The sequence below is a fragment of the Lutjanus erythropterus genome, chromosome 19 (genome assembly GCF_056507025.1).
Source record: "Lutjanus erythropterus isolate fLutEry1 chromosome 19, fLutEry1.hap2, whole genome shotgun sequence".
Classification (NCBI taxonomy): Eukaryota; Metazoa; Chordata; class Actinopteri; order Lutjaniformes; family Lutjanidae; genus Lutjanus; species Lutjanus erythropterus.
The window spans coordinates 26,900,232-26,972,320 of NC_139335.1; positions in this window are offsets into that span (position 1 = coordinate 26,900,232).

Consider the following 72,089-nt stretch of genomic DNA (forward strand, 5'->3'; position numbering starts at 1 on the left):
AAACATTATCAGAGAACAGCTGAACTAACATCGTTATCCTCAGTGGTGTAGGCAAACTATGACGAACCCCAGGACAAGATGTTAGACTCACACTTGATAGACCCATGCTTAGTTACTAGTTATGAAACACACACACACACACACACACACACACACACACACACACACACACACACACACACACACACACACACAGAGATAGAGCACTGATGACATCATCACAACATTCTGTTTTGATGGCGCACACACACACACACACACACACACAGATAGAGCACTGATGACATCATCACAACATTCTGTTTTGATGGCACATAGATCACACACACACACACACACACACACACACACACACACACACACACACAGATAGAGCACTGATGACATCATCACAACATTCTGTTTTGATGGCGCACACACACACACACACAGATAGAGCACTGATGACATCATCACAACATTCTGTTTTGATGGCACACATAGATAACACACACACACACACACACACACACACACACACACACAGATAGAGCACTGATGGCATCATCACAACATTCTGTTTTGATGGCGCACACACACACACACACACACACACACACACACACACACACACACACACACACACACACACACACAGATAGAGCACTGATGACATCATCACAACATTCTGTTTTGATGGCACACATAGATCACACACACACACACACACACACACACAAACACACACACACACACACAGATAGAGCACTGATGACATCATCACAACATTCTGTTTTGATGGCATACATCCCCCTTTAATGTGTAAAATACGAGTGCATCGGTTCAGACGGCCTGTATCGGTGATCCAGCTGTTTCCTCCCTGTGAGGAGGAGTCAGTGCAAAACTCAGATGTCTTCCACCTCTACTTATCTGACTGCAGAGAGGAGGACAGAGAACAGTGGACACACAGTTTAACATGATGGACTTTAGGACAGGACTGCTGCTTTTAACTATCTGCTGGACAGGTGAAGATATTCACTGATCTCAGTTTTACAGTGTTTTTATTTATGTCATCAGGGTATTTCATGTGATGTTTCTTCATTCTCTTGACAGGTGTTGATGGTCAGACTCTGACAGAATCTGAACCAGTGGTTAAAAGACCTGGAGAATCTCACAGATTGACCTGTACAGCCTCTGGATTCACATTCAGCAGCTACTGGATGAACTGGATCAGACAGGCTCCTGGAAAAGGACTGGAGTGGATTGCCGCTGATGGTGGTGGTAGTTATAAATACTACTCTCAGTCAGTTCAGGGTCGGTTTACCATCTCCAGAGACGACAGCAGACAGCAGGTGTATCTGCAGATGAACAGTCTGAAGACTGAAGACACTGCTGTGTATTACTGTGCCAGAGAGATACAATAAGACAAACCATCAGTAGACCTGAACAAAAACCCCTCAGTGTCTGAACACTTGTAACATGAAGCCACCAGAGGAGGAGCCCTCAGACCACTAATGATTTCAACACCAGCTCACTGTTACAGTAAAGACAGAAACAGACACATTGAACAATGAAAAAGTAAAATGAATATAACACCTTTGATTATTATAATATATAACAGTATTAATAATATGAAATACAGGAAGCATTTTTCAAAATGTGTCTTGTCTGTCTGACTCACAATGTTATTGTGAATTGACATTATTTCAGTTCACAGTGTGTTTTAAAAAGCATTGAATCTAACAAGAAATAAAACAGTTTATTTGCCTTGACTAAAAAACATGGACATTCATTTATCAGTGGGGTGATATATTTTCTGAATATGTTTTTAAGACTTAATTAATATTGTCAACAGTTTTCTTCACTTTTATTCATACTGGTGTTTTATTTCTCTTGATGTCCTGAAAATGGTTTGACTTACAACCACTTTCAGTTCAGGTGTATTGTCAGAGTCTTATCATGATGCAGACTGCACTTAATAATGAAGCTCAACCAACTTAAATCATGTGTTTGTCAATCTGCTGCACAAATTATACTGAAACATGCAAAAAAGGGAGGGAGGAGGGATTACAGTAGTATTCATTTCCTCCCTTTTGAATTGTGATTAACTGTCAGTCCTGAAAATTCTCAGTAGTGACTGAATATTGAGGGATCCGTCTAATTTTATTCAGTTTTATCAGTTTCAACCTGCCAAAATATAAATAAGTTTCAAGTTCTTTTTAATCTAAAATATATGTTTACAGTTTACTGGACTGACATCCTGAGAAAGAATTACACTTTTAATTCATCTTTTGTTGTTTTCAATAAAATCATAAAAATAGACCCTGAAAAATCTCATCATTAACCAACAATAAACATTACACACATGAATCAACAAAAAGTCATCCTGTAATGATCACTTCCTCCCCAAACAGCCAAGTAAAAGAAAAAACTCCTTGTTAACATTTCAGATACATTCATGTTTATATTATTTGGCATCTAAAGTTTGTCTCAATATGAGAGTGAAACATAATGTTGCAGTTGGTTTTATAAAAACACTAGATGTCAGTCAGTGTCCAGTTTGTTTCAATGAAATGAAACATAAAAATGCATCTGTCAGTGTGTTGGGACAGTTTATTATGGCTGTTCTGAATCACACAAGATTCATTTTTTATACTAACTTCATGAGTTTTAAGACACATTTTTGCAGTTAATCAAATCATAGCAGCACAGCAGGTTTGCTTAAATAACCATCTAACAGACTCTACTTATGTAAATGTATGTGTGTGTCTTGTTGTCTTTTTAAAGCTGCAGAGGGACGTCTATGCAAACTCTTCCTCTCTTATAAACACACCATCAGCAGCTTGTGGCAGAACACTGGGACACTTTGATATATTTTGTGAAACACTCAGATCACAGAGCACTGAGCTACAGTGTTTATCACAGAATGGAAAATACAATTATCTGGAGTTTATTATTTGTACTTTCTATCCATGGTGAGAAATTCAGTCCTGTTTTACTTCTTTTGTAAATGTCCAACATGTGATTTACAGGTTTGATAATGATCATCATTTCTTTACTTACAGGAGTTTGGAGTGAGATCAAACTGGACCAGTCTCCCTCTGAGGTGAAAAGACCTGGAGAGACAGTCAAGATGTCATGTATCATATCTGGGTTTGACATGACAGACTACAATATTCACTGGATCAGACAGAGAGCAGGGAGAGCTCTGGAGTGGGTTGGGTTGATGATCACAGGCACAAATACTGCTAGCTATGGCAACTCATTTCAAAGTGGTTTCCTCATGACTGAAGACGTGTCCAGCAGCACTCAGTACCTGGAGGTCAAGAGTCTGACAGCAGAAGATTCTGCTGTTTACTTCTGTGCTCGTGAAACCACAGTGAGTGAAGACAGTGGAGCAGCTGCACAAAACCCTCCACAGACAACAAGTCTGTGAATTGATTGTAATGTCATCTGTGTTTTCAAATCAGCAGCATATAAATGTGTTAAAATTTTAGACAAATGTTACTTATATATTTACACCATGTATATAATACTTTACTCTGTTTAAATAGTTGCATCAGTCAAAGAAAGACAAACTACAACTACTGTAGAAACATGGTGATGAAACATGGCAGACTTCTTATTTTCAGGTGATTAAACACTAATGAAAACAGACTTATGAATATTATATTCCACTTCTGTCATATTCTGCAAATAAATGTGCATTACTCTAACACACCTGACCCTTAATACAATGATATTCATTTTTTTAATAAATTGTTGTTCTTGTATATTTTATGAAAAGCCAAGTCTTCAGACTGAAATAATGACACTGTAAAACTAAAATCCAAGATGTCCTGTAGAGATCCTCTAATCTTTGTGAGGTTTCAAATGTTTTGGGACTCAAAGATGGGCTTGAATAATTTTGTCATATTGAATCTGTATCGTGGCTGTAAAAGTGAAGTTAGACTTCTGCTTTACCTTGTCAGTAGTTTCTGATAAGAAACAGATTTACAGCTTAGTGCAGTCAGTCACCACTGACAGTTGCTTAATGACCTGGAAATATGACTGAGATTTGGAAAAAAAAAATAAAAATTCACAGGAGCCAATCACAGGTGACACTGACAGAGATAAACATCCTGGACAGTTCACCAGTCAAGTCACATGTTCACTCACATTTCATTTTCACAAAACAAAAACTAAATGTTGTTTTTAATCAGCTGGTTCCTCCCTTTGAGGAGGAGTCACTGCAAACTCAGATTAATGTAATCTGAACATGATGAAAACTTTGCATTGACTGAAAAACATGAGTATTCATAGCTTCCATGGGGATACATTTTTTTCCTGTTTAATTTGAAAGATTAAATAATATTCTACTTTTTCTTTCACTTTTTTCTCTGACTGAGGTTTTCTTCCCCATGTGCCCTGAAAACTTTTCAGCTTTTTAAGACTTTATGAGAAAATAACTGTCAAATTTTATTTTTATATGTATTTTTTCTTTTTATTAAAACATAATGTGCCGTTCCCTTTGGGGACATTATAACATTAATATCCTCCTTTGTATACTCTGAAACATGCAAAGAGGGACTCTAGTAGGTGAACATTCATTCTCAACTTTTACCAAACAGTCAAATCCAGTCCTACTCTGTGAGGAGGAGTCAATGCAAAACTCAGATGTCTTCCACCTCTACTTATCTGACTGCAGAGAGGAGGACAGAGAACAGTGGACACACAGTTTAACATGATGGACTATAGGACAGGACTGCTGCTTTTAACTATCTGCTGGACAGGTGAAAATATTCACAGATTTTCATTTGACGTATTTTCATTTTTGTTGCCAACATAAAGAATGACACACATACCTTTTGTCTTGACAGGTGTTGATGGTCAGACTCTGACAGAATCTGAACCAGTTGTTAAAAGACCTGGAGAATCTCACAGATTGACCTGTACAGCCTCTGGATTCACATTCAGCAGCTCCCACATGGCCTGGATCAGACAGGCTCCTGGAAAAAGGCCTGAGTGGGTTGCGTGGATTCAGAGTGCCAGTAGCTACATCTACTACTCTCAGTCAGTTCAGGGTCGGTTTACCATCTCCAGAGACAACAGCAGACAGCAGGTGTATCTGCAGATGAACAGTCTGAAGACTGAAGATTCTGCTGTTTATTATTGTGCTCGAGACTCACAGTGACACAAGAGGAAGAAACTCTGTACAAAAACTCAATATGTCAAAACAAGTCAAAACTTTACTTTCTGCTTTTCACATTAACATAAATTAACATTCAGCATCAAGAAGACACTCAGAAAAATATAGTCTCAATAAAACTGTTTAATTGCTGTTCTCCAACATGTATCTGAGACTGGAAACAATAAATATTCTGTCTGCATTTAAAAATTATGTTTTAATTTGCTTTTGTTAACTAATGTTAGAAAGTCTGTGAATTATAAAACTCATTTTAAAAAATATATATTTTCTTCCATGTGAGTCAAAATAAATGTTCACATCACAGTTCTAAGCTATGACTGCTTGTGACAGGACAGTTGATCCTTCTTTTATAGTCTGTCAGTGTCCTTCTCTATGCAAAGTGAACTTCCTCACAGTCTGATATAAAGACTTGATATCATGCTGTCAGTTGCAGCAGAAGAAGAGAAGCTCCCATCAGATCACCTTCAATACCAACCATGTTCTCTGTAGCTCTGCTGCTGCTGCTGGCTGCTGGATCCTGTGAGTCTCACTGAGGCAGAGACACTGACAGTCTGATCACAGCACACTGACTGATCACTGTTATTACACTGATTCAATATTCAACATGTTTTCCTCCACAGGTGTCGAGTATGAACAGTTGACACAGCCAGCCTCTGTGACTGTGCAGCCAGGTCAACGTCTGACCATCACCTGTCAGCTCTCTTATTCTGTTAGCAGCTACTTCACAGCTTAGATCAGACAGCCTGCAGGAAAAGACTGGAGTGATGTGCTGGACGTACCACATATTACAAAGACTCACTGAGAAACAAGTTCAGTATCAACTTTGACGCTTCCAGCAACACAGTGACTCTAAACAGAGAGAATGTGCAGCCTGAAGACACTGCTGTGTATTACTGTGCCAGAGACACACAGTTACACAAACCATCAGTTCAATCAGGAGAGACTAAGAGTAAAAGAAAATGGTTTATTGGCACGTTGCATGAGATATGAAACATGAAAAGTCTTTGGCGGTTAGACTCCATTGAGGTGAAACAATATGCACATATATAAATGGGGTTGATGAAGCTGTAGTGAAGAGAACCCCCGGGGTCTAGACACTGGTGGTGAAGAGGTGCAAAGCAGAGACAGATGAGGTGAAGTGGCTCTGGACTCCTGCTGCCTGGACCTGAAGACTGGAGGAGAGAGAGGTGGAGGAGGGTCAAGGTGAACATCTTCTACTACCTGGGTCCAATGACTGGAGGAGAGAGAGGTGGAGGAGGGTCAAGGTGAACATCTTCTACTACCTGGGTCCAATGACTGGAGGAGAGAGAGGTGGAGGAGGGTCGCGCGACTGACTGAATAACAACTGATGGAGCAAAAACAGAGGCAATTTAAAGTTTGGCAGCAGCAAAATGACTGGCTATCACAACCATGGCAACATCTGATTGGATAGTAAAGACGAAGGTGAACGCCCACAACAGCTGATTAGAGGGAATACGAAGAGAGAGACGGAGTAAAGGAAAGTCAGGAGAGACTAAGAGTAAAAGAAAATGGTTTATTGGCACATGCATGAGATATGAAACATGAAAAGTCTTTGGCGGTTAGACCCCATTGAGGTGAAACAATATGCACATATATAAATGGGGGTGATGAAGCTGTAGTGAAGAGAACCCCCCGCCAAAAAGAAAAAATAATAAGAGAGGATACTCAGATTAAATCATGCATCCTTACCTCAGCAGACAGAACGATTCTAATGAGATAAATCATAAGAGTTAGGCACAAAAATAAAAATGCAAAGCACAACAAGCTGAAAAGGAGATGGTAGTTAGCAATAAAGAATACAATGAACTGGGTGAAAGAGATAACTAGGATCGTGCAAGCAGAGGTGAGAGAGCACAGCCAGTGTGGGGTCTACCGCAATAGGCTGCATGCGAAGAAGGAGGTAGGGTTGACTGAAGGAAAAAACCTAACCCCCCCCAAAAAAAGAAGGCAGCCACAGAATGGTTGAATGACCAGAGGGTTCTTAAAAGGAAAGTATGCCTGAGGTGAGGAGTAGTAAACACTGACATGAGGACTAGAAAATACTGATAGAATGAATAAAGGGTGATCTGGATAGGGTTGGAAGAAGGTCAGACCAACTAAAGAAATAAAGGAAAGTTGTGAATGAAGGCAGCGTAATAGAAGGTCTTCCTGATTGAACTTACGCTGAGATTCATATTACTGTGCCAGAAGAGACACAGTGAGAGACAATAATAGAGGAGTCATTCAAAAACTACTTCCTCTGTTTACCACCGTTGGGAACATTTACTTTCTTCAGTATCATGTCTTTCATATCAACTGTGTGTGACAAAATAAATATTGAAATCATTTTTAATATCTAATTCATTTTTGCAATACACATAGTCATAGACAATAAGAATACTGATTATTTTTTGTAACAAAAATTTAATTTTTCCTTGAAAACAATATTTAGTGAGAATGTAAAAGTTCATTTCTTTTTCAAACAAATTTAGAATTCCTTTTGTTACAGCCTGGCTCAATGGCTGCAACACATAGGGAGACAGACACGAGGTGGTGGGCTGAAGAACTTAATTTATTTAACAAAAGTACTCAAGGAAATCAACAAAAACGTGTAGGAAATCAGTAGATCAGTGGTGTAGTGCAGGCATGGGTGCATGTGGATATGTGTGTGTGTGGTAGAAACTACAGAAAACGCATGCTGGTCTCATGCTGCTGAAGGTGTTGTCTCTCTGAGTGCTGGCAGGAGAAGAGCAGCAGAGAAAGACTGCAGGCTGTGGCAGCTATTTCAAGGAAGGAGCACACCGGGCCCAGGTTTGGCCCATCCTACTAACAACCCTCCTGCAAAGAGAGAGAGAGAGAGAAACAGCAACAACAGGGGCAGGCAGGGAGGAGGGGTCGTCACACTTTCTCTGTATTTTTATTAAAACTGTACATGTATGTTGTATGTTGTTTATTGTACAAAAATAATTCTGAAGACATTTTAAAGCTTCAAGGAAATTTGATTTTTTGAAGGAAATGAATCTGTTTCAGCAGCATGTAGATACCTGATGAAACTAACCTGTGATTTGCAGTACAGATTATGTCATAATATAGTGATAACTCAAAATAATAGATTGTATCTCTTTTATTTATTATGAATGTTGGCTGAAAAAACAACAAAAAAACACAAAAATAATGTTGCACCCAAATACACTAATTGAGTTTGCATTTACTCAAGATTATCAATCTCTCTTGGTTCTTTGGTTTTCATAGTTTCTATATTTTACATCAGAAAGTAGTACAATAAAAAAATGATTCAGTGGCTGGAGGATCTGATCTCTTCCTTTTCTCACCTCTGCTGCAGCTTACATCAAGAAATAAAACTTGATGTCAAGATAAATTCATACTTTTACTGTTTTGATCATTTTCTGTACTGTTTGTTTGAAAAGAAGGAGAGGGATTAGTTAGTCACTTAATTTATTGTCATTTTAGAATTACATTGTATCATTCTGGCAATCGTAACACAATTACAAACACAAACATTATTGTACATGAACAAGATCAAAAGATGCTGTTCTGTAAATGAGTGACTCCTGTTCATTTATATCACCTGCTCATCATTTTCTCTCATAGGATAATAATAGGAGAGTCATACAAAAACTACTTCCTCTATTTAAGAGCATTGGGAACATTTAGTTGTCTCAGTATCTCTTGTCCTGCATCACTGATTTTAATAAATAAATATCTTTATTATTTATTAGTGACATTCCTCTGAACAGAGTTGATTAAAAGAATATTACAGGAAGTAATATTTCAGTATCTCCCCTACCAGGCCTCTGTTTGAAGATAGACACAGTTGAAATTTTCTCAGTTCATACATACGAAATGAGAGTCAAAGATAAATATGTGTATTATTAAACTTTAACAAATAAATGATCACTTCCTGCACAAAAGCACAGAGAACAACACAACAATCTGCTGAAATCATTGTCCATTCATTCAGTCATTCATTCAAACTTTATTTAATCTTGAAGGATCATTGAGGGAAATTACAATGATGGAACAAATACAACAACACAATACAAAAGCTACATGTTCACATTTCAGCCACATTATTGTTTAAATTACTTAGAATCTGAAGTCTGTCACAATATTAGAAACAATGAGTGAAAAATGCAGTTACTGTTATAAAACCACTAGAGGGCAGTCAGTGTCAAGTTTGTCTCTCCTCTGACCCTCACAGATCTGCTGTTCTCATGGATCTTAACTGACTGACACTCACATGTAGTTTTTTGCATTTTGTCACACAGGCTTCAGTTCCTGAGCAGCTGTTTTCCTCCAGAGGCTCCAAGTTTCTCTGTATGTCTTCAAACATCTGCAAATACTGAAACCATCAAAAGTCTTTTATGCAAACCTGCATGTCTTCACCTGGAGGTGGGGACTGTGTTCAGGTCTAGAAAGGTATATTATTTTTTTAAATTGCTCATGTTGTTGTATTGTCTTATAGACGTGTTAGGTTCAGTGTACTTTTAACTAACCATTGAATGGAACATTTTCTGTTATTTTTCTTGTGATGTTTCCTGCTGTGTTAAAGGTGTGCTGACTTGTAGAGTAACCATCTTGCATGTGTTTTAGTGTGTGGTTTAAGTCTCCTCAGATCACTGTGACTCAGCAAATTTGAGTGTTGCAGAAAAGTTTTGATTTAGTTTGAACTGATAAACTGCAAAATGTTACAACTCATATTTATTCATAAACTTTAGTGACAGATCTGATCCAGCTGTTTCCTCCCTGTGAGGAGGAGTCAATGCAAAACTCAGATGTCTTCCACCTCTACTTATCTGACTGCAGAGAGGAGGACAGAGAACAGTGGACACACAGTTTAACATGATGGACTATAGGACAGGACTGCTGCTTTTAACTATCTGCTGGACAGGTGAAAATATTCACTGATCTTTATTTGACATATTTTTTGTACTATCAGTGTAACACATGATCTGCATATGTTTTGTGTGTTGACAGGTGTTGATGGTCAGACTCTGACAGAATCTGAACCAGTGGTTAAAAGACCTGGAGAATCTCACAGATTGACCTGTACAGCCTCTGGATTCACATTCAGTGACTATGAGATGGCCTGGATCAGACAGGCTCCTGGAAAAGGACTGGAGTGGATCGCACATCTCACTAAACCCAGTGGTAGCACCCAATACTACTCTCAGTCAGTTCAGGGTCGGTTTACCATCTCCAGAGACAACAGCAGACAGCAGGTGTATCTGCAGACGAACAGTCTGAAGACTGAGGACACAGCTGTGTATTACTGTGCAAGAAGAGACACAGTGAGAGACAATAATAGGAGAGTCATACAAAAACTACTTCCTCTATTTTCTAAATGGGAACACTCAGTTGTCTCAGTATCACTTTTTACTGATCATGATGAACTGTCAGTCTGAAAATCTGGAGTAGTGAATATTGATGTCTTTTCTTCATCACCTAAATGGTGAATTCATTTTCAGCCTACAGAAATATAAATAGTTGGAATTTAACTTCTTGATAAGTAAAACTAAGTATGTTTGTGTGTTTTCCTTGGAAATAACATGTGATTTAAAAATATTATTTCCATTTTCATACAGTGGTGCTGATTGTGATTCTCTGTATCATATGTCCATATGTCACACGCCACATGAGTACATGCATCTGTTAAAGAAATTTAGGAGGAGTTATATGAAATCAAAAGAAGAATTTAAGTAAATACATTTCTCTCTTAATGTAACTAGAAGCACCATGAAGAAAGAACAGAAGTGATTGGATTGGTCTTATCACAGTGGTATACATTAAAAAAATCTTGGTTGGTTGGTTGGTTGGTTTGTTTTTAAAGCCACCTGGTCTTGGAATTATTCTGTTCTGTGACCTCACAGATGATGTCACAGTTAAGGTATTGTAGGCTACTCTTTTGATCTCAACATGATGCCAGTGGTTTGTATTTAACAAATAGACTTTGGAAAGATAATATGAAGAAGCTGGAGACGCACCGACTCCCTTAGGTGGGATGCTGCAGATCCCCCCCCCCCCCAACACACACACACACACACACACAGACACAGAGGGAGAGAGATAGAACACTGATGACATCATCACGTCATTCGGTTTTGATGGCACACACACACACACACACACACACACACACACACACACACACACACACCACACACACACACACAGATAGCGCACTGATGACATCATCACAACATTCTGTTTTGATGGCACACACACACACACACACACCCCCCACACAAACACACACACACACACAGGCACACACACACACACACACACAGAGAGAGCACTGATGACATCATCACAACATTCTGTTTTGATGGCACACACACACACACACACACACACACACACACACACACACACAAACACACACACACACACACACACACATACAAAGAAAGAACACTGACAACATCATCACAACCTTCTGTTATGATGGCACGCACACGCACACAGAAAGAATGCACATGACATCATCACAGCATTCTGTTTTGATGGCACACATACATTGCACACACACACAAACACACACACACACACCCCTGTGGTGAAGGTCTGCAGCATTACATCAACTTGAGAACAAGTTGAGTCACTGATGATCTCCAGTTTACTACTTGACCTAAATGGGAGCAATAATCAGCCTTGGGGGAGCTGGTTAGTTGGTTGGTTGGTTGGTTGGTTGGTTGGTTAGTTGGTTGGTTAGTCGGTTGGTTGGTTGGTTGACTCAGTAGCAGTAGTTGTGCTATGCCTTGTGCTTTTTTTTAGATTTTACTTGGATTTTATTGGATTGAGATCTGGAGAACATGAAGCCCGGCCAATGGCATCGATGTCTTGGTCATACAGGAACTGCCTACAAACTCTGGTCACATGAGGCCCAGCATTGTACTGCACCAGGAGGAACCCAGGGCCCACTGCACAAGTGTAAGATCTGACAAGTGGTCTGAGGATTTCATTCTGGTACCTAACAGCAGTCAGGATATTTTTGGCCAGCATGTGGAGGTTTGTGAGACCCTACAAGGATAAGCCTCACAGACCATCACTGACCCAGTGCCAAAACAGGCGTGCTGGATGATGTTGCAGGCAGAATAACATTGTGCACAGCGTCTCCAGACTCTTTCATATCTGTCACACATGATCACGGCTCTATAATCTCCTCCATGCTCTTCAGACTGTGCTGGGAGACACAGTAAAACCTTCTAGAGATGGATCGTATGGATGTGTCATCCTGGAGGAGCTGGACTACCTGTGCAACCTGAATGGGCTGCTGGTACTGCCTCATGCTACCAGTAGTGACAAGGACACTAGCAAAATGTAAAACTGAGAAAAATCATTCAGGAAGGATAAGGAGAGAGAAATGGTCTGAGGCACCATCTGCAAAAACATTCTCTTTTTGGGGTTTGTCTTGTCTTTGCTTCTCCTGTCCACCTGTTGTCGATTTCATTTGCACCAAAGCAGGTGAACCTGATTCACAATCACTTACGCTTCATGACAGGACAGATCAATATCCCAGAAGTGTAACTGACTTGGTATCATGATGTGATGATTAAAGAGACAGTTCACCCAAAAATTTAATTTCACTCCATATCTACTCACCCCTGCTGATGTGAGGATGGGTGAAGATCTCCAGTTCACAAAACACTTCTGGAGCTTCAGAGGAAAACAGTGTTGCAGCCAAATCCAGTAGAACTGAAATGAACGTGACCAGTTTTAAAATGTAGAAAAAGGAACACAAAAAAAACACAAAATATCTCCATACTGCTTGTGTGGTGTAATCCAAGTGTCCAGAAGCTGTGACATTAAAATCTGACCCAAAAAGACGCCATTTACACCATATTTTAGCCTACATGTCAACTGTGGCCTGTCAGACCTCAGATCAGATCAAACTTTCATAACGTGTAAGTGTAGAATAAGTTTGTGTTTTCTAAGAAAGATGAGAAACACTGCTGCAAATCATTTCTGTCAAACAGAGACACGAGTCTGAGGCACAGAGACGTCATGTCACTGTGAGAGCAGGTAACACAGAGCATCACTGTTCCTCCACACTGATCAAAACCATCAGCACTCTTCATATGAAACACAGCAGCACATCATCTTACTGCAGAAATACTGATATTTTAAACACTTTTAAAGTTTCTTCACAGATTCTCATTTAAGCTACAGTATCTCATTTATACATGAGACTCATAATAAGATGTTAACACCACTGTAATGTCTCCTCCTCTCTGTCTCTACTGTTACTATATTTAGTAAAACTATCAGGAGTTTTTTTGCAACTCACAGCACTCTACAAATGTAGCATTAATTGAATCAAAATGTAAAGACTGTAACATTGCATTGTCTTACTTTGCATCATATCATATTGTGACAGAGCTGAATCATTGACCAATCAAAGATTTATAAGACATATCGTATCATTAAACATGTATCAAGATACGTATCGAATCAGTCTCAGTCAGTGAGATACACACCCCTACACAGTATAATGTTCTACACATTGCACCATACAGTGATTTATTTACTTCTAGTACTTTTACTATATAATTTATCCTTTCCCATATTCACAGTATCTTTTTTAACAAACAACAAATTTCACAATTCATCCAGTAATATTAGAACACATGAATACAGCTATAAAACAGCTTCCAAAATATTCAGGGTTTCCACAAAGTCTCTTTACAATTTAAAAAATGTATTACAAAAGCAATTGATGAGATATGTTAATCAGATTTGTTCTATGTACTCAGTGGTTATCAAAGTTTTTAATCACATTCATGTTTCACACATGAAGCAAAAGATCACTGATGTCTTTGCCACCATTGATGAGGCTGTGCTACAGCGAACATGGCAAGAAATCGAGTACCGTCTTGATGTGCTTCATGCAACTAATGGTGCTCATATAGAGGTGTATTAAATGAGGAAAAAAAACTTCAATATCTACTTTTGATTTTGTAATAATTTCCACAGATGTGTCTATTCATTTGCTTTTGTAATTAATTTGTTAAATTGTAGAGAGACTTTATGGACACCCTGTACTTCACCAGGAGCTTTAATGCTGTTATTAAGTCACTCTGTTGATCTCTTTACTATTCTACTGCATCCAGAAACACATTCAACATATTAACAACAATACATAATTTATATAAACACATTCAGCCATTTACAGCACAAAAATATTGCTATAACCCATTTGACAAAATTATGACCTGAATCAGTGACAACAAACACTGAAATAATTTTACTAATAGTAATAGTTTGTTAGAAAAGAAAACATCATTGTAGCAAAATCATTTTGTCACCATTCAGAGTGGAAGTAGATTCAGAAACACAAACAAGTTGGTGTCTCTCAGCAAAAAGTGACAGAATCCAACACCCACAGGTTGAATGAGTTCAGACTGTTGAACCAACTCTGTAAACAAGAAAACAATGTGTTGTCTTGGTGTTTTTGAAAATGTGGTCACAGGTGACAAAAAATTTCAGTTTGTGTTTCAAACCTCTAGAGGGCAGTCTTGGACTGACTGAGTTTCATACTTGGACTGATGATGATGAAGAATGATGATAGAAGTAACATCAAGACAGAACAGAGGTGGTTTGATTGGTTTTATATAACATTAACACAAATACTGATAATGGTAAATATTTCTACCTGGTCTAATGATGTAAACAACTGATCCATGTAAACACTGTTCTACATGTAATGAATGTCCCTAGTTGTGTGATTGTGACTTTTATCAACACTTTATAATGAATATGTATTCACACATTTAAGGAACAGATGTGAGTCTGATCCAGCTGTTTCCTCCCTGTGAGGAGGAGTCAATGCAAAACTCAGATGTCTTCCACCTCTACTTATCTGACTGCAGAGAGGAGGACAGAGAACAGTGGACACACAGTTTAACATGATGGACTATAGGACAGGACTGCTGCTTTTAACTATCTGCTGGACAGGTGACAATATTCACTGATCTTTATCTGACATATTTTCATTTTTCTCTCCAACATAACAAAAACACATCTTTTGTCTTGACAGGTGTTGATGGTCAGACTCTGACAGAATCTGAACCAGTGGTTAAAAGACCTGGAGAATCTCACAGATTGACCTGTACAGCCTCTGGATTCACATTCAGTAACCACTACATGGCCTGGATCAGACAGGCTCCTGGAAAAGGACTGGAGTTTGTTGCTACTATCAGATATGATAGTAGCAACATCTTCTACTCTCAGTCAGTTCAGGGTCGGTTTACCATCTCCAGAGACAACAGCAGACAGCAGGTGTATCTGCAGATGAACAGTCTGAAGACTGAAGATTCTGCTGTTTATTATTGTGCTCGAGACTCACAGTGACTGGAGTTGGTTGAGCAGCTGTACAAAATCCTACAGGACTCATCTTTAATAAGCTGATAGATGATTAGAGTTATGTTTTTATTTTACTTTTGTTGTTATTGTGCCATACTTATCTGTACTGGGTTGATAATATGAAATTTTATGTTATAGTATTTATAATATAAACCTCTTTCCACTATCATTTCTTTACATTCATCTTGTCATTTATTGTTTTATATTCTATCATCAACATCCCATATAATGTATAGACAAAAGGATCCACCCCCCCCCCCCCCAAAAAAAAAAAAAGTTTCTGCATTTTTATCATGAAAGATTCAAAACATTAAAATAAAGATCACTTTTTCAAATCTGGTTGCTGAGAATCAACTTCTACAGTTAGTGAACATGTCTGTAAATTTAGACAAAGTAATGTCTGTAAATGATGTGGAACCTGTGATTGAAGAACCATGAAACACTAATCCTGCAGTAAGAAACATTTTCTGGGATTCTTCAGTAAAAGTTCTGTCTTTTTTCAAAGAACTAATAGACTCTGTACTGTCTGAAATGATTCATGTTGTGTTATGATATTTGAATAAGAAGAGACTCCAAGTTTCTCTGAATGACTTCAAACATGAAAGTCTGAAACTATTAACAGACTTTTATTTTTATATTTTATACAAAAATAAAAAAATAAATCAATTGTTCTTTTAATTATTACCATATCAGATACACGTCTGCCATATTATTTCATTTTTATGATTATTTAAAAAAAATATAAAATGTCAGTTTGAGACTCTCAGTCTCTCCTGCAGGGGATCTGACTTCACATTTAGCTGCTGCAGTATTAACTGGATCAGACAACCTGCAGGAAAAGGACTGGAATGGATGTGTCGTATTTACAGTGATACAAGTAGACATTTGTTTACAAAGACCTGCAGGTGGCAGCAGAACACATGAAGTCAGATGACACTAACTAAAGAGAGAATGACAGAGCCTCTAAACACACACACATGCATGAACACTATGAAAGAAACAGTTGATGTTGTGGTTTGTGACTTCTTGTTTCTCAGCAGGTGTTGAGAATATATTTGGACATTCATGCATGAAACAACCAGTATACAAATGAACCAAATGCTGCTGAGCAGAATAAATAAATACATCTTAGCATTGAACACCCTGAAATCGCTAAATATGAAATGATAAATCTAATCATGATGTAAAATAATGATCTAAAACATATTTTTTCCAGAGATGTGAGATGTGTTGTGTTTCTGTGTGAGGAGGAGGAGTCAATGCAAAACTCTGATCTCTTCCATCTCTACATATGTGTTGCAGAGTGAAGGACAGAGACTAAATCACTGACATACACACTGTAGACTGGACAGAGACAACTGGCTTTTACAATGATCACACCTGATTATTTGCTTGTTTTTCTCATCCTGTCTATTAACTGGGCAGGTAAGAACAATGAGTGTTTTTCTGACAAACCTCCTGCTACAAAGACAATATGGCTGCATTACAGTAACTAATGAGCTGTTTAACTGTCTGTAGGTACTGAGGGTCAAACACTGACTGAGTCTGAACCAGCAGTTAAAAGACCTGGAGAATCTCACAGACTGACCTGCACATATTCAGGGTTCAGTAGTGATATTTATGCTGCATGGATCAGACAGGCTGCTGGAAAAGGACTGGAGTGGATCGCTTTTATTTACAGTGACAGTAGTGGCATCTACTACTCTCAGTCATTTCGGGGTCGGTTTACCATCTCCAGAGACAACAGCAGACAGCAGGTGTATCTGCAGATGAACAGTCTGAAGACTGAAGATTCTGCTGTTTATTATTGTGCTCGAGACTCACAGTGACACAGGAGGAAGAAACTCTGTCAGAACAAGTGAAAACTTTATTTTCTGCTTTTCACATTAACAGAAATTGATATTCACCATCATAAACACACTCAGAAAAAGATACTCTCAATAAAACTGCTTCATTCAGATGAGTTTTTCTTGGAAGCTACACATGAACAGTATTTCCTGTTTCATACAGTGGTACTGATCAAATTCTCTGGATCTGTGTGGTGAAACTTGTCCACATGTCTCTAAAAGTAGATTCATAAAGATCATGAATCTAATAGAGAAATGTAGATTTCAACATGACATGAAAGATAGATGAATGTAATTATAAGTTATAAGTTATGAGGATGTATTACACTGTGCCAGAAGTTACAGAAAATGTCATTACAAAGTCCAATCAATGAGTCCAGTCAGACCACAGCAGCCTCCCCGTCCTCTGATGTCCACACTGTGACAAAGAGGACAAGTGGAACAAGTTGGAGGTCTAACTGTTTCTTTGAAGATGCTTCTCTTCCCTCTTTTGGTTAGTTTGTCTGTTGTTTAAAAATAAATTGTCATCATACAAATTGTACTTGTACAACATTTGGTTGATGCAGCAGCAAGATTAAAACAGTACAAATGTAATGAATAAATAATACAAGTTATGTAAAATTAAAATAAGAATCAAAGTAAAAGTAAACTAAAGAAGAGAAACTAAAGACAGAATTTTGATGTAAAGTGACAATGGTGTGATTATTAACAGCAGACTCAGTAAGTAAACAGTAAACACCACATTAATATATATGATTATCAAATGATACTTGTTTGTCTGTAAAAAATATAGAGTATACAGTGATGTCATGAGACAGTGCCAAATGGACAATATTATTAGACCAAAAGTTCAATTAAAGAAACATTAAAAGAGATCGATATTTCACACAAAATAAATGTCTAACAATCCTAAAAACAGCTGATTTGGAGAATTCACCCTTTAAATTCTCCAGTTTGATTAAATATGTCCAGTCCAGCTGTTTCCTCCCTGTGAGGAGGAGTCAATGCAAAACTCAAATGTCTTCCACCTCTACTTATCTGACTGCAGAGAGGAGGACAGAGAACAGTGGACACACAGTTTAACATGATGGACTATAGGACAGGACTGCTGCTTTTAACTATTATCTGCTGGACAGGTGAAGATATTCACTTGTTTCAGTTTTGCAGAGCGTTTGGTTCACACACTGTCAAATCTTATTTAAATTGATGTTACTTTTTTTGTCTTGACAGGTGTTGATGGTCAGACTCTGACAGAATCTGAACCAGTGGTTAAAAGACCTGGAGAATCTCACAGATTGACCTGTACAGCCTCTGGATTCACATTCAGAAGCTACCCCATGTCCTGGATCAGACAGGCTCCTGGAAAAGGACTGGAGTGGATCGCTTTCATACACACACAGAGTTCTCCTATCTCTTACTCTCAGTCAGTCCGAGGTAGATTCACCATCTCCAGAGACGACTCCAACAGTAAACTCTATCTACAGATGAACAGTCTGAAGACTGAGGACACAGCAGTGTATTACTGTGCCAGAAGAGACACAGTGAGAGACAATAATAGGAGAGTCATACAAAAACTACTTCCTCTATTTTAAGAACCACTGGGAACAGTCAGAGTTGTATGAAGTGTCTTCTTCTTTTCTCTCATTTCAGGTGAGTGAAGTCAGTGTCAGTGAAGGAGGAGAAAAGGAGATTTTGATGTCTTCTGGCTGCCCGTCTTATAAGTCCTATCTTACTATTTTACGGTGATCTAAAGCTCATGGTTCAAAGCATAAGGTGCAATGGTTTTACTTTATTCAAGGCATGTCCAAATCAGTGACGTGACCTTCAGTTTTAAAAGTTTCTCTCTCTCAATGGAGATCATTGCCAGGGAAGAAAGTCGTCCTTCGAAAATAAACGGATCGCTGCACTTGATTTGCTAATTGTAACCATAGACTTGCAGCTAGCTTGCTGTCACTTACTCTGCGGCTGCGCAGTAACAAGAAGAATCTCTAATCTCACAAGCGTCCCCTTTCATGCAGCAGGAATACTGCCTGCCTCACCTCGTGCCCTTTTACTGCAGTTTATGGTCGATCAGTGAGACTAAACACGTTACACACAAACATATATATCAGCTGTACTATGGAAAGTCAGGGCGTATAATAAAAGTGTTGAAAACATTTCATTGGCGACATACAGAGAGACAGCAGCTCGCTCTAATAGCATGGCATGCCAGTACAGTTTGTGAGGGATTGCACAATCCAGGGTGAGGCTCAGCTCGCTGGAGAAGCACCGCGTGTCTCTTCCCCATATTTGAATGGGAAATGCGAAAAATTTGGCGATTGAATTAAAAAAATCATCACAATTGTTGGAATTGTATGGAAAATAAATTTATAGTACAGATCAGAGGGCAAATATCAACATTTAATTTATTTTATCATTAATTGTTTTTTTTTATAAATGATATAATATATGGTGTACTGATGAAGAACAAAGACGATGAACTGTGTTGCAATGTAATCCTCTGTCTTTGTAAATTTTTTATTCATAAGAACAAAACTTTAAAACTTTTTAAAACTTTAAAAAACTTTTCAAGCTATATCTGAAATCCCTTAAAACACTGAAAGGAAAACAAGCACAAAAATTATATAATTATTTAAAAGGATTCTCTCTCTAAATTAGGTAACGGCTGAAACACCCCGGTATGGAGTAGAGCTATGGAGGCACCCTTGTCCACCATCTTCCCTGCAGACGGGTACTCTTGGCCTGCCCTGTCACCGGTGTTCGTGGTCACAGTAGCAGTAGCAGTGGTTGTGGACGTGGTTGCTGCCACGTTCCTGTCGGTCCCATCCTCAAGCCATACTGCCTTTTCTTTTTGTGTTCCTGTTTTTTTGCTTTACACAGACAACATGCACTTCGCATATTTTCAACACATTCATGCACCCTCACACACCACTGATACTGACTTCCACACCCCATCGTCGTATGTATTGTTCAATATGTTTAATAAACTTTTGTTAACCTTTGGAGCTGCCTTGTCTACATCTCCCTCATTTGTTGTGTCCTACGAGCCGGTTGTAACATGAGACTGACAGTGCAGTTTGTATAAATGTTGTTTTTAACTACACACCACACATTCTTACTCTGTCTCACAAATTAACATTTTGAGCAAAAAAAAAAACACCTGTCAAATAAGTTGAAAAACATTTGTTGAGGTGCTAATTTTCTATTACAAAGTCATTAAAAGATTCACAATATTCGCTGATCCTATTTGTCAACCTGTTGCACAAATCATGCTGAGAAATGAATCATGTACAGTAAACGTTCATTCTCTAGTTTCACCAAACAGTAACTGAGATCCAAGTCAAATCCACTTCCACACTGTGAGGAGGAGTCAATGCAAAACTCAGATGTCTTCCACCTCTACTTATCTGACTGCAGAGAGGAGGACAGAGAACAGTGGACACACAGTTTAACATGATGGACTATAGGACAGGACTGCTGCTTTTAACTATCTGCTGGACAGGTGAAGATATTTACTGGCACTTATAATTTCAGTGTCAGCATATTTCACATACAGTTTCTTCTCTGTCTTGACAGGTGTTGATGGTCAGACTCTGACAGAATCTGAACCAGTGGTTAAAAGACCTGGAGAATCTCACAGATTGACCTGTACAGCCTCTGGATTCACATTCAGCAGCTTGTACTTGGCCTGGATCAGACAGGCTCCTGGAAAAGGACTGGAGTGGATCGCTTATTTAGGCACATATAATTCTCCTATCTCTTACTCTCAGTCAGTTCGAGGTAGATTCACCATCTCCAGAGACGACTCCAGCAGTAAACTCTATCTACAGATGAACAGTCTGAAGACTGAGGACACAGCAGTGTATTACTGTGCCAGAGACACACAGTGAGAGACAATAATAGGAGAGTCATACAAAAACTACTTCCTCTATTTAAGAGCATTGGGAACATTTTGTTGTCTCAGTATCTCTTGTCCTGCATCACTGATTTTGATGAATAAATATCTTTATTATTTATTAGTGACATTCCTCTGAACAGAGTTGTTTAAAAGAATATTATAGGAAGTAATATTTCAGTATCTCCCCTACCAGGCCTCTGTTTGAAGATAGACACAGTTGAAATTTTCTCAGTTCATACATACGAAATGAGAGTCAAAGATAAATATGTGTATTATTAAACTTTAACAAATAAATGATCACTTCCTGCACAAAAGCACAGAGAACAACACAACAATCTGCTGAAATCATTGTCCATTCATTCAGTCATTCATTCAAACTTTATTTAATCTTGAAGGATCATTGAGGGAAATTACAATGATGGAACAAATACAACAACACAATACAAAAGCTACATGTTCACATTTCAGCCACATTATTGTTTAAATGACTTAGAATCTGAAGTCTGTCACAATATTAGCAACAATAAGAGTGAAAAATGCAGTTACCGTTATAAAACCACTAGAGGGCAGTCAGTGTCAAGTTTGTCTCTCCTCTGACCCTCACAGATCTGCTGTTCTCATGGATCTTAACTGACTGACACTCACATGTAGTTTTTTGCATTTTGTCACACAGGCTTCAGTTCCTGAGCAGCTGTTTTCCTCCAGAGGCTCCAAGTTTCTCTGTATGTCTTCAAACATCTGCAAACACTGAAACCATCAAAAGTCTTTTATACAAACCTGCATGTCTTCACCTGGAGGTGGGGACTGTGTTCAGGTCTAGAAAGGTATATTATTTTTTTAAATTGCTCATGTTGTTGTATTGTCTTATAGATGTGTTACATTCAGTGTACTTTTAACTAACCATTGAATGGAACATTTTCTGTTATTTTTCTTGTGATGTTTCCTGCTGTGTTAAAGGTGTGCTGACTTGTAGAGTAACCATCTTGCATGTGTTTTAGTGTGTGGTTTAAGTCTCCTCAGATCACTGTGACTCAGCAAATTTGAGTGTTGCAGAAAAGTTTTGATTTAATTTGAATTGATAATTGTGTATTGATGGTTTATTCATGATTTGCTCACATATTTTATGACAAATTCACCTTTTAACACAACTCAACACCAGACCCCCTGATAGACTCACATTGTTTATTTTCTTGGTTTGTTGTTTAATTGTTTGATTGTGAACTTTAGCAAAATATTACAACTCATATTTATTCATAAACTTTAGTGACAGATCTTAATCTGATCCAGCTGTTTCCTCCCTGTGAGGAGGAGTCAATGCAAAACTCAGATGTCTTCCACCTCTACTTATCTGACTGCAGAGAGGAGGACAGAGAACAGTGGACACACAGTTTAACATGATGGACTATAGGACAGGACTGCTGCTTTTAACTATCTGCTGGACAGGTGAAGATATTTACTGGCACTTATAATTTCAGTGTCAGCATATTTCACATACAGTTTCTTCTCTGTCTTGACAGGTGTTGATGGTCAGACTCTGACAGAATCTGAACCAGTGGTTAAAAGACCTGGAGAATCTCACAGATTGACCTGTACAGCCTCTGGATTCACATTCAGCAGCTATGAGATGGTCTGGATCAGACAGGCTCCTGGAAAAGGACTGGAGTGGATCGCTTTTATAAGCACATATAGTTCTCCTATCTCTTACTCTCAGTCAGTCCGAGGTAGATTCACCATCTCCAGAGACGACTCCAGCAGTAAACTCTATCTACAGATGAACAGTCTGAAGACTGAGGACACAGCAGTGTATTACTGTGCCAGAGAGACACAGTGAGAGACAATAATAGGAGAGTCATACAAAAACTACTTCCTCTATTTACCACCGGTGGGCACATTTACTTTCTTCAGTATCATGTTTTTCATACCAACTGTGTGTGATTTAAACTCTAAGAAGTGATAAAATAAATATTGAAATCCTTTTTAATCTCTAATTTATTTTTGTAATACACATAGTCACAGACAATAAAAATGCAGATTATTTTTATAACAAAAATAATTTTTGTGTGTTTTTCCTTGAAAACAATATTTAGTGAGAATATAAAAGTTCATATTTCTTTTTCAAACAAATTTAGAATTCCTTTCTCTGTATTTTTTCTCTGTATCTGTATTAAAGCTGTACCTGTATGTTGTACATTTTTAATTGTACAAAAACAAATCTGAAGACATTTTACAGCTTCAAGGAAATTATATTTTTTTGAAGGAAATGAATCTGTTTCAGCAGCATGTAGATACCTGATGAATCTAACCTGTGATTTGCAGTACAGATTATGTTATAATATAGTGATAACTCAAAATAATAGATTGTATCTCTTTTATTTATTATGAATGTTGGCTAAAAAAAAATAAACAAACAAACAAAACATAAAGATAATGTTGCACCCAAATATACCAGTTGAGTTTGCATTTAGATGATCAATCTCTCTTGGTTCTTTGGTTTTCATAGTTTCTATATTTTACATCAGAAAGCAGTACAATAAAAAAATGATTTGTTGGCTGGAGGATCTGATCTCTTCCTTTTCTCACCTCTGCTGCAGCTTACATCGAGAAATAAAACTTCATGTCAAGATAAATTCATACTTTCACTGTTTTGATCATTTTCAGTACTGTTTGTTTGAAAAGAAGGGGAGGGATTAGTTAGTCAGTTAATTTATTGTCATTTTAGAATTACATTGTATCATTCTGGCAATCGTAACACAATTACAAACACAAACATTATTGTACATGGACAAGATCAAAAGATGCTGTTCTGTAAATGAGTGACTCCTGTTCATTTATATCACCTGCTCATCATTTTCTCTCATAGGAGGAGTCGATGCAAAACTCAGATGTCTTCCACCTCTACTTATCTGACTGCAGAGAGGAGGACAGAGAACAGTGGACACACAGTTTAACATGATGGACTATAGGACAGGACTGCTGCTTTTAACTATCTGCTGGACAGGTGAAAATATTCACTGATCTTTATTTGACAAATTTTCATTTTTGTTGCCAACATAACAAGTGACACATATACCTTTTGTCTTGACAGGTGTTGATGGTCAGACTCTGACAGAATCTGAACCAGTGGTTAAAAGACCTGGAGAATCTCACAGATTGACCTGTACAGCCTCTGGATTCTCATTCAGCATCTATGAGATGGCCTGGATCAGACAGGCTCCTGGAAAAGGACTGGAGTGGATCGCTTACATCAGTGATGACAGTAGCGAGATCTACTACTCTCAGTCAGTTCAGGGTCGGTTTACCATCTCCAGAGACAACAGCAGACAGCAGGTGTATCTGCAGATGAACAGTCTGAAGACTGAAGATTCTGCTGTTTATTATTGTGCTCGACACTCACAGTGACTGGAGTTGGTTGAGCAGCTGTACAAAATCCTACAGGACTCAAATTTCAGGCTGGTAGAGTTTAAGCATGATATTCTTTTTTCTTAATTTTTTTTTTTTTTTCTTTAATCTATATTTTTGAATAGTTGTTTCTTTATTGGCTGTTTTATCTTCTGTATTTTAGATATTTAATATATTTATTTTAAAAATAGATCATACAAACTCCTGTCATCTCTTCCTGACTATGCAATATTATAACTAAACATTAAACTCATAAATACACAATAAACATCACCTGTTGATGAAAAAGGCAAACAATAACACAACCATCTCGCTGAAATTAAGTCAAGTTCTACAATCACCACATTTCTACAAATTAAGACACACTAATGTCAATTATGCAGAACCTAAGGTGAATCAAAATATTTGAACTTCCAACAAAAAATAACCTAAAAATGTGCAAACTGTAGTTTTAATCTAACTTAAAGAATTTAGTTCTTTGCATTTTGTGACACAGGTTTCAGTTTCTGAGTTCATTTATTTTTTCCTCCAGAGTCTTGAAGACCTTTATTCAAACCAGCAGCATCAAACTGAAGTTTTCATATATTTACATGATCCTGGCTGCTGTCACTGTGTTTCTGTTTACATGTGTTTGTATGTTTGAAGTTAATCATGAATGTGATGTAGAAGCTGCTGACAGTAAATAAATTCTCTCAGGAAAACAACTCACATCAAATTTAAAGTTTGTTTTAATCATTTGAAAATGTGCTGAACCCACTGTGAACATGATTTATAGAAGGAAACATTCTTGATCCTTTTGTTTTCATGTGTGCACAACATGATTGTTATTACAATACTGAATTTAATCAGTATGTTTTACATTATCCATGATTCATGTTCATGTTCTTATTAAGAATATTAAAAAATGATCCTTATCATCATTTACAATTATACAAGAATATACATGATGTTTAAATGTCAGATTGTTATCAGTTCAACATATTCAGGCAGTAATATTTTACATGAAAAGCAAAATGAACAGTTGTTTCATTTCTGTAAATGCACACAATTTTTCTGTCTCACAAATTAACATTTTGTGAAAAGAATCACCTGTCAAATAAGCTGAAAAACATTTGTTAAGATGCTAGTTTTCTATTACAACTTCATTAAAATATTCACAATATTCATTGACCCACTTAATGAATGTATTTGTCAACCTGCTGCACAAATCATGCTTTCAGATACATTCATGTTTTTATTATTTGTCATCTAAAGTTTGTCTCAATATGAGAGTGAAAAATAATGTTGCAGATGCTTTTATAAAAACACTAGATGTCAGTCAGTGTCCAGTTTGTCTCTCCTCTGTCTCTATAAGGAGACTCTCATATCTGCTGATGTCATTTGAAGTGCTGGATCAGCAGTGACTGCAGCTTCATGTGTTCACTTAAAATGGGTGTTTATGAGACTGAGTGCAGCTTGTATGAATGTTATTTTTAACTACACACCACATATTTTTACTCTGTCTCACAAATGAACATTTTGAGCAAAAAATCACCTGTCAAACAAATTGAAAAAGCATTTAAGATGCTAGTTTTGTATTACAATGTAATTCAAAATATTCAGTTTTTTTCTGACCCACTTAGTGAATGTATTTATCAACCTGCTGCACAAATCATGCTGAGAAATGACTCATGTACAGTAAACATTCATTTTGTTTGTGACTTTTATCAACACTTTATAATGAATATGTATTCATAGATTTTAATAGCATAATCTGATCCTGCTGTTTCCTCCCTGTGAGGAGGAGTCAATGCAAAACTCAGATGTCTTCCACCTCTACTTATCTGACTGCAGAGAGGAGGACAGAGAACAGTGGACACACAGTTTAACATGATGGACTATAGGACAGGACTGCTGCTTTTAACTATCTGCTGGACAGGTGAAAATATTCACTGATCTTAATATGACATATTTTCATTTTTGTTGCCAATATAATGCATGACATACGGACCTTTTTGTCTTGACAGGTGTTGATGGTCAGACTCTGACAGAATCTGAACCAGTGGTTAAAAGACCTGGAGAATCTCACAGATTGACCTGTACAGCCTCTGGATTCACATTCAGCAGCACCCAGATAGCCTGGATCAGACAGGCTCCTGGAAAAGGACTGGAGTGGATTGCCAGGATTAATAATGTTGGTGGCAACATCTACTACTCTCAGTCAGTTCAGGGTCGGTTTACCATCTCCAGAGACAACAGCAGACAGCAGGTGTATCTGCAGATGAACAGTCTGAAGACTGAAGACACTGCTGTGTATTACTGTGCCAGAGAGACACAATAAGACAAACCATCAGTAGACCTGAACAAAAACCCCTCAGTGTCTGAACACTTGTAACATGAAGCCACCAGAGGAGGAGCCCTCAGACCACTAATGATTTCAACACCAGCTCACTGTTACAGTAAAGACAGAGACAGACACATTGAACAATGAAAAAGTAAAAGGAATATATCATGGTTCATTACAATAAACAATAATAATTATGATAAAGGCATTTAAGCACCTTCTCTGTCTGACTCTCAATCTTCATGTGAATTAATGACAGCATTATTTCAGCTCACAAAAATATTTTCAAAAGCTCTTTACACCAAGAAATGAAACAAATAATTCCTTCTTCAGTGTGTCTTCATTTTACATTTGTCATCTTTCAATAAAGTTTAACAAAGATATAATCATTTAATAAAAATAAAATGAGCCTTATTTTCTTTTGCATCATAAGGAAGTGAACATCTGTATGTGTTATTCATTTACATTTTTTCCAGTCCTCTTAAAAGTTTTTACTGACATTTTGACCATTTTTTAGCCTTTGGTTTCCATACTAAGATGAGTAACAACAAAATATGGTATAATATAATATATGAACACCCAAAATCAGCATTAAAACATGAACAACATTTGTTGAGGTGTTACTTGTTTTTTCCTCTTAAGGTTTAATTAAGATACTCACACAACAAACTGTTGTAAAATTCATAACTTGTTGCAGGCTGTGTCTAAAAATGAAGGACAAACAACTTAAATAAATTTTGTCAACTATATCACCTGCACAAATTAAAAGAGACTCTTGGAGGAACGACTCATGTACAGTAAACATTCATTCTCCAGTTTCACCAAACAGTAACTGAGATCCAAGTCAAATCCACTTCTACACTGTGAGGAGGAGTCAATGCAAAACTCAGATGTCTTCCACCTCTACTTATCTGACTGCAGAGAGGAGGACAGAGAACAGTGGACACACAGTTTAACATGATGGACATTATGACAGGACTGCTGCTTTTAACTATCTGCTGGACAGGTGAAAATATTCACTGATCTTTATTTGACATATTTTTATTTTTCTCAGCAACATAAAGAATGACACACATATCTTTTGTCTTGACAGGTGTTGATGGTCAGACTCTGACAGAATCTGAACCAGTGGTTAAAAGACCTGGAGAATCTCACAGATTGACCTGTACAGCCTCTGGATTCTCACTCAGCAGCTACGCTATGAACTGGATCAGACAGACTCCTGGAAAAGGACTGGAGTGGGTTGCTTTTATTTACGGTGACGGTAGTGGCACCTTCTACTCTCAGTCAGTTCAGGGTCGGTTTACCATCTCCAGAGACAACAGCAGACAGCAGGTGTATCTGCAGATGAACAGTCTGAAGACTGAAGATTCTGCTGTTTATTATTGTGCTCGAGACTCACAGTGACACAAGAGGAAGAAACTCTGTACAAAAACTCAGTGTTAAAACAAGTAAAAGCAGTTGTTCTCTACATTTAACAATCACCAAAATATTTTTTACAACATAACAAAGACTCTCAGAGAAGTATTAGATTAGATTTGATTGACTTTTATTGTCCCAGACGAAGTTTTGTCATAGCCCGTTTAACACAGAAACACACAGGAAATGACAATGCATATAATCACCATAAATAAATCCATACATCAGAGCACACAACATGTCAGTGAGGGAGTTTGTTTAGTGTTGAAAAGGCAGAATGAACAAAACTATTAAAATGAGATTTCTTCCATTTTAAAGTCCTTTATCTGCCTCCAGATGGTTTCATGGTGAAGTGATGATTGAGGAGGTGATCAGTGTCATGTGTTACTGTGAGGGTTTGGTGTGTGATGGTTCTGTTATTCATGTCTGAGAGTTTGTGTGTGACAGTGATCTCACAGATAACATGGTCCCACTGATAAAAAGTCTTTTTGTAGCTCAGGTGTTCCCACATATGTAGTTGAGACTGTACACATTAAATATTCTGTTGATCTGAGTGTGAATATGAATGTTTGACACATCTGAGTTTTTTTAATTCTTGTGAAGGGTACTAATACCTTAAATTCATGAATACATTTTCTTTCATATTTCAAAATAAATGTTCACAACACAGTTCTAAGCTATGACTGCTTGTGACAGGACAGTTGATCCTTCTTTTATAGTCTGTCAGTGTCCTTCTCTATGCAAAGTGAACTTCCTCACAGTCTGATATAAAGACTTGATATCATGCTGTCAGTTGCAGCAGAAGAAGAGAAGCTCCCATCAGATCACCTTCAATACCAACCATGTTCTCTGTAGCTCTGCTGCTGCTGCTGGCTGCTGGATCCTGTGAGGAGCTTTCAGTGGATTCACACTAAGAAACACATTAGAAACACTGAATATTCACATGAATGATGGAGATAATGTTGATTTCTGTTTCCACAGGTGTGAACAGTATTGATCTCATCCAGCTAGACTCAATGGTTGTGCAGCCTGGACAGTCTTTGACCATCACCTGTCGGGTCTCTGGTTATTCTTTGACTGATAACAACTATGGAACAGGTTGGATCAGACAGTGTGAAGGAAAACCGATGGAGTGGATTTTACATCGTTTGGGAGGAGGAGGCTTATATCAAAATAATGCTCTGAAGAACAAGTTCCTTTCCAACACACACACTTCTAACAGTTCAGTGACACTTACATTACAGAATGCACAGCCTGAGGACACAGCTGTTTATTACTGTGTACGTAACTCCACAGTGATACAAACCACCAACAGACCTGCACAAATACTCAACAACCAACAAGACTCAACCACACACACATGTTGACAGTGAGAGGTGCAAATAAGAAAAGTCATGGACAGTTACTCCCTGATAGTAGTTTACTTTCAAAATGTTTCTGTGTTTGACTTGACTTCTTCAGCAAATTTCAAGTTCACCAGTTTGATAAATATAAACTTCTGGTTCTCATCCAATCAGGAATTAAATACAGTTTAAAGAGGTTTTTAGTTTCATTGGTAATATTCTCGTCTGTCCCGTCCAAATAATTTATAGAATGATGACCAATTTCCAGGCATTTAATATCTTACATTTCCTCTGCTATTGTAGAAATAATAATGTCATTAAAAGTACATCTGTGTGCCATGTTCCCTTTTTAAACCTGTAAAGGGAAGTCTATGCAAACTCTCCCCTCATTATAAACACACTATCAGCAACTCTCACGACATTTCTGACTGACCAAATACTTTTACAAAACTAAAATGAATAAACTTGAATTAGAATGAAAAGTATAGTTACTCTTCATGGTAAGAGATAAAATTCTACTCAAGATTTAATATGCCAATTATTTAGACACAAGAGGAAAATGTAGACTCACCCAGTGTGCAAAATATCCAGTGTCAATCAGGGGTCCCTCATAACTAGTGCTTAAGCATTATGTTTAAGTCTGACACAGAGTCAGTTTGAACTGTACAAGATTTCATGGATGGTTTTGTTTTTTGCACTTTTACAGTGACACAGCTAAAATCTACCTGTCCTCATATAATATAACTGAATCCTCTTTTCTGTCTCTTTTCTCCTTGAGGAGACCAGACTACTGAGCAAATAAAGAAGATTAACAACATGAAAATATACATTTATCATTTTATATGTTCAAATGTATCACCTCAGTCCTCTGACCAACTGGGTGAATCCATGATCAAAACTGGGTTTGTATAAAGTCAGAAAGAAAATGGTTGAAAAATAAATAAATGAGTTAATATCTTGTAGTTTAGAGCTCATCCCTGTGCTCTGCTGCCCAGTATGTTCACAAGTTCAGTTCTGTTCTGTTCTGGTCAACATGTGAACATGTGTGGACTGATGCTGTTGCTGTTAATAGATGTATAGCACCATCTCATGGCCTTGATGACGACACTTGACAATTAAAACATGTATTATTACACTATTTTTTAAGTACACTCTAGAATGAACTCTTATTCTAAATTATATGTTAGTTCATAGACAAAACAACTATGACAATTCAGTGAATTCTCTCCTCCCTGTGAGGAGGAGTCAATGCAAAACTCAGATGTCTTCCACTTCTACTTATCTGACTGCAGAGAGGAGGACAGAGAACAGTGGACACACAGTTTAACATGATGGACTATAGGACAGGACTGCTGCTTTTAACTATCTGCTGGACAGGTGAAAATATTCACTGATCTTTATTTGACATATTTTCATTTTTGTTGTCAACATAATGTATAACACACATACCTTCTGTCTTGACAGGTGTTGATGGTCAGACTCTGACAGAATCTGAACCAGTGGTTAAAAGACCTGGAGAATCTCACAGATTGACCTGTACAGCCTCTGGATTCACATTCAGCAGCTATGCTATGGCCTGGATCAGACAGGCTCCTGGAAAAGGACTGGAGTGGATCGCTTATATCTACACTGACTGAAGCAACATGTTCTACTCTCAGTCAGTCCAGGGTCGGTTTACCATCTCCAGAGACAACAGCAGACAGCAGGTGTATCTGCAGATGAACAGTCTGAAGACTGAAGATTCTGCTGTTTATTATTGTGCTCGAGACTCACAGTGACTGGAGTTGGTTGAGCAGCTGTACAAAATCCTACAGGACTCATCTTCACCACAATCATCTCACATGATTAATGTCCTTATTTCAGTCAGTCAGAGAAAATGATTCAAAACTCCTCAGAGAAAACAGGAGCCGAACAATAAACAGCATTTGTGTCATTAAATTGTTTAGTTAATTGCTGAATGTTAGATTTAAATGTGATATAAAAGACAGACAATTGCACAAGTCCCTCCAATCCGAGTCCCAAGCAAGTATCAAGTAATTTGGTCCAAGTCTCAAGCAAGTCCCAAGTTTTTTTGTCATGGGCAAGTCAAGTCAAGTCAAGTCACAAGGTTATGTCGAGTCAAGTCAAGTCACAAGGTTATGTCGAGTCGAGTCAAGTCAAGTCAAGTCACAAGGTTATGTCGAGTCAAGTCAAGTCAAGTCACAAGGTTATGTCGAGTCAAGTCACAAGGTTGTTGAGTCAAGTCGAGTCAAGTCACAAGGTTATCGAGTCAAGTCAAGTCGCAGATTATGTCAAGTCAAGTCTCTCACTATTGTTCCTCATCCAAAAAAGAGCATGCAGTCTAGTCTGCATGGATTAAAGCATAAAGCTGTTAATTTTATCTATTCTTACATTACATGTTTGATCATTTAGACCAAGGTAGATGGGGAAAGGCTACATTCCTGGGCCCAGGTTGGAGGGTGCAGGGGCTGCCAGGACCATAGATAAAGAAACTATACTTCTATGTCTATATCTATGGGTGGGACCTCATTAAATTATGGAGTAATTGTTTAAAATATTTCAAAACAGGCCTATTTGTGGAAAAAAATCTAATATTTGAGTTATCATAATAGCTTTCCCCCCCCAGTTGTCCTTAGTGCAGAACCCTCCCCCCCCAAAAAAAAACAAAACAAAACAAACACACAAATGGTTTGGCCATCAAACTTTGATGTTGTCTTTTTTTTGTTCAGTATGCTCTATGTGGGGTCGGTAGAAGTCAGATGCACAGAGAAGAAAATAAAAGAGAAGAAGAGAAGAAGAAAATAGAGGCTTTAGAGATTTATTAAATATTTTTTAAAAAGCTGATGACCATAAAGCTGAGACCTTTACAGTCTATGGCTGAGACGAGCAAAGTCAACGTAGCGCAGGGTAAAAAAAACTAACAAAATAAAAACAAACAGCGAAGCTATATGTTTACCAGCCTTGTAATGTAATACTGTCCAGCTCTAATGTTAACATCCATAGGTATAAAAGCCATGACACGTCATGTTTTTGACAGGAACAGCTGTCTGACTGTCAGAGAGGAGGCAGACAGAGGGGGAGAGCAGAGAGCAGCAGTCAGGTGAAAGAGTGATGCGGGAGGGGCTCGTTTGTCGTTTCCCCGTTGCGGAGTGGGGGTTGGGGGTGGCAGTCATCTTGTCTCAAGTCGAGGGGAGTCATTTTGTCTCAAGTCGAGTCGAGTCTCGAGTCCCTGACCCTCCAAGTCCGAGTCGAGTTGCAAGTTGTCACATTTGCGACTCGAGTCAACTCGAGTCCGAGTCCCTATGACTCGAGTACAATTGTCTGATAAAAGATCACACTCATTTACATTATTTGGCAGATACACCTGCAGACATTTTCCTGAACACTACAGCAATTTGTGTTTTGCATTTTATCACATAATTTTCAGCTCCTCAGTAGTTTATTTCCTCTTGAGAATCCAAGTTTCTCTGTGGCTTCAAACAGCCACAATCTGAATCCTGAAATGTTTAAAAGCATGAAAACAATCTTGCTGCTTCTCAATAAAGTCCTCAAGAACATAAATATATCATTCAAGGAATCAATGAGTATTTCAATTATAACCAGCTCAGATACTCTGTCATTCATATTGCCATCTGCCATATTATTTCATCTTTATGATTATTAAGAAATATTTGAAAATATAATGTTTTCTGATGTGACATTGTGTCCAACATGGAGGGACAATCAGCTACATTAAAACATGAAGACAAAATAAATGATGTAATGAAAAGTAAAGTGTAACAGAGTGTGTGTACATGAGCCACTCCCTCCTCATGATATCCTGATGCAAATCTTCAGTGTGTGCAGTGTACTTGTGTCCTGCTGACTGCTCTTGTACTTTGTGTGGAGCATCAGAGGTCACATCTCCAGCCTCAGGATGATGAACACACTCACTCTTCTGCTGCTTGCTCTCTCTCTGCCCTGTGAGTTCTCCTGCTTCTTGCTCTTTTATCTTTTATCACACAACATGGACTGATGGTCAGTCAGTGAGAGCAGAAAACTTCACACATGACTGTCTCACTTTCTTCTGTGGTTCCTCTCTCCTTTCATCTCATCAGCTTGTACAGGTCAGAGTATGGAGTCCATTCCTTCCAGTTCAGTGGTGAAAAAGCCTGGAGAGACTCTCAGTCTCTCCTGCAGGGGATCTGACTTCACATTTAGCTGCTGTGTTATGAGCTGGATCAGACAACCTGCAGGGAAAGGACTTGAGGTGATAGGGAACGGCTTCTCCGATGCGAGCAGAAACACTTATTCCAGCAGTGTACGAGGACGTGCAGAAATCAGTAGAGATGACTGCAACAGCATGGTGTATCTGAGACTGGTAAACATTAGTGTTGAACACCCCGAAATCGCTAACTATGAAATGATAAATCTAATCATGATATAAAATAATGATGTAAATGATGTGATTTTTTCCAGAGATGTGAGATGTGTTGTGTTTCTGTGTGAGGAGGAGGAGTCAATGCAAAACTCTGATCCCTTCCATCTCTACATATGTGTTGCAGAGTGAAGGACAGAGACTAAATCACTGACATACACACTGTAGACTGGACAGAGACAACTGGCTTTTACAATGATCACACCTGATTATTTGCTTGTTTTTCTCATCCTGTCTATTAACTGGGCAGGTAAGAACAATGAGTGTTTTTCTGACAAACCTCCTGCTACAAAGACAATATGGCTGCATTACAGTAACTAATGATCTGTTTAACTGTCTGTAGGTACTGAGGGTCAAACACTGACTGAGTCTGAACCAGCAGTTAAAAGACCTGGAGAATCTCACAGATTGACCTGTACAGCCTCTGGATTCACACTCAGCAGCTACAATATGGCCTGGATCAGACAGGCTGCTGGAAAAGGACTGGAGTGGATTGCCTGGATTCAGTATGATAGTAGCAGCATCTTCTACTCTCAGTCAGTTCAGGGTCGGTTTACCATCTCCAGAGACAACAGCAGACAGCAGGTGTATCTGCAGATGAACAGTCTGAAGACTGAAGATTCTGCTGTTTATTATTGTGCTCAACACTCACAGTGACTGGAGTTGTACAAAATCCTACATTTCTCATATTTCAGGCTGGTAGAGCCCAACTTTTTTCTTTGGATTTCAATTATACTGTATGTATTTTAATTTTATATTGTACTGTGAAATACAGGCCTAACACAGAATTCTGGACCATGTACATACTCTCAGTGGGACCCTCCCTCATCCATGGCTATTCATTCTAGTATCTTTGTGGACCCTCTCACATGAGGGTTTTGTATATTTACTCCCGTTTTCACCCCAGTCTGTCACATCTGCCAACAGGGCCCTGCTCACAACAAAACACCTGACATCAGAACACACAGACTGAATTTTCTTCATGTTTTCACTGAAACAGACCTAAACTAGAAGAGTGCACTCAGTGGAGTAAAACTCTGCACCAGGCAACAGATGGTGAGGCACCTACTGCAATGACATCACATCTGTGAGATGCATAGTTTTAAATAATTTGCCTTTGTATATTATCTCAGTCTTCTTTAAGATATATACAACAATGTAATGCCATTTTTACCAAGCATGCTAGCTTCACTTAACTTACAAAGAAAAACAATAAACAGGACAATAAACTTCTCAATTGTACACGGCACATTCAATTATATATTAAGGTAACTCAAAAATAACAGCACACATATATATTGGTAAGTATGACTAATAATACAGGATACAAGAAAACCTTATTAACCTTTAATAACATCACAATAAACATTTTACATCCTTTGAATGTCTTCACACCTTAAACATGAAGCCAATTATTAATATGTCACTCAGCTCACAAAAGGTGCTTGATGAACATGACTTGATGAAATGTTACAGATTTGGTTCTTTCATATGTTGTGCTGCTAATGTTAGGTTGATGGACTTTTTATCTGAACTAAAAACAGCATGAAGACATGCTGAATATAAGATGAATGAAGATGGTGTGAATGACACTGAAATTCTACATTATATTTTGCAACATGTTTCAGTTGTGAGGTGAGTGAAAATCTTCCAGTCAGTTATACAGGTGCCAGGATGCAACTACTGTTTCTGTCTGTTGTGTGACTGTGTGATGTTATTTGGCTGCTCTATTAATGGTGATGAACAAGTAACTCAATTTGAAATGTGTCAGAAAACTTTTACATTTGACCAACTGGATGGACGCATCATAAAACATTCATTCTAGTTTCACCAGACAAGAAAAGCAAGAGACACACAAGTACAATCCAGCTGTTTCCTCCCTGTGAGGAGGAGTCAATGCAAAACTCAGATGTCTTCCACCTCTACTTATCTGACTGCAGAGAGGAGGACAGAGAACAGTGGACACACAGTTTAACATGATGGACTATAGGACAGGACTGCTGCTTTTAACTATCTGCTGGACAGGTGAAGATCTTAAGGGATTTTTATTATATGTTTTCTTAAACTTGTAAATTTACTTCATGTGATGGTTTTCTTTGCTGTCTTAGCAGGTGTTGATGGTCAGACTCTGACAGAATCTGAACCAGTGGTTAAAAGACCTGGAGAATCTCACAGATTGACCTGTACAGCCTCTGGATTCTCATCCAGCAACCATGATATGGCCTGGATCAGACAGGCTCCTGGAAAAGGACTGGAGTGGGTTACGTGGATTAGCAGTGGTGGTAGCAGCAAATACTACTCTCAGTCAGTTCAAGGTCGGTTTACCATCTCCAGAGACAACAGCAGACAGCAGGTGTATCTGCAGATGAACAGTCTGAAGACTGAAGATTCTGCTGTTTATTATTGTGCTCGACACTCACAGTGACTGGAGTTGGTTGAGCAGCTGTACAAAATCCTACAGGACTCATTTCTCAGGCTGGTAGAGTCCAAGCATGACATAGTTTTTTCATATGCAGTTTCCTATTCAATTCTACGTTCATTTTTAAATAACTAATTGATACTTGTGTAATACAGGGGTTTTACACAAAGTCCTACACAAAGAACTGTTCCTGAGAAATATTATTTCTAAACAGTGTGCACATAAAAAAAAAAAAAAACACACAAAGACAAAGACAGCGCAACAATCTGACTGCTGAAATTAAACAACTACTAATTAAGATGCAATAATGTCTGAAAATGATGTTGATGATTATTAAAGATGGTTCAGATGGATGAAGGATTAATACAGCAGGAAGAAACATTTTCTCATCCTCATGGACCCTGCACTGTCTCACATGATTAATGTCCTCAAGTCAAGTCATTTAATATGATACAACACAGAGACGTTTGAGTACCACTGATGTATGACTGGCTTTAAAGTTACATTTCATGACAAATGTAACTTTAAAGTTATTTGTATCTGAATATAAAGAGAAGTTAGCTACATTGTTACATTGTTTTTGATTTTGTCTCTGATTTTTTTAATTTTATTTGGAAATAACATGAAAACCCCAAATAACAGAACTATAAATCACACTTCACATTTCAACATTCATTCAAATATCTACAAACACTGAAACACTGAAAAGGTTTTTTATACAAATCTGCAAACCAGCAGCATGAGACTGAAGTTTTCATACTATTTATATGATTCTGACTGCTGTCATTTCAATCCATCATCTTCAAGTGTGTTTTAATCACATGAAAGCATGTGAAACACTGTAAACATGGATTATAGAAAGATACATTTTTGGTGGTTACTCCTTTTGTTTCTGTGTGCAAATCATTGTGATTGCAGTAATAATGTTCCTTATTATGGTGTGAAATTATACAAGAATTTGCATAATGGTTTAATATCAAACTGTTGTCAATACACATTCAGTGTTGAATATCACATGTAAAGCAGAGGTGATTTGCAGGCATGTTTTCACTCTGCGGATATAATAACAGTCAACAGACTCTTCTATTGGCTCCAGTTAGACCAACATTGATGCTTCATATGTTTGATTCTATGCAAACTCACTGACCTTCCTTGTTACTCAGCTATAAAAACTTGCCATCAGGCTGTCAGTGGAGTTCACAGCACGTCACTTTCAACATAAACCATGTTTTCTGTAGCTCTGCTGCTGCTGTTGGCAGCTGGATGTGAGTCTCTCTGGAGTTGTCAAAGTCAACAGTTCTTCTTTTGCAACAGAACTTGATCATTTGTTACAAAACATTTTCTTTTTTTTTTTAACAGGTGTGAAGTGTGAACAGTTGACACAGCCAGCCTCTGTGACTGTGCAGCCAGGTCAACGTCTGACCATCACCTGTCAGGTCTCTTATTCTGTTAGCAGCTACTACACAGCTTGGATCAGACAGCCTGCAGGGAAAAGACTGGAGTGGATTAGCCGTGACTCAGATGTCAAAGATTCACTGAAGAACAAGTTCAGTATCGACTTAGACTCTTCCAGCAAGACTTTCACTCTAAATGGACAGAATGTGCAGCCTGAAGACACTGCTGTGTATTACTGTGCAAGAAGAGACACAGTGAGAGACAATAATAGGAGAGTCATACAAAAACTACTTCCTCTATTTATCACCACTGAGAACATCATTTTTCTACTATTCTGCTGTTTAAAGTCTCTGTGTCAGTGTGGTGAAGTTGTGTGCACATATATGAAGATACAAAAATTATATCTCAGTAACATTTAAAGACAAAAAACCTTCACATGATGTCCAGATAGTTAAACAACACTTTTTTAAGAAAACAATTTTCCTACATAAAACAAAATCTGTAAACTAACAGATTTTACAGTCATTAAAAGAGGGAAAAACTATCCTTTCCACTAGCATTTAGATATTTAAAGGACCAGTGTGTAGGATTTGTTGGCATCAGCTGTTCATGCTCAGCAAACCTTCTTTGTCTGAAGAAATTCTTCAATAAATAGAATAATAAGACAAAGAACACTGACATCACAATAAATTGATGGTTTCACAGCATTGATTATTTTCAGTATCATTTGTTTTGTTAGCTGTCAGGTTTTCTCTCTCATAGAAGGAGTCAATGCAATTTATATGAATAAACCTTGTATGTTGTCAGGGATGTCTTAACTTATATTAACATTTTTGCATCATTAGAAAAAATGTTGTATTGCTTTTAATCACTGATTGATATTTTATACAAATCAAAAGATGACAGACAAACATCAAAGCAGCTGACTTGGAGGATTCACTCTTAGACTTTAATTCTCCAGTTAAATGTCTCCAGTCCAGTGTTTCATCACTGTGTGAAGGAGTCAAGGTGAGACTCAGACGTCTTACACTTCTACTTATGTCATCTATATTCTTTATTTGACATATTTTCATTTGTGCTGCCAATGTAATGCAGGATACACATTTCTTTTTTGATTGACAGGTGTTGATGGTCAGACTCTGACAGAATCTGAACCAGAGGTTAAAAGGAACTATTATTACTACAACTACTCTCAGTTAGTTGAAGGCTGGTTTACCATCTCAGAGACAACAGCAGACAGTCTGAAGAATCTGAAGACTGAGGACACAGCAGTGTATTACTGTGCCAGAGAGACACAGTGAGAGACAATAATAGAGGAGTCATCTTTCTTCAGGATAATGCTTCTTATATCAACTTAACTGAATGTTTCACTTGTTTTTCATTTGTGATTGATTTCTGTAACACACACAGTCACAGGGAATTAGAATGCAGATTGTAGGAATCACATGAATGCAGAAATCACATTTCTGTGTTCATCCTTGAAAAGAGAGAACAGAAAAATTATTGTCCCTTTTTAAACAATTCTATATTAATTTCTCTGTATCTATGTTAAGACTGTACATGTATGTCTTCAAACTGTACATCTGCATCATTTGTTAAAGAAAAAACAGTGGACACACAAATCACTTGCTGCCCATTTTTGCTGTTTCTAATTTTCTTGTCTAACCTGTGATTTACAATCGAAATGATGTCACAAATACAGTAATAGCTTCAAAGAATAGATAATAGACTGTCTCTGTTTTAAGTTTTAGTCTATAATGCATATTGGCAAACTTGAAAATAATGTTTTACACAAATACACAAACATTCTGATATATGTCTAACGTTTGAGTTTACATTTGCTGAAGTGTAACAGAGATGATCTCTCTTGGTTCTTTGTATTTATAATTTCAATATTTTACATCAGAAAGTAGTGAAATAAAAGAATTGATTTGGTGCCTGGAGGATATGATCTCTCTCTGTTCTCTCATCTGCTGCAGCTTACAGCCAGTAATAAAACATAAAACATACTTTTACTGGTTTGATTATTTTCAGAACTGTTTGTTTGAAAAGATGAAAAATGATTAGTTAGACAGTTAGTTTACTGTCATATCAGAAATCAGTTGTTTCATTCTGATAATCCTCACACAATTACAACAACACAAACATTACATGAAGAAGATCATAAAACTCTTTTCTGTACAGGAGTGACTCTGATACAGTCATCATTCATTCTTCAGTTTCAGTGACAATTATTGTACAACCTGCTCATCATTTTCTCTCATAGGAGGAGTCAATGCAAAACTCAGATGTCTTCCACCTCTACTTATCTGACTGCAGAGAGGAGGACAGAGAACAGTGGACACACAGTTTAACATGATGGACTATAGGACAGGACTGCTGCTTTTAACTATCTGCTGGACAGGTGAAAATATTCACTGATCTTTATTTGACATATTTTCATTTTTTTCACCAACATAACAAATAACACACATCTTTTGTGTTGACAGGTGTTGATGGTCAGACTCTGACAGAATCTGAACCAGTGGTTAAAAGACCTGGAGAATCTCACAGATTGACCTGTACAGCCTCTGGATTCACATTCAGTGACCACTACATGGCCTGGATCAGACAGGCTCCTGGAAAAGGACTGGAGTGGATTGCCGCTATGTATGATAGTAGCGACATCTACTACTCTCAGTCAGTTGAGGGTCGGTTTACCATCTCCAGAGACAACAGCAGACAGCAGGTGTATCTGCAGATGAACAGTCTGAAGACTGAAGATTCTGCTGTTTATTATTGTGCTCGAGACTCACAGTGACTGGAGTTGGTTGAGCAGCTGTACAAAATCCTACAGGACTCATCTGTCAGGCTGGTAGAGCCCAAACATGAATTATTTCTATTTATTTATTATTATCTTTTTTTTTAATATTGTATTATTTACTCTAGTCTATAATTTTCAGTATTTGTTTCTTTATTGCCTGTTTTGTATTCAGTATATTCAGTTATTAAGAAAAGTTTTCAATAATAAAAACATAAACTCATGAGAACAAAACAAATCATCCATAAATTTTACAGCAGTAAAACTGTACATTTATCATTAATTAAGTAATGATTGCACTGAGGAAATTGTCAGATAAAGTTGCCACAGGGGATCTTAATATAATTGTTGTGTACTTGGAAAAATAATAATAATTAAATGATAATAATTTTTAATAAGATGAATTTAGCTGAAATCTTTGATTCAAAAAGCTCTGTAGCGCATCAAAATAATTCAAACAATTTTTTTTTTCAGTTTACTCGTTTATAATATTAATATTTTACAAATGTTAACCTGAAATTGTTGACATTATTTTGATTTAATGATTATTAATGGCATATCTTACTAAAAAGAGCATTAACATTTACAGGAAATTCTTTTTAGTAACATAACTTACTGCCTAACAGATAAAAGATATTTATTTTCTAATTCTTCTTCTTTTATTGGAAAATGCCTTGTTTTTATATGCAATATTGTATTAAGCATACATGAACAATCAGCTACATTAAAACATGAACAGAAAACATAAAGTTGGCTTCACATTTAGCTGCTGTGTTATGAACTGGATCAAACAACCTGCAGGAAAAACACTGGAGTGGATTGGAGTTGGCTGGTCTGATGTCAACAGGAAGACCTGTGTCAGCAGTGTGTGAGGACGAATAGAAATCACCAAAGATAACAGCAACAGCATGGTGTATCTGAGACTGTCCAACTTAAAGCCAGAGGACTCTGCTGTGTATTACTGTGCCAGATACACACACTGGTTAAAAGAAGCAGAGAGGCTTTACAAAAACTCCACACAACATTTGTTTACAAAGACCTGCAGGTGGCAGCAGAACACATGAAGTCAGATGACACTAACTAAGGAGAGAATGACAGAGCCTCTAAACACACACACATGCATGAACACTATGAAAGAAACAGTTGATGTTGTGGTTTGTGACTTCTTGTTTCTCAGCAGATGTTGAGAATATATTTGGACATTCATGCATGAAACAACCAGTATACAAATGAACCAAATGCTGCTGAGCAGAATAAATAAATACATCTAATTTGGGTAAAAAATAAACATTAGTGTTGAACACCCTGAAATTATCATTTCTATGAAAATCATAAATGTAATCATAATATAAAATGATAATCTAAACATATTTTTTTTCCAGAGATGTGAGATGTGTTGTGTTTCTGTGTGAGGAGGAGGAGTCAATGCAAAACTCTGATCTCTTCCATCTCTACATATGTGTTGCAGAGTGAAGGACAGAGACTAAATCACTGATATACACACTGTAGACTGGACAGAGACAACTGGCTTTTACAATGATCACAGCTGATTATTTGCTTGTTTTTCTCATCCTGTCTATTAACTGGGCAGGTAAGAACAATGAGTGTTTTTCTGACAAACCTCCTGCTACAAAGACAATATGGCTGCATTACAGTAACTAATGAGCTGTTTAACTGTCTGTAGGTACTGAGGGTCAAACACTGACTGAGTCTGAACCAGCAGTTAAAAGACCTGGAGAATCTCACAGACTGACCTGCACATATTCAGGGTTTGGTGGAAATATTCTTGCTGCATGGATCAGACAGGCTGCTGGAAAAGGACTGGAGTGGGTTGCTCGTATTAACAGTGGTGGTAGCAGCATCTACTACTCTCAGTCAGTTCAGGGTCGGTTTACCATCTCCAGAGACAACAGCAGACAGCAGGTGTATCTGCAGATGAACAGTCTGAAGACTGAAGACACTGCTGTGTATTACTGTGCCAGAGAGACACAATAAGACAAACCATCAGTAGACCTGAACAAAAACCCCTCAGTGTCTGAACACTTGTAACATGAAGCCACCAGAGGAGGAGCCCTCAGACCACTAATGATTTCAACACCAGCTCACTGTTACAGTAAAGACAGAAACAGACACATTGAACAATGAAAAAGTAAAAGGAATATAACACATTTTATTATTATAATATATAACAGTATTAATAATATTAAATACAGGAGGCATTTTTCAAAAAATGTCTTGTCTGTCTGACTCACAATGTTATTGTGAATTAACATTATTTCAGTTCACAGTGTGTTTTAAAAAGCATTGAATCTAACAAGAAATAAAGCAGTTGATTTGCCTTGACTGAAAAACATGGACATTCATTTATCAGTGGGGTGATATGTTTTCTGAATTTGTTATTAATACTTAACTAATATTCTCAACAGTTTTCTTCACTTTTATTCATACTGGTGTTTTATTTTTCTTGATGTCCTGAAAATGGTTTGACTTACAACCACTTTCAGTTCAGGTGTATTGTCAGAGTCTTCTCATGATGCAGACTGCACTTAATAATGAAGGTCAACCAACTTAAATCATGTGTTTGTCAATCTGCTGCACAAATTATACTGAAACATGCAAAAAGGGATTCTTACAGTAGTATTCATTCTCCAGTTTTACCAAACACTCAAATCCAGATATTTCCTCCCTGTGAGGAGGAGTCAATGCAAAACTCAGATGTCTTCCACCTCTACTTATCTGACTGCAGAGAGGAGGACAGAGAACAGTGGACACACAGTTTAACATGATGGACTATAGGACAGGACTGCTGCTTTTAACTATCTTCTGGACAGGTGAAAATATTCACTGATCTTGCTTTGTCGCAGTTATAATCTTAGTTTTCAACTTAAGTCATGTAATATTCTTCTGTGTCTTGACAGGTGTTGATGGTCAGACTCTGACAGAATCTGAACCAGTGGTTAAAAGACCTGGAGAATCTCACAGATTGACCTGTACAGCCTCTGGACTTTCTATCAGCAGCTACCATATGGTCTGGATCAGACAGGCTCCTGGAAAAGGACTGGAGTGGATTGTTTATATCAGCAGTGCCAGTAGCAGCAAACACTACTCTCAGTCAGTTCAGGGTCGGTTTACCATCTCCAGAGACAACAGCAGACAGCAGGTGTATCTGCAGATGAACAGTCTGAAGACTGAAGATTCTGCTGTTTATTATTGTGCTCGAGAGCCACAGTGACTGGAGTTGGTTGAGCAGCTGTACAAAATCCTACAGGACTCATCTGTCAGGCTGGCAGAGTCCAAAAATGAAGTGTTTCTCCATTAAATATTATATTGGTTTTGAAATGTGTGTGTTGTTACTATAATTTATGGACAAACAAAAGGACAAAGATCACTGTTTGATTAAAGGGTCAAAGCACATCAATCTGGTGGCTGAGAACTCCATGGCTGCTACTACTAATAAACATTTCTACAAATTAGAGGGATAGTTCACCCAAAGATGAAAATTATCTTCTCACCCTGCAGACACAATAATGTTTGCAAATGATGTAAAATCTAAAGTGAGAGAGAAAGAAAATATTGTTGCAGTTTTTTTGTATAAAACCACTAGAGGACAGTCAGTGTCAAGTTTGTCTCTCCTCTGACCCTCACAGATCTGCTGTTCTCATGGATCTTAACTGACTGACACTCACATGTAGTTTTTTGCATTTTGTCACACAGGCTTCAGTTCCTGAGCAGCTGTTTTCCTCCAGAGGCTCCAAGTTTCTCTGTATGTCTTCAAACATCTGCAAACACTGAAACCATCAAAAGTCTTTTATACAAACCAGCAGCATCAGACTGAAGTTTTCATACTATTTACATGATCCTGACTGCTGTCACTGTGTTTCTGTTTGCAACAAATACAGTCAGTAAGTACAGTCAGTCAGCAAATAAATGAATAAATAAATGCTGCAAAAACAACTAATTTGTGTTCATATGTTTGAAGTTAATCATGAATGTGATGTAGGAGCTGCTGACAGTAAATAAATTCTCTCAGGAAAACAGCTCATATCATGTATAAATTGTTTTTTTAATCATTTCAAAACATGCTGAACACTTTAAACATGACTTATAGAAAGATACATGCATTATTTAGTGTACATCAAAATGTTTATTGTAATGCTGATTTAAATGAATACATCTTCATTTATGATACATGTTAATAAGTGCATTAGGAACAGTTATAATGATCCTGATCATGGTTTGCAATTATACAAGAATTTACATAATGTTTTATCACTGATTTGTTAATGTCATTACAACATATTCAGACATTAACAGTTTACAGAAAAAGTTTCATTTCTGTAAATGCAGGGATGTTTTCAAAATGCTAAAAACTGAGTGTGTAATGAAATTCAAATATCACATGTAAAGCAGAGGTGATTTGCAGGCATGTTTTCACTCTGCAGATATAATAACAGTCAACAGACTCTTCTATTGGCTCCAGTTAGACCAACATTGATGCTTCATATGTTTGATTCTATGTAAACTCACTGACCTTCCTTGTTACTCAGCTATAAAAACTTGCCATCAGGCTGTCAGTGGAGTTCACAGCACGTCACTTTCAACATAAACCATGTTTTCTGTAGCTCTGCTGCTGCTGTTGGCAGCTGGATGTGAGTCTCTCTGGAGTTGTCAAAGTCAACAGTTCTTCTTTTGCAGCAGAACTTGATCATTTGTTACAAACATTTTCTTTTTTTTTTAACAGGTGTGAAGTGTGAACAGTTGACACAGCCAGCCTCTGTGACTGTGCAGCCAGGTCAACGTCTGACCATCACCTGTCAGGTCTCTTATTCTGTTAGCAGCTACTACACAGCTTGGATCAGACAGCCTGCAGGGAAAGGACTGGAGTGGATTAGCCGTGACTCAAATGTCAAAGATTCACTGAAGAACAAGTTCAGTATCGACTTAGACTCTTCCAGCAACACAGTGACTCTAAATGGACAGAATGTGCAGCCTGAAGACACTGCTGTGTATTACTGTGCAAGAAGAGACACAGTGAGAGACAATAATAGGAGAGTCATACAAAAACTACTTCCTCTATTTATCACCACTGAGAACATTATTTTTCTACTATTCTGCTGTTTAAAGTCTCTGTGTCAGTGTGGTGAAGTTGTGTGCACATATATGAAGATACAAAAATTATATCTCAGTAACATTTAAAGACAAAAAACCTCCACATGATGTCCAGATAGTTAAACAACACTTTTTTAAGAAAACAATTTTCCTACATAAAACAAAATCTGTAAACTAACAGATTTTACAGTCATTAAAAGAGGGAAAAACTATCATTTCCAGTAGCATTTAGATATTTAAAGGACTAGTGTGTAGGATTTGTTGGCATCCAGCTGTGAGCTTGCAGATTAAAAATGCTTTGTCCCAATCTCCCCTTCCATCATCATCACCATCACCATCATCATCATCACCATCATCATCATCATCATCATCATCATCATCATCATCATCATCATCACCACCACCATCATCCTCATCATCATCATCCTCATCATCATCATCATCATCATCACTATCATCATCATCACCATCATCATCATCACCATTACCACCATCATCATCATCATCATCATCATCGTCATCATCATCATCGTCATCATCATCATCACCATCATCATCATCATCATCATCATCATCATCATCATCATCATCATCACCACCACCACCACCATCATCATCATCATCACCATCATCATCATCATCATCATCATCACCATCATCATCATCATCATCATCATCATCATCATCATCATCATCGCCTTCATCATCATCACCACCACCATCATCATCATCATCATCATCATCATCATCATCATCATCATCATCATCATCACCACCATCATCCTCATCATCATCATCATCATCATCATCACCATCATCATCATCACATGTTTTTCATTTGTGATTGATTTCTGTAACACACACAGTCACAGGGAATTAGAATACAGATTGTAGGAATCACATGAATGCAGAAATCACATTTCTGTGTTCATCCTTGAAAACAATTTTTAGAGAGAACAGAAAAATTACTGTCCCTTTTTAAACAATTCTATATTCATTTCTCTGTATCTATGTTAAGACTGTACATGTATGTCTTCAAACTGTACATCTGCATCATTTGTTAAAGAAAAAACAGTGGACACACAAATCACTTGCTGCCCATTTTTGCTGTTTCTAATTTTCTTGTCTAACCTGTGATTTACAATCCAAATGATGTCACAAATACAGTAATAGCTTCAAAGAATAGATAATAGACTGTCTCTGTTTTAAGTTTTAGTCTATAATGCATATTGGCAAACTTGAAAATAATGTTTTACACAAATACACAAACATTCTGATATATGTCTAACCTTTGAGTTCACATTTGCTGAAGTGTAACAGAGATGATCTCTCTTGGTTCTTTGTATTTATAATTTCAATATTTTACATCAGAAAGTAGTAAAATAAAAGAATTGATTTGGTGCCTGGAGGATATGATCTCTCTCTGTTCTCTCATCTGCTGCAGCTTACAGCCAGTAATAAAACATAAAACATACTTTTACTGGTTTGATTATTTTCAGAACTGTTTGTTTGAAAAGATGAAAAATGATTAGTTAGACAGTTTATTGTCATAACAGAAATCAGTTGTTTCATTCTGATAATCCTCACACAATTACAACAACACAAACATTACATGAAGAAGATCATAAAACTCTGTTCTGTACAGGAGTGACTCTGATACAGTCATCATTCATTCTTCAGTTTCAGTGACAATTATTGTACAACCTGCTCATCATTTTCTCTCATAGGAGGAGTCAATGCAAAACTCAGATGTCTTCCACCTCTACTTATCTGACTGCAGAGAGGAGGACAGAGAACAGTGGACACACAGTTTAACATGATGGACTATAGGACAGGACTGCTGCTTTTAACTATCTGCTGGACAGGTGAAAATATTCACTGATCTTTATTTGACATATTTTCATTTTTGTTGCCAACATAATGCATGATATGCATATCTTTTGTCTTGACAGGTGTTGATGGTCAGACTCTGACAGAATCTGAACCAGTGGTTAAAAGACCTGGAGAATCTCACAGATTGACCTGTACAGCCTCTGGATTCACATTCAGCAGCTATGCTATGCACTGGGTCAGACAGGCTCCTGGAAAAGGACTGGAGTGGATTGCTGCTATTAGCGGTGGCAGTGGTAGCGGCAAATACTACTCTCAGTCAGTTCAGGGTCGGTTTACCATCTCCAGAGACAACAGCAGACAGCAGGTGTATCTGCAGATGAACAGTCTGAAGACTGAAGATTCTGCTGTTTATTATTGTGCTCGAGACTCACAGTGACTGGAGTTGGTTGAGCAGCTGTACAAAATCCTACAGGACTCATCTTCACCACAATTATCTCATGTGATTAATGTCCTCACTTCAAGCAGTCAGAGAAAATTATTTAAAACTGTTACACTGAAAGAATCATCAATGTTTGATTGGGAAAAATATTTCAAACAGAGATGTAATGATTTTACCAAATAGGCATATCCTGTTTCTTCCATAACAGAGCTTCATTGAAACGACTCCTCAGAGAAAACAGGACCTAAACAATGAACAATATTTGTGTCCTTAAATGGTTTTGGATGATGAATATAAGATTTAATTGTGATATAAAGATCCCTTTCATTTACATTATCTGGCAGACAGCCATGCAGATATTTTCCTGAACACAACAATTTCTGTTTTGCATTTCATCACACAGTTCATCAGCAGTTAAGTAGTTAATTTCCTCTTGATGCTCCAAGTTCCAAGTTTCTCTGTATGTCTGTGGCTTCAAACAGCCACAATCTGAATACTGAAACCTTTAAAAGTATAAAGACAAGTCCTCAAGAACATAAATATATATCCATCAATATATCAACAAATCAATCAATCTTTCAATTACAACCATATCAGATACTCTGTGTATCATATTACCATCTGCCATATTATTTCATTTTTATGATTATTTTAAAAACATGGAGGGACAATCAACTACATTAAAACATGAAGACAAAATAAATGATAGTATGAAAGTCCATTCCTTCCAGTTCAGTGTGAAAAAGCCTGGAGAGACTCTCAGTCTCTCCTGCAGGGGATCTGGCTTCACATTTGGCTGCTGTGTTATGAGCTGGATCAGACAACCTGCAGGAAAAGGACTGGAATGGATAGGAGTTGGCTTCTCTAATGCCAACAGAAACGCTTATGCCAGCAGTGTGTGAGGACGACTAGAAATCAGTAGAGATGGCAGCAACAGCATGGTGTATCTGAGACTGTCCAACTTAAAGCCAGAGGACTCTGCTGTGTATTACTGTGCCAGATACACACACTGGTTAAAAGAAGCAGAGAGGCTTTACAGAAACTCCACACAACATTTGTTTACAAAGACCTGCAGGTGGCAGCAGAACACATGAAGTCAGATGACACTAACTAAGGAGAGAATGACAGAGCCTCTAAACACACACACATGCATGAACACTATGAAAGAAACAGTTGATGTTGTGGTTTGTGACTTCTTGTTTCTCAGCAGGTGTTGAGAATATATTTGGACATTCATGCATGAAACAACCAGTATACAAATGAACCAAATGCTGCTGAGCAGAATAAAGAAATACATTAAATTTTGAAAAAAATAAACATTACCGTTGAACACCCTGAAATTGCTAAATATGAAATGATAAATCTAATCATGATGTAAAACGATGATTTAACACATATTTTTTCCAGAGATGTGAGATGTGTTGTGTTTCTGTGTGAGGAGGAGGAGTCAATGCAAAACTCTGATCTCTTCCATCTCTACATATGTGTTGCAGAGTGAAGGACAGAGACGAAATCACTGACATACACACTGTAGACTGGACAGAGACAACTGGCTTTTACAATGATCACACCTGATTATTTGCTTGTTTTTCTCATCCTGTCTATTAACTGGGCAGGTAAGAACAATGAGTGTTTTTCTGACAAACCTCCTGCTACAAAGACAATATGGCTGCATTACAGTAACTAATGAGCTGTTTAACTGTCTGTAGGTACTGAGGGTCAAACACTGACTGAGTCTGAAGCAGCAGTTAAAAGACCTGGAGAATCTCACAGACTGACCTGCACATATTCAGGGTTTGGTCGTAATATTGATGCTGCTTGGATCAGACAGGCTCCTGGAAAAGGACTGGAGTGGATTGCCTGGATTCAATATGATAGTAGCAGCATCTTCTACTCTCAGTCAGTTCAGGGTCGGTTTACCATCACCAAAGACAACAGCAGACAGCAGGTGTATCTGCAGATGAACAGTCTGAAGACTGAAGATTCTGCTGTTTATTATTGTGCTCGAGAGCCACAGTGACTGGAGTTGGTTGAGCAGCTGTACAAAATCCTACAGGACTCATCTTCACTGGACTGATGGAGCAGAACCTGAATGAACTACCTGTGGACAGTTTCCTGTTGTGAAAAGAAGTTGTATTTGTTTTGCAGGTTGTTCTCTGTTTTCTTCTTCTTTTTTAAAACAGAATTAACATCTTTTTCTCTTTTTGTTTAAATAATTTGTTGATGTTCATAATGCTTTTAACAACATTCACAATTCACCCATTCACATTACATCACAAGAATGCACCTATTAAACAGCTTAATTACAGCTTATGACAAATGCATCGTTCACTCAGCAGTAAGTGATTTACAAAATACTGTTGTCAGGCTGCTTCAACCAGCTTCCAAAATATATTTCACTAGGACCTTAAATGCTGCCAGTAAGTCAGCCTGTTGATCTTTTTACCATCCAGAAACACATTCACATCATATTAACAACAATACAGAATTTATATAAACACTTTAGCAATCTACAACACAGAAATATTGCTACAAACCATTTTACAGCATTACTACTGTAACTGTAACATTACTGTGAAATAACTTTACACTAACCATGAACAGGGACTCTTTATTCAATATTATATCAAATATAAGTTTATCAGAAAAAGCAAACATTTAAAGGTGATTACAGTGAAGTAAAGTTGTCACCATTCAGAGTGAAAGTGGATTCAGAAACACAAACAAGTTGGTGTCTCAACAGAAAGTGACAGAATCCAACACCCACAGGTTGAATGAGTTCAGACTATTGAACCAACTCTGAAAACAAGAAAACTACAGCATGTCTTGATGTTTTTGAAAATGTGGTGTCACAGGTGATGCAGTAACTGGAAAATAAGTTTGTCTTTCAAACCTCTAGAGGGCAGTCCAGGACTGACTAAGGTTCATATTTTAACTGACTGTGATGAAGAACTAGAGGTGACATCAAGATGGAAATGAGATGATTTGATTGCTCTTATCTGACATTTACACAATTATTGATGATGCTGTAAATAAATAAACCCCAGTTCCTTTTTTCTGATTTTCACCTGGTTTAATGATGTAAACTACTGATCTGTGTAAACACTGATCTCCATATATTAATTATCTTTATTTGAGACATTTATCAATAAATAGCAACAAGTATTTATTCACAAATTCTAATTAATGGTTAAAGTCTGATGAAGCTGTATCCTCCTTGTTATGATGGGTCAATGCCAAACTATAAGGTTACTGTAAAATGTAATTTACATGCTCATTTTTATGTTGACCAACATCAACCAACTTAAATAATGTGATTTTCAATCTGTGTCACAAATTATACTTAGTTCAATTCAGTTTTAGTTTATATAAAGTGCACATCACCCAAACAGTCTTGTTGTGACAAAGTCTTCAGAAGATAGGCCAGTGAGGTCTGGGCTTAGTGCCACAACACCTTATCAACCTTATCAAAAAACTACGGTTATCACTTGTATTTTCTAAGTTCAGACCACCGTTAAAAAAGAATCAGGAAAAATATGGAAGAATCTGGAAGAATCACTGGAGGAGCAACAAGTTCTGCCATACGAAGTTTATTGATCTCTCTGGTGTAGAAAAATCAACAAGCATGAGTCAGACCTGGGTTAGACTGAAGAAGGGGCTCAAAACACTCTATTATATACCATTTTTGGGGGTTTCCAAGAGCCCCCACCCTCCTTGATCATCTCAACTCACATCCAAACATACCCGTATATTAAGCGTTCTCATTTTTTGACCTTGGCACACAGGTGTTCTTGTTTTTTGGCCTTGGCGTAGTTCCTATCATAGCAAGATGCTACCCCCCTTAGGTTTGTGTGGTTTAATCTCATGTTTTTTCAGAAAAGGAAAGGACAGCTGGCCTATGGTGTAAATAGGTCTAACTAAAATTCCCACGGGAAAGTACCAAAAACCTGGTGAGAGAATGTGCTCAAGCATTAAATGCAGCAATCCAGGATGAACACCTCATGCAGGATGAACATCATGATGCGAAAATATGCCTCTACAGTCTCTGTACACTTTTATAAGGCAGTGAAAATACTTTTATTTGTGTCACCTACTTATGTCACTTATTTCAGTGCTTTTTATCCAACCAGTGGTTAAAAGGCAGGTGTGATCACTATGAGAGGTTTCCAGACAACACATTTATGCATTAATAGTATACAATAAAGTTTCATTCATCAAATGAAAAGGTGTCGGGTGATTTGTAGGCTTGTTTTCACTCTGCAGATATAATAACAGTCAACAGACTCTTCTATTGGCTCCAGTTAGACCAACATTGATGCTTCATATGTTTGATTCTATGCAAACTCACTGACCTTCCTTGTTACTCAGCTATAAAAACTTGCCATCAGGCTGTCAGTGGAGTTCACAGCACGTCACTTTCAACATAAACCATGTTTTCTGTAGCTCTGCTGCTGCTGTTGGCAGCTGGATGTGAGTCTCTCTGGATTTGTCAAAATAAGTTGTTCTGCAATTTGATTTGATAATATGTCACAAACAGTTTCCGAATGAAAAATACTGGATACTCATACTACAAAGATTCACTGAAGAACAAGTTCGGTATCAACTTAGACTCTTCCAGCAACACAGTGACTCTAAATGGACACAATGTGCAGCCTGAAGACACTGCTGTGTATTACTGTGCCAGAAGAGACACAGTAAGAGACAATAATAGGAGAGTCATACAAAAACTACTTCCTCTATTTATCACCACTGAGAACATTCAGTTGTCTCAGTGTCTCTTTTTGAATGAAATTTCTAAGTCTGAAGTATTTAAGTGTTTTTTATTCACCTAAATGGTGATTTCATTTGCAAGCTACAGGAATATAAAGACTTTGAATTTAATGTCTTGTTAACTAAAACTATGTATTTTTGTGTGTTTTCTCTGAAACAACATTAAGATGTAAAAAACATTATTTCACTGTCACACAGTGGTACTGATTGAATTCTCTGTATCGATGTGGTAAACTTGTGTCTAAATGTCTTGATCTACATGGACCAAGAAAAATAAGTTTGTTTTTTCTAACTAAATCCACTGAGATCATAAAGTCTTGGATATAAAAACACTCACTGAGTGAAAATGGCAGCAACAAACTGAAGTGGTCAGTGTGACGTCTACGTATATATGAGCTCATTTTCTTCCTGTACTTATAATGCATTCATGTAGTGTCAGAATAATGTGAAAAAATTTCCTGACTAAAGAAATTCATGTGAACACTCACTCCAGTCAGAACAAGTTGGAAAGATGGAGAAAATTCTGTTACATGAGTTGCGAGGTTTCTGTCTGTTGACATCATATCCACAGAAATGTGGTGGATGAGAGTGAATGTTTGGTTGAAAACTATTTATTTATTTGTAATGTAATGTATTTTGTGACCCAGACAAGTGGAATAATGACTTCCCATCCTGGGACCATCTCAGACACATGAATGCACTATGAGACCCTCCTGAGAGAGCAGCTGAGATCAGCCTTTGTTTGGTGTTTGATTGGGTAGAATCCATTTTAAAAGAAAATGTTTAAAAATATTAAAGGCATGTTTTTAATGACGACACTGTAGATGCATGAAATATTCATTTTAGTTCATAGTATTAAAGATATGACAAAAAATGATTGAAGAAGTGTTTTTTATAGACACATCAGTCATAATATAATATAATATAACACACAATCCTCTTGCTGTCAGGCTAAAACACAGTTACATTAACAGTTAACAGTTACTTGATGCTTATTACAGCATACATTAACTGTTAGGTATTGGTTATTATGATATTAACTAATGTTAGTAGCACCTTTACAAACTATTAACTGTGTGAATAAATGCCATAGTTAACATGAGCATAATTAGTAAATGATTACTAGACAAATTAGTTAACTATAAAATAACAGTGACCTAAAAAACAGCACTAATTATTCATCACATCATCAACAATCAATCACGTTATCACATCTGGGTTTGAGTGTTTCCCAGCATGCACTACGGAAGACATATTTCATGGACAGGTTAACAGTGTGTCACAAAGCTAACAAAGACCACAACATGTGTTCAGTACAAAAGGTAGTTTATTTGGTGACTGTATTCAGGAATAAGAGATGGAGGATGAAGGGGTGAAGAGAGTTGATTGCATGAGGTTGAGGCTCAGGATGGGGCACATTTCAATTAGCTTCAGTGTTTCATCCCCCTGTGGTTCCCACAGAACAAAAAGGAAGAGACATTTATGGACGTATTAAAATCTGATATGTCTTTAATGAGAAGAAACTGGGCAACTAGCAGAAACCCACGTGAAGATGGGGAGGACAAGTGAACCCCCACAGAGGGAACCTGGGACAGATGATGTTGAATCTGGGACCTTCTTCCTGTGGGGCCACAGTGATGAGCACTGAGCTGCCATGCTCATATAGATGTGCACTCTGATTGGATTAGAGAGACACAGGTGATAAATGAATAAGACTCAGGTGAAGTGAGTTTGTTAGAGTCACAGGTGGGTGAATTTTCAAAATGAAAGAGATCAGGTTTGCAAGAAAGAAAGTGGTGTTGTTTTGTTCCTGAACCTCAGTTAAAATTCGCCATCAAGTGAGTGACATTATGTTGAAATCAATAATAACTGCAGTTCCTCCTTTAAAACTCTAGAGGGCAGACAAGGACCAGCTGTGTTGATAATACTGATCACAGTCATGGACTCACATGAAACATACATGAAAATAACAGCAGTGAGGAAAACATAACACACTTAAAACTGATGTTTTCATCCAAGTCTCATGTTGGTTTCCTCACTTTGTCGACACAGATGGTTCTAACTTTTTCAGATGTTCATAAGTGTGAATGTGTGTGTCTGTACAGATGTGTTTCAACCTCTCTTGTTTAATGTGCATGAAGTGAAACTGTGACCGTGAAAAAGACAAGCAAAAAGGAATATGTAGAAAATACTGATGATGAAATATTATATCTGTTCCTCACTTGTGGCTTTAAGATCATTTTAAACTGTATCACAATACTCTCTTCAGTTGTGTTGTGTGCCATGAATTGATGTGGATGGATCATATGATTATATTACAGAATGAGGCAGCAAATGTTTGGTCTTCTCTGTTCCATTTGTTTTGAGTGTCTCATCCAAACTGCCCTGAAACCTCAATTAAAAAACATGTTTAATAAGCAAATAACAAGCAGAACACTTCAGTGATAAATATCTTAATACAGTCAACTAAAATCCCTCTGAGTAAATCAAAGCCTTTCAGTCAGTAAACGTCATTTATAACCGTTTTATTTTTTTCAGCACTGTGAGGAGGAGTCAATGCAAAACTCAGATGTCTTCCACCTCTACTTATCTGATTGCAGAGAGGAGGACAGAGAACAGTGGACACACAGTTTAACATGATGGACTATAGGACAGGACTGCTGCTTTTAACTATCTGTTGGACAGGTGAAAATATTCACTGATCTTCATTTGACATATTTTCATTTTTCTCAGCAACATAATGAATAACACACATATCTTTTGTGTTGACAGGTGTTGATGGTCAGACTCTGACAGAATCTGAACCAGTGGTTAAAAGACCTGGAGAATCTCACAGATTGACCTGTACAGCCTCTGGATTCACATTCAGTGACTACTGGATGGGCTGGATCAGACAGGCTCCTGGAAAAGGACTGGAGTGGATTGCATACATCAGCAGTGGCAGTGGTAGCAGCAAATACTACTCTCAGTCAGTTCAGGGTCGGTTTACCATCTCCAGAGACAACAGCAGACAGCAGGTGTATCTGCAGATGAACAGTCTGAAGACTGAAGATTCTGCTGTTTATTATTGTGCTCGACACTCACAGTGACTGGAGTTGGTTGAGCAGCTGTACAAAATCCTACAGGACTCATCTTCACCACAATTATCTCACATGATTAATATCGTCACTTCAAGCAGTCAGAGAAAATGATTCAAAACTGTGACACTGAACACTGAGAGAATCATTAATGTTAGATTAACAAAATATTTCTAAACAGAGATATAATGATTTTTACCAAATATGCATATCCTGTTTATTCAGAGCTTCATTAAAATGACTCCTCAGAGAAAACAGGAGCTGAACAATGAACAGCATTTGTGTCATTAAATGGTTTAGTTAATTGCTGAATGTAAGATTTAGATGTGATATAAAAGATCACACTCATTTACATTATTTGGCAGACAGGCCTCCAGACATTTTCCTGAACACTACAGCAATTTGTGTTTTGCATTTCATCACATAATTTTCAGCTTCTCAGTAGTTTATTTCCTCTTTAGGCTCCCAGTTTTTCTGTATGTCTGTGGCTTCAAACAGCCACAATCTGAATCCTTTAACAGTATAAAAACAATCATGTTGCTTCACAATAAAGTCCTCAAAAACATAAATATATCAGTCAATGAATCATTGAGTCAATTATAACCAGATGAGATACTTTGTCTTTCATATTGCCATCTGCCATATTATTTCATCTTTATGATTATTAAGAAATATTTGAAAATATCATGTTTTCTTTTTTTTTTTTTTTTTGTTTTGATCTTGTTTTTATTGAGCATCAACAACATGGTACATAGATACACATATAAGGGAATCAAAATGCTCAAGTTTATATTTACACCCTTCTCCCACCCCCACAAACATGTTGGACACCAATCCATAAGGAATGTATAATTGAATAAGAACAGGCAAAATAAAACAAACAAACAAAAAACAAAAAAAACAGAAACATATGCCTAGGCTCACCAAGACTGAAGCTGTGCACTAAACCAGATGTGGTTCACATGAATTCAATCATAAACACAAATATAGATGCAAGATAACCACTAATTGGTTGTTAAGTGGGTACAGTTTTAAGTTTACCTAGATGTTTCAACACTGGATCCCAGACAGAAAAGAATTTGTCCCTGGACCCCCTGAGAGTATATTTTATTTTCTCTAATTGTATGAATTGTGTCAGGTCGCTGAACCACAAAGATACTTTAGGAGGATTTTTTGATTTCCAATGTAATAATATTCTTCTACGTGCAAGCAGCGTCGTAAAAGCAATTATATTTTTGTAACTTTTCCTTAATGTTGTGTATCTTCTATCTGTGGTACCAAAAATGGCCATAGCTGCATTGGGTCGAAGATCAATATTCAGTGCTTCTGACAACATTTTAAAGATGGTAGACCAATAGGTTGCCAGGGCTGGACATGACCAAAACATATGTGTTAGATCAGCAGGAGAGATTTGGCACCTGTCACAGCTTGCGTCTGTGTTAGGATATATTTTAGCCAGTCTTGCTTTGGAATAATGAATGCGATGTAGAATCTTGAATTGTATAATACTTAATTTGGCACAAGAAATGCTGTTGTTAACTCTTAGAAGAGCACTCTCCCAAGTGTCCTCCTCCAGGTCTTCCCCCAGCTCATCCACCCAGTCTGCCCTGATCTTTGCCAATGTTGTGTTTTTAAAGGAAGTTATACAATCACTAATCCTTGAGATAAGTCTTTTCGAATTGAATGGGGATTTTAACAGATCATCTAAACCAGAAGGTGATGTTAAGTATGGAAAGTTGGGATCATGATGTTGAAGGAAGTGGCGGACTTGGAAATAGCGAAATAGGCTGGACCGGGGAAGGCCAAATTTGTGCGATAACTCATTAAAGCTTGCAAAAATAGAGTTTATATACATATCCTTAAAATCATGAATGCCTCGTCTCTGCCAGAGACTAAATTCAGAATCTAACCTAGCTGGGGGGAAAAGATGATTATTGTGTATGGGACTTAGATAAAGAAGGTTTTTAAACCCAAAGTTCCGTCTAAGCTGAACCCATATTTTGAGGGTGTTTATGACTATAGGATTGTTAGTGTATTGTAAGAAAGAGAGGGGAAGACTGGAGGTGACCAGGGCTCTAAGAGAGGTGGAAATGCAAGATGCAGCTTCAAGGTGGCACCAGTCCGCATCAGGAGTATGGAGCCAATACATAATTTTTTGAACATTTGAGGCCCAATAATAATGACAAAAATTTGGAAGAGCTAAACTACCTTGATTTTTGGGCCTCTGTAACAGTTCTAACCGTGTTCTAGGTTTCTTCCCGTCCCATATAAATGAAATTAAGGCCTTATCAATAGATTTAAAAAAAAGATTTAGGAAGATAAAGAGGAATACATTGAAATAGTTAAAGAAACTTGGGGAGCACATTCATTTTGATACAGTTCACTTTCCCCGCTAAGGATAGATGAAGTGATTTCCATTTCTTCAGGTCTAATTTGACTTTATCAAATAGTAAACAGAAGTTTTCTTGGTAGAGATTTTGCATGTCGCTTGTAATATTAATGTCCAGATACTTAAAACCAATCCTAGACATTTTGAATGGTAGAGTACCATCCTGTATTTGAAGAGCCAGATCATTAACAGAATAACATTCACTTTTACTAAAGTTCAATTTGTACCCAGAAAGAACACCAAATCTCCTCAGAGCATGGGTAATATGGGGAGCACATGAAACAGGGTCAGACACATACATTAATAAATCATCTGCGTAAAGAGATACTCTATGCTCCCCCCCCCCCCCTATAAATCCCAGTGATTGATGGTGATGCTTTAAGTGTTAAAGACAAGGGCTCTATAGCTAAGGCAAATAGCAATGGACCGATCGGACAGCCCTGACGGGTGCCTCTTGACAGTTGGAAATATTGTGAGTGCTTACCATTCGTGGTTACAGAGGCTTTGGGTGAGGTATACAAAAGTTTAATCCATGATATAAAATTAGGGCCATATCCAAATTTCTTTAAAAAAATAAAATTAAAAAATTAAAAAATAACCCCATTCCACCCTATCAAATGCTTTCTCTGCATCCAGCGCAATGACCACCTCTGGTACCGCGCTGGACACAGGAGAGTAGATAACATTTAGGAGCCGGCGAATGTTTGTAAATGAATGGCGGCCTGATATAAAACCAGTTTGGTCAGCAGATATCACGTCGTGCATTGTGGTTTCTAGGCGTAGGGCAAGGGCTTTGGCCAAAATCTTCACATCACAATTTAGAAGAGAGATGGGACGATACGAGCCACATTCTGTGCTATCTTTACCTGGCTTCAACAGAAGGGTAATTGATGCTTCAGTCAATGTCTGTGGAAGTGACCCATGAAAAAAAGAGTCATTAAACATATCAAGTAAAATTGTTAATAATTTATCAGAGAACTTTTTATAGAATTCTATGGGATACCCATCAGGGCCTGGTGCCTTGCCATTCTGCATTGCCCTCATAGCAGTTAAGATTTCTAGACGATTTAGTGGAAGCTCAGTTTCAATCCTATGAGCTGTTGTTATAGAAGGAGCCTGGAGGTTATTGAAGAAATGTTCCATGTCAGAGCAATCAGTAGTCATCTCTGATGCATACAAATTTGAATAAAATGTGGTGAATGTATTTGTGGGATTTGTTGAGAGGCTGAGTGGCATTTAAGTTGGTGTGCTAATAAACGCCCGGCTTTGTCACCATGCTCATAAACATACCCCCGTGCTTTTAATAGGAGACGTTCTGTTTTTTCGGTTGATAGCAAATTATATTGTGTTTGGAGGTCCAGCTTCCTTTTGTAGAGCTCAGGGGAGGGAGAAACAGAATACTGAGCATCCACCATAGATATGTCTTTAATAAGCTCCTCATGCTTAATTATTTTCTTTTTATTTATTTTAGCTGAATATGATATAATCTCACCCCTAATTACAGCCTTTAACGTTTCCCAGAGAAGAGAAGGGGAGATGTCATCTTTTTGGTTGGAATTTATAAAGTCATCTATTTTTTGTGAAATCATTTCACAAAAGCGCTCATCAGCGAGGAGATTTCTGTCAAATTTCCAGGAGGGGTGGTCTGATTGGTAAAGAGGAAATGCAAGATCCAAAAGTACAGGGGCATGATCTGACTCTATTATAGATGAATATTCAACTTTTTTGACAAAGGGGAGAAGGTTCTGATCAATGAAAAAATAGTCTATCCTACTATATAAGTGGTGTACATTAGAAAAAAAAGAGAAGGATTTACTCTGTGGAAATAAAAAACGCCAGGGGTCAACACTTCCTATCTGTTCCATAAAAAGCAGTAATAACTTGGCTTTTTCGGAAAGATTTGTAGGTTTAGAACTGGAGCGGTCAAGTGCTGGATTCATCACACAGTTTAGGTCTCCACCAAAAATCAATTGCTGTGAATTCAAATCTGGAATTAATGATATAATTTTGCCAATAAACTTATCGTCATCCCAATTTGGGGCATAGATATTTACCAAAACCACAGGCTTGTGGTAAAGGAGCCCAGGGACTATCACAAATCGTCCTTGTGGATCCGAAATAACAGTAGTTGCATTAAACTGAATTTTTTTATGAACCAATATGGCTGTACCACAAGTTTTAGAATTAAGATTGGAATGGAATACATTCCCCACCCACCCTTTTTTAAGTCTGACTTGGTCTTTTACTAGCAGATGAGTTTCCTGGAGAAATGCAACATCACATTTTAAGTACTTAAGATGATTAAATATCCTGGCTCTTTTAACAGGCCCATTTAAACCCTTCACATTCCAACTAATGAATCTTATAGCGGCCATCTTTGCATCAATACCATTCACCATGTTTAACTAAATAAAATAAAATGAGAAACGGAGCAATAAAAAGGTAAAGGTAATGCAGTGATCATGTTAAAGTGCACAGTTTGAATCCTTTCTTCTCTTACATGAATAAAGGTGAGTATACATTGCAAAAATATGATGGTGCCCCTATCCCTAACCCTATCCAAAAACAAAAACAAAACTAGAACTAAGGCTATACTTGTCACTCTCTTTGAGCCAAGCTGCAGGCTAAACACTATTTCAAATAACTTCTGGTAGCACATTTTCTCAACACTTTTACCTAGGAAGGCTCCCAGTTCCTGTGATAAGCTATAATAATACCTCTTAACACAGAGGAAGAAATAGAAACAAAATCAAAATGATTGAGCAGCACAATAAATGTCAAACAAGTGGGCAGATACACACACTCACATGAAAAAGTATATAACCTCAATGTTAAAAAGCAACAGAGGTGGTTTATATAAAGGAAGAATTCTAGATATAAGTCAGCATAATATTGATTAGTCCAGCATTAACATCACTGAATGTCCATACCTCAGGTCAGCGAACCGCAGGTTGACATCTATGCCGACAAGGAGAACTTACACGTCATCGATCTCAGGTGTTTAATCATCATCAAGCTGAACAGTCTAAGCCGCGACACAGTCTTGTCGATATCTTATCTTAATCAAGTCTTATTCTTTACCGAACCTCCGGTCGAAAAACTTCTGGGCTTCATCAGGCGAGTCGAAGGTGAACACGTCGTCTTCGCACATCACTCGCAGCTGGGCGGGGTAGAGTTGGTGGAATCTGATGTTCTTCTGGTACAAGGCTTGCTTGATGCGGTTAAACGCAGCTCTCTTTTTAGCGAGTGCTGCGCTGACATCCTGGTAGATCCTTATAATGGCACCTTGGTACTTGAGCTCATGATTCCTGGCCCAACGCAGTGCAGCTTCCTTCTGTTGGAATCTGGAGAAGCAGACCAGGAACGTACGGGGGGTCGTTCTCTGGCTGGCTCTGGAGGTCGGTGTACGGTGGGCTCTCTCCAGTTCAGGTGGTGTAGAAAAAACATCGGGCCCCATCGCTTCCATCAAAACATCTGACATGAACTTCATGGGGTCTTTCCCATCCTCGCTTCCTTCGGGAATGTTTAATATACAGAGATTAGATCTCCGCGAGCGATTTTCGAGGTCGTCGCAACGGTCCAGCAGCGACTGGTTCTGGCTCTGGAGCGTCTTGATAGTGGACTCTGCTACTGTTAGCCGTTCAAAGTTATCACCTGCTACAGACTCAACGGAGGCAAGACGTTTCTGAAATGAAGTAACTGTAGATTGTAGTGAGTCCAGTGAGTCTTGTATTGGTTTAATGGCATCTTGAATCAGAGTAGAAACATCCTCCTTAAGTGTGGTTCTCTGTTTAGCGAATTCAGCAGACAGGTGGTCCATAGCCACCACCGCATCTGCAGGCTTTTCGGGTGTCACAGGAGCTCCTGCTGTTGTCGGAGGGTTGTTAGCAAAGGATGCTAGCTTACCCGCAGCACGTGTGGCCGGAGTTTGTACATTAACTGATTTTGCTTGTTTAGACATGCTCATCTTTGAGAATCTGGTTAAACTAGCTTCAAAAATCAAAATTGTGTTAAAAGTTGTACAGAAAATTCGTTCAGAAGGGAGAGTTACAAAAAGTGAACCGGGAGCCTTCGCGTGCGTGTCTTCACCCTACATGTCACAACCGGAAGTCCGAAAATATCATGTTTTCTGATGTGATATTGTTTCTAACATGGAGGGACAATCAGCTACATTAAAACATGAAGACAAAATAAATGATAAAATGAAAAGTAAAGTGTAACAGAGTGTGTGTACATGAGCCACTCCCTCCTCATGATATCCTGATGCAAATCTTCAGTGTGTGCAGTGTACTTGTGTCCTGCTGACTGCTCTTGTACTTTGTGTGGAGCATCAGAGGTCACATCTCCAGCCTCAGGATGATGAACACACTCACTCTTCTGCTGCTTGCTCTCTCTCTGCCCTGTGAGTTCTCCTGCTTCTTGCTCTTTTATCTTTTATCACACAACATGGACTGATGGTCAGTCAGTGAGAGCAGAAAACTTCACACATGACTGTGTCACTTTCTTCTGTGGTTCCTCTCTCCTTTCATCTCATCAGCTTGTACAGGTCAGAGTATGGAGTCCATTCCTTCCAGTTCAGTGGTGAAAAAGCCAGGAGAGACTCTCAGTCTCTCCTGCAGGGGATCTGGCTTCACATTTAGCTGCTGCACTATGCACTGGATCAGACAACCTGCAGGAAAAACACTGGAATGGATAGGAGTTGGCTTCTCTAATGCCAACAGCAACACTTATGCCAGCAGTGTGCGAGGACGTATAGAAATCACCAGAGATGACAGCAACAGCATGGTGTATCTGAGACTGTCCAACTTAAAGCCAGAGGACTCTGCTGTGTATTACTGTGCCAGATACACACACTGGTTAAAAGAAGCAGAGAGGCTTTACAAAAACTCCACACAACATTTGTTTACAAAGACCTGCAGGTGGCAGCAGAACACATGAAGTCAGATGACACTAACTAAGGAGAGAATGACAGAGCCTCTAAACACACACACATGCATGAACACTATGAAAGCAACAGTTGATGTTGTGGTTTGTGACTTCTTGTTTCTCAGCAGGTGTTGAGAATATATTTGGACATTCATGCATGAAACAACCAGTATACAAATGAACCAAATGCTGCTGAGCACAATAAATAAATATGTCCAATTTGGACAAAAATACACATTACCATTGGATACCTTAAAATGATAAGTTCTATGAAAATCATAAATATAATCATAATATATAATGATAATATAAATATATATTTTTCCAGAGATGTGAGATGTGTTGTGTTTCTGTGTGAGGAGGAGGAGTCAATGCAAAACTCTGATCTCTTCCATCTCTACATATGTGTTGCAGAGTGAAGGACAGAGACTAAATCACTGACATACACACTGTAGACTGGACAGAGACAACTGGCTTTTACAATGATCACACCTGATTATTTGCTTGTTTTTCTCATCCTGTCTATTAACTGGGCAGGTAAGAACAATGAGTGTTTTTCTGACAAACCTCCTGCTACAAAGACAATATGGCTGCATTACAGTAACTAATGAGCTGTTTAACTGTCTGTAAGTACTGAGAGTCAAACACTGACTGAGTCTGAACCAGCAGTTAAAAGACCTGGAGAATCTCACAGACTGACCTGCACATATTCAGGGTTTGGTGGTAATATTAATGCTGCATGGATCAGACAGGCTGCTGGAAAAGGACTGGAGTGGGTTGCTTATATCAACTATGATAGTAGCACCATCTACTACTCTCAGTCAGTTCAGGGTCGGTTTACCATCTCCAGAGACAACAGCAGACAGCAGGTGTATCTGCAGATGAACAGTCTGAAGACTGAGGACACAGCAGTGTATTACTGTGCCAGAAGAGACACAGTGAGAGACAATAATCAGAGAGTCATACAAAAACTGCTTCCTCTATTTTCCACCACAGCTGGGAGAATCAAATTTGATCTGTATTACATTCATTGTGATGTTGGTTTTTGTTAAAATTATTTGATTATCCACAAGTCAAATTTCCACAAATACGACCAAATATACATTTTAAGACATTATTATCTGTCCAAATCCTCCAGTAACACTCATCAAATTGATCTCAAATCTACAGTTAGGTAAATAAAGCAATTTATAACAAAGTCAGGAATGCTTTCTTAAACTGGTTTTACTATTTTTCAAACTTCAAAACAATGTAGAAATTGTGATTTTGCTTTAGGTTTTGTGGATTTTTTTAAGCACAACATGGATTGGATTATTTTAGAACAAAATTCTAATTTAAAACAAATAAAATCCTTCAGAAAAATGAAGACAATTCGAACCCAGAAAAAAAAGAATCTTCACGAATCAAATAAATTTGGCTAGAGTCTAAAATTGCTGTACATTGTAATTGTCAAAATTCAGCATACAGTGAGTAAAAATGACAGATAAATCCACTCCAATTATTTCCTCCAACACAAAAGACATGCAGCAAATCAACCAGAACATCACAGGATGAAACAGTGACAGTAATGATTCCAACACCAGCTCACTGTTACAGTAAAGACAGAAACAGTCTTCAGTTTTTCTGAAAAAAAAAGACTCTTCATCTAATTTAATAAGATCAGTTTTCATGTTTTCTCAGAGTGAAAAATGAATTCAATGTGTGCCATCAAAACAGAATGTGATGATGTCATCAGTGTTCCTTTTGTGTGTGTGTGTGTGTGTGTGTGCCATCAAAACAGAATGTTGTGATGATGTCATCAGTGTTCTATCTGTTCTATCCATATTAAGATAAGTAACAACAAAACATGGTATAATATGACATGGATATCAAAAATCAACAAAACATGATGAACAACATTTGTTGATTGTTACTTGTGTTTTCCTCTTAAGATTTAAGATACTTTAAGGGTAATGTAAAATTAATAAACTGTTGTAAAAGATATAACTTGTTGCAGACTGTGTCTAACAATGAAGGACAAACAGCTTAAATTGTTTGTCAGCTTGTTGCTCAAATTAAGAGACTCTTGGAGGAACGACTCATGTACAGGGGTGGACTGGGGCAAAAAGTCAGCCCTGGCACTTTTAGCCCAGACCAGCCCACAACATTATTGGTTGACTGAATCAAGCACTGATTTTTGAACAAAAATTCAAAGACATCTTCAGAGACTTATACAAACTTGTTCACAAGCTGGAAAACAACTGCAATCCAGCAGAGCAAATACACTATCTGCATATATATGCTCTGCTTTTGGTGCTGTAGTGACACCTATTGGACAATAGGTTGTATACTCACCAACTCAAAAAGGCTCATTTGCCAAAAGGGAAGCTGACAAAGGAACTTAACAGCTCAAGACAACCTGAAGAGACAGAAGAGAGGATGGACTAGAAAGAGGCAGAGACATTGATAAATAATTGAGTCTCATATGATCACACACATGGTGTAAATCTTCATAAAGGCATTTGAAGATACTATCTGTATGTATATGCTCTGCTGGGTTGTCTGCTGCATAGCACCACCATCCACTCTGACCTCAATAATACACATTATGCACTATGATCACACTCCTGACAATGTCAACAAAAACCGAAAATGCATAAGCTTTGTAAAAATAGAAATTATGGCATAGCAGTTGTATTTGATTGCATTAGATTGCACAGGTTTACCTAATTCAGTGGCCAGTGAGTGTTCTGTGGAAGACTTTCTGTGTGGTTCCGGTACCAAAGACGGCACGCCCCAAGGAGCCCAACCACTTCAGACCTGTAGCCTTGACCTCCCACCTGATGAAGACCATGGAGAGGATTATACTTAACCACCTCCGACCCCTGGTGAGAGCTGAACTGGACCCCCTGCAGTTTGCCTATCAGCCAGGCATTGGAGTGGATGACGCACTCATCTATCTGCTGTATCGGTCATTATCTCACCTGGAGAGCTCCGGTAGCACTGTGAGAGTCATGTTTTTTGACTTCTCTAGTGCTTTCAACATGATACAGCCATCACTGCTCAGGGGGAAGCTGGAAGGAGCTGGAGTTGACCCCCACCTGACTGCATGGACCATCGACTACCTCACAAGCAGACCGCAGTATGTGAGGCTTCATAACTGTGTGTCTGATGTGGTAGTCTGCAGCACGGGGGCCCCCCCAGGGGACAGTCCTCACACCCTTCCTCTTTACCCTGTACACATCGGACTTCAGACCCAATTCGGACAGCTGCCACCTCCAGAAGTTCTCTGATGACACTGCCATCGTACGATGTGTGTCTGGAGGGAATGAACTGGAGTACAGGAGTGTCATCACTGACTTTGTCAAATGGTGTGGGGTCAACCACCTCCTAGTGATGTGTCGGTCGCAAACAATCCGGATCTTAGAGCCGGCTCTTTGAAGTGAACAACGGGAACCGGCTCTTGATTGGGAGCTGATTTGTTTTTTTCTTCTCTTCTCTGTTAAAGTCACACATGATTGGTGGCGTGTGTGTGTGTCCACACTGAGTAGAAGGGGGAGGGGAGGAGTTATAGACACACAATACAGTGAGCACATAAGCAAGTGGGAGGGAGACGAGAGAGAACATGCGCTACAGACAGAGACAACACACATGAAAGGTGAGAAAATACACTCGTTTGAGATGAACTGTGCCTTGCCTGGAAAGTAGACAAGATCAGGCGGCCACAGCAGAAAGTGGAGACGAAAATCTACAGTTGTAGTTAGACAGTTTTCAACAGAGTTAAGAGAGAATAGAGGAAGAGACCACCTGTAGGTTACCTGTAGTCTGCAGACCACGATCATAGCTGAAGAAATAAAGTGCGTTCTTGATCGCTGATTGAGGTTAAAATAGAAGAGATCCCCCTTCTGATACATGTAACATCTGTTCTTTTATCTGCCTTGTAAAACCAAGTCATATATAAGTCATATATATAACCTTTATTATTATCAGACAAAATACCTGCTTGTTGACAGATTAAAACTTCATTGCACAACAGAAGACTAATATATCCAGTGTTAAATATTACAATTACACAGAAAATGAGTAATTAATATAATATGTGGTGTTTATTGTCAAAATTAAGCACTCTGCTTAATATTGTAGCACTCTCCTCCATGCTGAGTATGTTGAGTATATAAATAAAGCCATATAAATAATAAACATTTGATATAATGTCTGTTTTTTACATTAGTAATTCATTTTACATTATTTTTGGTAATAAATTAATTTGAGCAACAAAAAATCTGAGGAGCCACTTGGGAGCCGAAAGAGCCGGCTCTTTTTAGGGAGCCGAGCCAAAAGAACCAGCTCGCTAAAAAGAGCCGGAATTCCCATCACTACCACCTCCACATCAACACCAGCAAGACAAAGGAGTTAGTGGTGGATTTTCGCAGGAACACGCCCCAGACTACCCCCGTGAACATCCAGGGTTTGGACATTGAGATTGTGGGAGAGTACAAATACCTGGGTGTTCACCTCAACAATAAACTGGACTGGTCCACTAACACCAACGCCCTGTACAAGAAAGGCCAAAGTCGTCTTCACTTGCTGAGGAGACTGAGGTCCTTTGGTGTGTGCAGGACACTGCTGAGAACTTTCTATGACACTGTGGTAGCATCTGCCATCCTGTGTGCAGTGGTCTGCTGGGGCTGTGGAAGTACAGAGAGGGACAGGAAAAGGCTGAACAAGCTGGTCAGGAGGGCCAGCTCTGTCCTGGACTGTCCCCTGGAGACCATCGAGGAGGTGGGTGAAAGGAGGATGTTAACAAAACTGACATCTATCATGGGCAACACGTCTCACCCCCTGCATGAGACTGTAAGAGCTCTGAGCAGCTCGTTCAGCAGCAGACTGCTGCACCCACAGTGCAAGAGGGAGCGCTACTGCAGGTCCTTCATCCCATCAGCTGTCAGACTTTTCAACACCAACACCAGCGTGACTTAATATAGCACTGTTAGGTCTGCTGCATATTCCTTGTGCAATATTGTATGTTCACTTTGTTAAATCTCTCACTTGTTAAATCTCTTGCTGCTAACACTAATATTTAGTGCGATCTATCATACCCTTTGTGCAATCTGCCTCCTCAAGGCAACAAGTTTACAGTGGAAGGTGTATATATTGTAAATAGTCTGTGTGTACAGCCCTGTACTTAATACTTTACATTTTATATTTCTTTTTTTTCTTTTTAAACTGATATGTACATACATATCTTTCTTCTTTTTATCTTAATATTTATAAGTACTTATTGTCACTTTCTATCTCTACTGCTGAGAGCTGCTGTGACAAGTGAATTTCCTCGGTGTGGGATCAATAAAGTTCATCTTATCTTATCTTAGCTTAACTTATCTTATCTTATCATATATCTGCATATAAAATAATGAATTAATAAATATAGCTATAATTAAATATTTGACACTGACAGTATCAGCATGCAAAAGAGATATGTGGTTAGCATAACTCAGTGACTGCCAAACTGCACATGACATGGCAGAGCAATAGGCATGTTTGTCCAGTACATTAATAGGCCTATGTAAAGTCACACATGTAATGTGTTTGCATGCAAAAACAGCATTTTTGTTTTTGACCTGAGTGTGTCTTTAAAATGTAGCTCTCTCTCAGCTAACTTCGCTAGTAGTGCTGCTAACTGCAATACAATTGGTTGTTGTCACAGATCTGTCATGTCGGTTTGTATTACTGACCCCCGCCTCCACAGGCTCACTCTCCATCACCTGTTGTGTCACCAGGTCCTCTTGCTCCTGCTGGTGATGACATTGCAATAAGTAGTCTGAAGCCAGGAGGGTAGCGCCAGGATCAGGCCTGGTCTGTGGGGTCTGTCCTCCGCTATCAGATGCTGCTGCTGCTACTGGACCAAATAACACAGTTATTTTGGTGCATTTGGAGGCCTCTGCTTCCAGTGCTTTCATTTTTTTCATTCGTTGCTTTTCAGTGCCACCCTGGCATTTTTTCGGTGGTTGTTTTTCCATGATATTGTCAGACTCCTCACCTAACCTGGTTCACTTGTCGTGACTCTGTTAGTCCAGCCCATCCAGCAACTGGGTGATTGACAGGCCCTGACTGACAGTTAACCAATGGGATGTGTCAGTGGGCTGTGCTGAATGGCCACTCAACAACTGGACAACAGGTCACATAACTGGCCGACCAATTATGTGGGGGTAAAAAACAAACAAACAAACAAAAAAAAATAAACTGTTGACCAGCCCCCACTAGACACCGGCCCACCGGGACAGTGCCTGGTATGCCAGATGGCCAGTCCACCCCTGGTGAAGATCTCCAGTTCACAAAACACTTCTGGAGCTTCAGAGGAAAACAGCGCTGCAGCCAAATCCAGTACAACTGAAGTGAATTTTTTTTTTTAAATGTAAAAGAAGGAACACAAAAAAACCCACAAAATATCTCCATGCTGCTCGTGTGGTGTAATCCAAGTGACCATAAGCTGCGACATTAAAATCAGACCCAAAAAGACGCCATTTACATCATATTTTAGCCTACATGTCAACTGTGGCCTGTCAGACCTGATCCACGTGCACACGCCTGAAGCTCTCGCTCAAGTGGCACGGCTGCAGCAAAGAAATGATGCTCCTCTTCTATGTCGAAGTCCTCTGACATTTTCTTCTTTGTTGAAAGTTTGTGAAGTCAACTGTGCACGTAACAAGTCACTATTTCTGAGAAAACCTCTGCTGTCTGAGTCACTTCCAGGTAGCATGTAAACACAGGTGTGAAGGTATCGCCAGATCTTGTATATCTCGTGTCGCGCCGCTTGAGAGTCAACTCACAAAGAAGAGTCAAAAGTTTCTGACAACAGCAAACATGGCAATGCTGGAGGAGGATGTAATAATGAACCTCTTGAAAAAGAGGCAAAAATGGAGGCAGCGTTGTTGACAGGTGATTTGTGTGCCATTAAATACATAGTGATATGTGGATGGAGAGTTTTTTCACTGCCTATTTGACAAGGAATGTCATTGGGTTTTATTCTACTGGATTTTAAAACTTCTTTGTTGTGTCCTGTTCTCATGTCTCACTTGAACTACTGGCTACAGTACTACACTGCTCCTACAACTACTGGTGGTACTGCTTTATTTGAACTGTGAGCTTTCAGAAAACGTGCAGATGTATGGATGAAATGAACACAGAGTACAGACAGAAGACTCCATCCTTTTGCATATATGCATATCTAACGTGGAGAATAAATGGGCCTTTAGGTGCAGAAGAAGAGAAGCTCCCATCAGATCACCTTCAATACCAACCATGTTCTCTGTAGCTCTGCTGCTGCTGCTGGCTGCTGGATCCTGTGAGTCTCACTGAGGCAGAGACACTGACAGTCTGATCACAGCACACTGACTGATCACTGTTATTACACTGATTCATAGGGGTGTAGCGATTCACTCATGCGTCCGATGCATCAGACTTTAATGTGTAAGATACGAGTGCATCGGTTCAGACGGCCTGTATCGGTAAAAAGCTGAACATGAATCGGAAACAAATCGATGCAGCACTTAGCATATCGATACATCTCATGAAGACGTGCATACGTTTCATTGTTGACATCAAGGAGCTGCCACTGTAACTTTCCTCTGTCTTCTCTCTCCTCCTGTCTCTGCCTGCACCGCTCTCACTGGACACCTGCTGCCGCGATCACAAAACCAAGCGCTCCCTCCTCCCTCTCCTGTGTCTCCTCTTCATTTACTTAAAACAGATGGCGCTGAAAACAGCGACACAAGTGAAATTGTACCGCGTCACACCACCAAACTTTCATAACATGTAAGTGTAGAATAAGTTTGTGTTTCCTAAGAAAGATGAGAAACGCTGCTGCAAATCATTTCTGTCAAACAGAGACACGAGTCTGAGGCACAGAGACGTCATGTCACTGTGAGAGCAGGTAACACAGAGCATCACTGTTCCTCCACACTGATCAAAACCATCAGCACTCTTCATATGAAACACAGCAGCACATCATCTTACTGCAGAAATACTGATAGTTTAAACACTTTTAAAGTTTCTTCACAGATTCTCATTTAAGCTACAGTATCTCATTTATACATGAGACTCATAATAAGATGTTAACACCACTGTAATGTCTCCTCCTCTCTGTCTCTACTGTTACTATATTTAGTAAAACTATCAGGAGTTTTTTTGCAACTCACAGCAAATGTAGCATTAATTGAATCAAAATGTAAAGACTGTAACATTGCATTGTCTTACTTTGCATCATATCTTATTGTGACAGAGCTGAATCATTGGCCAATCAAAGATTTATAAGACATATCGTATCATTGAACATGTATCAAGATACGTATCGAATCAGTCTCAGTCAGTGAGATACACACCCCTACACAGTATAATGTTCTACACATTGCACCATACAGTGATTTATTTACTTCTAGTACTTTTACTATCTAATTTATCCTTTCCCATATTCACAGTATCTTTTTAAACAAACAACACATTTCACAATTCATCCATTAATATTAGAACACATGAATACAGCTATAAAACAGCTTCCAAAATATTCAGGGTGTCCACAAAGTCTCTTTACAATTTAAGAAATGTATTACAAAAGCAATTGATGAGATATGTTAATCAGATTTGTTCTATGTACTCAGTGGTTATCAAAGTTTTTAATCACATTCATGTTTCACACATGAAGCAAAAGATCACTGATGTCTTTGCCACCATTGATGAGGCTGTGCTACAGCGAAC